Source organism: Nothobranchius furzeri, chromosome 18 (genome assembly GCF_043380555.1).
Source record: "Nothobranchius furzeri strain GRZ-AD chromosome 18, NfurGRZ-RIMD1, whole genome shotgun sequence".
In the NCBI taxonomy this organism is placed as follows: Eukaryota; Metazoa; Chordata; class Actinopteri; order Cyprinodontiformes; family Nothobranchiidae; genus Nothobranchius; species Nothobranchius furzeri.
Window position 1 is genome coordinate 31,760,555 of NC_091758.1, and position 72,089 is coordinate 31,832,643.

The 72,089-nt window shown below is 43.2% G+C and overlaps 2 long non-coding RNA genes across 2 annotated transcripts; both read left to right on the forward strand.

The window, feature by feature from the left end:
* Window positions 1-13,839: 13,839 nt before the first annotated feature.
* On the forward strand, window positions 13,840-16,238 carry LOC139063818 (uncharacterized). Its single transcript, XR_011517153.1, has 2 exons — window positions 13,840-14,098; window positions 15,726-16,238. It is a non-coding gene; the product is annotated as an uncharacterized lncRNA (long non-coding RNA).
* Window positions 16,239-40,774: 24,536 nt separating this feature from the next.
* LOC139063806 (uncharacterized) lies at window positions 40,775-41,520 on the forward strand. The gene is made up of 3 exons (XR_011517144.1): window positions 40,775-40,910; window positions 41,094-41,187; window positions 41,309-41,520. It is a non-coding gene; the product is annotated as an uncharacterized lncRNA (long non-coding RNA).
* Window positions 41,521-72,089: the final 30,569 nt, after the last annotated feature.

A 72,089-nucleotide genomic window follows, 5' to 3' on the forward strand; every position in this document is an offset into this window, starting at 1 on the left:
CTTGACAGTTTTGCTTGCGTTTAGCACCCCCTAGTGTTCGCTATTAATTTTTCTGTGGTTGAAGCAAAAGTGAAGCTTATCTTCTCGCTGTGCATTCACCTTTTTAACACCTTCATCTAAAAGCTGAAACGTCTCCTCGGCCTCCATTAGAGTCTACAGGACGGATTAATCAAAAACATAAACTAATCAGCTGTGTTCATGATCTAAAACAAGCAGAAAGCGTGCTGGAAGCCGACTGCAAGGCCAAAACAAAATTTTTTGTGTAACAGGTGTTGGAATGGTACTCTAAAGTGGCAAATGCGGTATTCTGGCCACAGAAGGCGGTCGGGTCTGAGTGACATTTCGTTAGCCCTGAAAAGGGTTATTTAACACATACTGGCTCAAGAAAAGTATTGTAAAATATGAAAAAGTTGCATAGTATGCCTTTAATTCTTGAAAATGTGAGTAAACACAAAAATCTGTGAGTTTTTTGCTTCCAAACTTGCTGTACTCAGGGAGCAGGCGACATTTCCAGGACAGTGCTCTAACATATTGGAGCATCCTGTTTCTCTGCTGAAAACTAGATCGGCTCACTGGCCTGAATATTCCTGCAAACACTAAGTGTGTTCTTGTCAGTTCACATCACATGCATCCTGCATGATATGTACTTCCTGTGTGTGTAAACGTGCACGAGAAGCACGGGGATGAAAGGCTTAATCAGCTGAGATTCCCTTTTGGTAAACTAAAGCTGCATTAAGCACAGGTACAACAGTGTGATGCTCTTGTTTATTTTTGTACACAAGAGCGCCTGCAGCACGCAAACAACAGTACATCATGCCAGGATATTAAGTGTATTTCCTGCATATATAGTACAACATACCGTAAAGAAGTAGTTCTCGTGTGGTTTAGTGGTGCGAAGGAAGCTGCTGTAACCTCCAGTGTCATAAAGCTGTCTCATCTAGCATGCATCAGTGATTTAACGCTCTATAAAAAGAATAACTACCCAAAAAGACACCTCTCCTGTCGCCGTGCCACAAGGGCCACGGCGTTGCTGCACCTCCTGGCTCACGCGCCACTCATGGAAATATGACAAGGACATGGACCCGATGACGTCCTCCAGCCCCAGTTCTGTGTGAACCTGATAAAGACACGTAATTACGCAGCTCCATTTATCTCCGTGGATCAATGCAATCTCTACCTGATGATGGTTGAAACTTTCATGCACCAAGCGTGAGCTCCATTTCAGATAACATTGTCTCCATCCATGGACTCAGCAGTTCTCCTACTGTAGATGTAAAATTAAACGAGCCTAAGAGATGAAGAGGTTTAGCATTTTCAGACAGGTTGACCTCTGAACAGAGCGGCCACCTCTTTTGCTGTTACAGCTTGTAGATGCTTTATTTTCTTTTAACGCTGCAAGTCTTCACTGAAATGCTGCATTAAAGAAAAAACAAGGTTTGTCAGAAAGATGGAATCCAGTCAACTGATGCATCAACTGACTCTGCAAAAGCATGACTGAGAGTTTCAAATATTCTTGTCTGTTAAGATTCTGGCTGAAATATAAGAGCGCATAAAAAAAACTGTATTAAATAACATTTGTCCTTAAAGTGGCATGCTGCAGCCCCATGGTATCAGACTGGATATCTCTAATGAGAAGCAATCATAAGCCAAGACTGAATTATTGATAAAAGTTAAATTGTTATTGACTAGAGGTGGGGAAAATGATCGATTCTAAGATGCATCGCGATTCAGCCGTGCATGATTCTGCATCGATGCAGCAACGTGACATAATGAGATTTTCTCCCTGTGTCTCTGTCTATGTTCTGGATGTGCGAGGACAATAAAGTTTTGAGGTTTTACAACTAATTCTGGGGGCAGAATTGCAATGACATGCGCACTGCGTTGCCCTAGCGCCAATTTAAAACAGAAATGGCGGACAGGGATACAGGACAAACATTATCAGTAATCAAAGATGTACCCGTTACACTTAAATCGGATGTCTGGGCTAATTTCGATTTTGGGATCCTGAATGTGAAAGAATCACTTAATACAGCATTTGTTTACTATTTTTAAGTTCAGTTGTATTCTGTCTTAAAGCTGCTCTACAGAAAACATTATATCTTATATTATTTAAGTAATTATAGGCAGCACACTTTAAAAATTGTTGCTCACTATAGTGAATAGATGTATGATCTGTTTTTCAGGGATGTCGAAATAAAAAAGAAATTGAAAACTATTCTACTGCTTTTATTAAGTAATGAAAAACTTCGTGTGAAGAATCGTGATGCATTTCAGACTCAAATCGAATCTTCAGGCAGATAATTGGAATCGGATCGAATTGTGAGGCAAGTAGAGATGCACACCTCTAGTATTGACCCAGTCCATGTTTGGGTGGAAACGGAGGTGAGAAGAACCAAACATGTTCATGTCACAACCCTCGTCTTTTTTTCTCACTGTTTGTCTCAGGAGCAGAAACTTTCAGTCTTATGAACTCATAGTGTTCAAAACCCCATCCGATGTGATCAGACAAAGGTGCTACTGAAGAAATTTGTCTACACAAGTATTCAAATAAATCTACTTTAGATACAGTTTTAGTGAGACACAACTACATTTACATTTTTTGAATGAGCTCTCTTTGAAGTGTAATTTACTACATGATTGATGAGCTAACGGCTAGTCTGACAAGTCTTCGAAACAACTCCATCACATTAGTTTATACCTTCAGTGAGTAAATCAATCTCCAATTATTGCTAGATAACCTTAATTTCATGTTTATGACACCTGCAAGAATCTGTGAAATCTGTAAAAATAACTTGTTTTGACATAAAAATTCAATTTAAATCTACTGAAAACCACAAAAGAATCTAAATTCTCAATTTTACTGAGCAATCAAGTATAAAATGTATGTGGAAAAAAAGAAAAAGGAATTCTAATAAAATATATTTGAAAAAAAAAAAAACTAACCAAAAACACAAAACTAACTGCTGCAAATAGCTTTGATGCAAATAGCATCAGTCCACCACATTAAATTATGTTTAATTTTCAGTTTTGATTAAGATGAATACAAAAATGTTAATGTTTGGGCTCAGATGTCCTCCTCCCCTTTAGTTTCAAGGTCGTTCAGTAAGTGTAGAGCTGCACTTGAATGCATTTCCTGATGTTTTCATAATAGATGAAAAAAACTGAGATATCTGAAGCTCATAATGTGGTCAGAGTGACGTGAACACTTCATCCAAACGTCTCGGATGACAGACAGGTAACGTCTCTGTAAACAAAGCAACAGCCTGCAGGCTGAAACTTCCCATTTCCGGTAAAAACATGCACAACCAATCCTGCAGTCTATTCTCACCTTGTTGTCCAAACAGATACAATAATGGGTGTTTTTACAGTCGGTCATGAACGCATCAGATTGGATTGACAAGGTGAGAGCTCGCTGTGCGTGCTAGATTAAAAGAGTGGAAGTAGCCTGCTGCACCTCATGCCTGAGACAGTCAGGTGTGAAATTAAACTTGGAAACAGACACGTCGTGTGTGCAGCGTGAATCAGTGTGTGTGTGTGTGTGTGTGTGTGTGTGTGTGTGTGTGTGTGTGTGTGCGTGCGTGTGTTTATACATTTAAAACGACTTTGAATTCAAATAAGGACCAGTTTTAGTGTGATATCTACAGCCTACATGTTTTCTGTACACACTCATTTGGTTTTCTTAATGCAGTTTCACTGTTGTGTGGTTTTGGCTTCTTCTGTTGCAGCTTTCTCAATAGAACACACAACTTCTTTTCATTTTCTCAGCAAGAGTCTCAAATAAATACCTCTACCTGAAAAGCTCTGGAGCTCATATAAGCAGTGTATTAATGCTGTTTTATTCTATTCTAAGAGAGAAAAGTTTTAACTTCAGACACGTTAAAGTATTTCTGCTTGTTTATGAGTGAACGCGGCAGTGGCTAAAAGTATAGTTTGAGGTAGTAATACTACTCCTCCTCCTCTTATTACGACTACTACTACTAATAATAATTAGGGGTGGGAATAAAAATTCCCTAACCCTACACAGCAAATTCAAAAGTGTTAATTTTCTGGTGTTGGTCCAATTTAACAACAAGAATGGTTAATTTAACACTAAAACCAGTTAAATAGTTGATATATAACACTGACATGAGAGTTAAAACCCAGTGTTAAAAAGGAGTGTTTCCCAGTCAATTCTGTAGGTGTCATTTTGGACAAAATAACTCCTGAAATTCTAACTCTGAACTCCCACAGCAGCTGTAACACCTGCAGAGTTAATTTGTAGACTCCACCCTTTTATTTTAAAAGTTGGACTGGTAGCGGCCCATTGGCTGCAGAGAATTGCAGGAGCTGCAGTGGGCGAGGTGCATTGTGGGTAGTCACGTTTTAGTTAGTTTGTTCTATTTTGAGGTGTTTATGCATGTGTATTTTGCAGAGTTGTGTTGTTCTTAGTTAGTACTTTGTTCACTGTTGCAAATGTGGTTTTGCTTGTTATGTCATGTTTGTACCGTAAGTGAGGAGACCGGTCAAAAGAATGGGACTGCTGTGTGTTCCACTATCACAATGAAAAAGTGATGCATGATTAGTACTACATGCTCAGGACTGTACTCCTTGTATGTGATCCTCTCCCTCTGACTGACTGCAGTCATGAAGTGTACATAGCATGGCAGTGTTATTCAGTGTAACCGATAGCTTCCTGGCATGGCACACTAAAAAGTATTAAAATTCATTAAATCATGTTGTGATTACTAACTTGAGTGTATGCTGACTCTGACGATAAACAAAGCACAGCAAATTCAGCATGCTCAAAATAGCTCTATCAGAGTTGATTTCAACACTTTGAAAGTGTCTATATGGGTCCACCCCACCCAGTAAGTGTTAGTTTACAGTTTTTCTCAGTCGCTTTGGTGCGTTTCTCAGATCAGAATTAAAATTCCACATGAGCAAATGGCCTGCTAGCAGCCATGGATGCAGCATGTGACAACATCACAGCAGAGTCCTGCAGAGGATGGATACGCCACTCCAGGAGATACTTTCCTCGCTGCATTGTGAGGGATGACATCCGTTGTGATGAAGATGAAAATATGTGGCCAGACAGACAGGAACGTCTGGATGTGCCAGAATGATTTACTGTACCTGTATGTTACAGTACTGTGCAATACTGTATGTACTGTTACATGTACTGTATATTGTTCACATTTGTGCACAGCTCTACCAAAAGGGTGATTTTATGTTTACATGTATTCTACAGTAAACTGTAGCATATTTTTCTTTTGCACAATGCTGTAGAATTACAAACACTTCTATACAGTAAAAATGTAAAATGTATGTATTCAGTGTCTCAGTTTCTCCCAAAACTCCCATAACGTCTACAGTAACTTTACTGCACATTTCAAATGGCTGTACAAGCAGGGCATAGTGCTGTCTTGAGCATTTTCAGGTGTCACCAAATATTCTTGCAATGGAAAACACTGAAATTATAAACTGTCATAGTGAAAACATGACAAAGCCATTTGACTATCTTGTTCATAAAGATGGTGTCAAGACTTTTCATTTTGATGGCACTGACAGTTTCATTGACATGAATACTTGCTTTTGAGGAATGGATTATCAATTTTGAGCATGTGACGTGCTTTTGCAGGCTATCCACTAGGTTTTGCAGTTTGCACTAATTGTTTTGAGAAATGCACTAACTGCTGTGCAAATGTTAATAGTGTTCTGAGAAACGCACCAAAGCGACTGAGAAAAACTGTAACACTTTTTGGAGAGTTGGTACCTTAACTCTGATTTAGTGTTATAAACCAACTCCTCTAGAGTTAAATATTTAACACCAGTGTTAGGGTTACTATCTTAACACTTACACTGGTGTTAAATATTTAACTCTAGAGGAGTTGGTTTTTAACACTAAATCAGAGTTAAGGTACCAACTCTCCAAAAAGTGTTAAATCAACACTTGTGGACCCATATAGACACTTTCAAAGTGTTGAAATCAACTCTGATAGTTATTTTGCGCATGCTGAATTTGCTGTGTAACCCTAACCCTAAAAATTACGATTAATTAATTAGGAAAAAAATAATTTGCTAAAAATATACCCCTTTGAGCACGACCCCCCCCCCCCCCCCCCCCCGCCACTTGATGGCCGGAAAAATTTTACATCACAGTTTATGCCCATATATGTCATCAAGCTTCACCTCTGACAAAGCTGCAGAGCCTGGGCTACAAGACCATATAAACCTTTTCACGTGCTCCAAACACAACAAAAACTGCTGCTAAATGAATCATGGCTCTTCATGAAGAAAAGAAAGGAAGAAAATAAATCAACTTTTTTTACTTTTATGTTTTGTAGTTGGTAGAAAGCAGGCAGACTGTAACTTTATCCATGTGAACTTTATTAAAACAGGAGGGACAAGCATACACAGCTTTTATCTTGTAACCCTCAGCAGAACTCCCCCTGAACTCTACCCTACACCTCTATCCACCTTATTTTTGTGTAGCCTCATAGAGAAACGCTGATGCAATAGATACCTTTTTTATCGACTGCCCCCCTAATAATACTAAGTGAAATAGAGTGAGATGAGCTTTGTTGGTGTGATCTAGCCTCTTAATGCAGTTTTTTCTTACATAAATGTGTATTTTGGTTTTTATGTTGATGGTTCAACTTTGTTCTGGAAATGTAATTCAAGTTTAATCTTTGCATGTCCTCCTTTTTCTTCTTCATAATTCCTGAGCTATGTGAAAAGTTCACACTAGAAAAAAAATGTTTTTTTGAGCTGAACGTTTTCCCGTTTGATTACACTGAGTTGGCTGGACTTAAAAATGCTACTAGAGATAATTATCTTTTATTCTGTAGGGACCAAAATCAAAACTCAAAGTGGTCTAGAAGGATGGTAACACTTTACAGTAAGAGTTCCTTTATTAATGTTCCTTATTAAACTCCAAAAATATTTACTTTACTTCCAGTGTTGCCAAAGAGACAAAACAAATGGAAAAAACATTCCCATGTTTGAGTCAATCAGATTGGATGTCTCATCCTTGCCCAGGGAAGGAAGATAAATAGGGAAACCTAGATTTATGTGCTTATATCCAGTGGTAGCTCACCTCACAGATGACGACGATAAGGAGTTGGGAAAAAAAAATCACAGGAAGGAAAATAAATGTGATCAGAATAAATTGTGGAGACAAGTCAGTCGGTCTGAAAACACCTTCCCTGCTAGCAGCCCTCCATCATCAGTACAGCGCTCCAGGTCTGGCTCATACTGTACGTGAGTCTTCAGGGAGGTGGATGCAGAGTGTACTGAATTATTAAGTTGAATTTTCACGGACTGAAGGTCAGGGAGTGGAAGAAGGAAAAAAAAAGGAACGCCTGATGAAAAATTGATGTCTTCATATTGTCTGCTCTACAAAGTGCCTAAATTTCAAATTCTGCACAGATGATTATTTCCAACAACCTCATAAATGATCGAGGTCTATAAAAGAAATAAGTCACCACGGTTTGTGCCATCTTATTACACTAAAAACATGAAATTAGTCACTTAAACGATGTGATTAATAAGTTTTTATGATTATAATCTCTGTTACCTCATCATTTATCTTTAAGGAGCCTCTCAGGTTTATTCGTCCCCCGTGTGGCTAAATTTTACTCCACCAAGATTCCTCAAGCAGGAGAAATCCATCCTGGATTAATTGGATTATCAGTAGAAAATTACAAAATGATCTCACAGCTTTGCCTGTAGTTCTCTTAATGAGCTCTACTCTCATAAATGCAGCGCTGGCCTTCTCTTATGGCCTAATTGATATTAGTAGCTTTCTATTTATGATTTAAATGGCTTGTCCTACCTTGGTAAAAGGCTGGGATGCTGGTGGGACCAGCCGGGGGTTTCTATTGGATATATTGTCATCTCCAGTGTGGTTAAAGTGTGATCTAATAAAAAGAAAAGAATCCAGATTTATGTCTTTACCCTTTGGAGACATGGTTTACCAGAGCAGAGAGTCATTAAACAGACCTAGATATCTTTGTGCTTCACACAGGCATGGTTAGACGTGTCACTATTCCGTGAGCAGAATTGGGAACTCTTCATTTACAACAAATAGAATTTAGTTTAGATAACTTTCCTAATTTTGAAGATGGAATCTGAAAATTAATATGTCAGAGTGTGAAAAATTGTACAGAAAGCATCCTTTCATGGTTTTTGGGGAGTTTAGCTCTTCAGCTTCCTGCTACTTCCTGTTAGCAGTGTAGGAACAAAACTGATTTTCTTCCCAATCGCACATTCTTCTGGCAGAAATTGCAATTTCAATTTATTATGACAGAAATAACATCATAGGGAGCCTAAGCCACACCCACCTACTTCCGGACCATGGGTCCCCGGAAGTATGAAAAAATGAATGCAAGTCAATGGTGCAAAAAACCCGCTATTTTCTAATTTTCTAATTGTTTTGTGCCGTGGATTTCACATATGATGTCCATGAATTTTAAAGATACATTTTAATAACAAGAACTGACTTATTTTCGAACAGGGGGAACACTATTTTAGGTTTTGTGTGAAAATAAGTCCAGGACTACAAATGCTCTTCACAAAATCGAAATTCACGCCATCGAACCAGACACGGAGAAAACTGAGGGAAAATGGCTGTAACTTCAGCAAACTGCAGAGCCTGGACTACAAGACCAAATATTATCCGAGCTAACATTATTACAGCTTGAGGGACAAGCATACACACAGCATTTATCTTGTAACCCTCAGCAGAACCTCCCCTGAACTCTACACTACACCTCTATATATTACCTAGTGTTCAGTTCTGTACACAATCTTCACCTTCTCTGCTAGCACCCCTCCATAGTGTAGTCTCCTTCTATAGGCGGGAGTAAACCCGGGGTAAACCCCAACTTACAGGCACCAACATGGGGGGCAACTAGTATGCCAACCTCTGCTCTGCGCCTCTCCAGAGTGTCCAACCCCTCTCAAGGAAACTGGTTCCGTAGCCAGAGCCATGTGTTGAGGTGAGTCCGCTTATATCTAGTCAGAACCTCTCAACCTCAGACATCAACTCCTTTCCCACCAGAGAGGTGACATTCCACGTGCCGAGAGCCTGTAGCCGAGGATCAGACAGCCAAGGTCCCCGCCGTCGACCACCACCCGTCCCACTGCACCTGATCCTACTGGCCCCTCCCACGAGTGGTGGGCCCATGGGAAAGGTGACTTATATTTCTTCTTCGGGCTGTGCACGGCTGGACTCCATGGGTGAAAGCCCAGCCACCAGACCCTCACCGACATGCCCCACCTCCAGGCATTGCTCCAGAGGGGGGCCCCGGTGAGGGATCACTATTTTCATGTATATTTTTCTTCATAAGGGGTCATTGGGCTGCTCTTTGTCTGATTCCTCACCTCCGTAATTTTAATTACCGTAAATCTGGAACTAGTTGTGCCATCAGAAAAATTCAAAGGGTTTTTGAAAGTCTGCGTAGTGTTGTTATGGTAATGTTAGCATCACTGAACCTCACTCTCAAAAGTTGCTGAGTGAGGAACAGAGACAGACGACCATAGCCATAAATATGTTGGCTGTTGTAACGCCACCAAAAGAAAACAAAAACATAGAAAAAACACCAAATTTCCTTACTGCCTACAAACTCATGGCCACTCTGTCAGCTCAAATATTGGGCTCTTGTAACCCAGAACCCCCAAGCTGGTGATTCCTGCCACCACCTTAACACTTACTAAACACCCAGGGAAAACCCTGGATGTAAAGGAGTTGACGCAACAGATCCCGGGTCAGTCAAACAGCAGCTTTAGCGATCACGTGATTAATGTCATCAGAAAACAACAGATCGTTAAGTCATATTTAACGTGAAGCAGCCTTGTGGGACTCATTGGTTAAAACCATCTGAAATCACCTGGAAATGCATAAACTGCACCCGAAGCTGGTCCTTTTCCCTCCTTGGTGAGTACTAATGACTCTGACCTGGTTGTTAGGATGAGTGTAGGGGGCAATAACGGATAGCTGTTTCATTAGTTAATAGGTTTATCCTGGATGACACAGCCATCAGTTTAATTTAGATGACAGAACTGAACACAGCAGCAGTTAGATGAGGCTTCTATACAGCAAACCTCATTAGTTCTCCACCCGTGACAAAACCCAAAGATACTGCGGCCTGTTCTGCATCTATTTGTTTTTTAAGACCTCAATGCACTTCACACAGCCAACAGTGCAGTCCATCATGCCGTAACAAGCTCCACACCAAAGAGGGCTCGTTACGCACAGAGGCCACCGGTCTAATGGCTTGTGTGAAAGCGAAGCCTTGTTTTGTTAGAGGATTCAGGACTTTATGAGAGCTGCAGCTTCCAGGGAGTGTCCACGGTCGCATTACAGCAGGGAGTTGAGGGAAGCGTGCCACGGTGGATTTGTTCTGATCAAAGAGTCGGGACTTTGATGAATGCTGTTCATTAGGCTCGCCCGGGTGGCTTTAAAGGAGAGGGAGTAGTAACAGAGAAAACAAATGGCTGAACTGGATGTGAGTAATATTATGCAACAATATGGAAACAATGTTCAGTCTAAATTCATTCTAGGTGGAAATTCCCTTGAATTTTCATTGTGACCACTAGGGGGAGACATCAGCATTTCCTGCTTGGTGCTTCATTCCCAGTCAACACATCACTCTGACCTGCATTTTCAGTATTAATCAAAAATAAGTGGAGTAGTGTGTCAGTGCAAGAAATAATGTGCTAATCTGAGGGATTAAATAATGGACACCCATTAATAAAAAGAGAAAAAACACTGCCACAGTGTGGAGAAAACCCGGTGCCCTACAAGTGTTCTTGACGGATTGTTTTATGGATGAAATGTGACACACACAGCAGAACGGGGAATGACAGATGAAGTCATCCTCCGCTCATTAATATCTACAACTGGGTGATGAGTTTAAACTCAGCCTCCTCTGTGTGAGGAGACCTGAACACAACGCTGTCGTTATTGTACAGGGATGCATAAGATGCAGAATGGGTTTCAGAGTCTAGCTCTCTGACTGCTAAAAGGAAGAAACACAAAATAGTTTTTGGATCGTGCAGCCAAATAAATAAAACCGATTCCGTTTCTTTTTGCAAACAAAGCAAAAGCAGTTGTCAAAAGAAGTTTTCCGAGGCGCTACAAATCCAATTCTGGAGATATGAATACTATCTTCTAATCCGGTCCTCAGAAATTAAATGGACGGACGGCAAATAGGGGAATCTCTGCTTTGGCTCACAGAAGCCTCCTTCTTATATTCAATTCAGTTTCTAAGCAATTCAATTTCACTTTATTTCACTGAGAAAATTCACTCAGCATCTATACTGCCTCTCCGAAGGCCTATGGGGATACAGCATATATGAGAAACATAAGGCACAAGGGGATTCACAGAAAGAACTATATACAATAATGGCAATAACAGTGTGCATTATGCATTGAAAATGCATCATCACACAGTAAGAAGGCTGGAAATATGTTTTTATATGTCTGAGTTTCAGTTGGTTTTCTGTAGGGTTAGAAAAGAAATAAAGATACCGCCATCAAGATGTTTCAGTTTACAAAATCATGTTTATATTTTAGAATAACGAGAGTTTAAGGCAGACTAAACTGTTTAAAATCAGATGCAAAAAGCAGCAAAAGTCATGATGAAAAAGTGCAGTGGCTTCATCGTTGGTCCACAATGGCCCTGGTTTGGTTCTGCAGATGGATACTCTCTAGATGACAGAAGATCTGAGCCACGCTGCACCGACAACTCTTCACTTCATTATTCTTTATGCACACAATTAACGGATGGTCTTTGTTCTTCCTTTTTTTCCCCCTCTCTCTGAAAGGGCATCTCATGAGTGATAAACTCCAGATGCAAAGTGGTTTAGAAATCTGCTGAAGTGGTTTAAGGGATGAAGGAGCACGTGGAGGCCGGGTCATAAACTGCAGAGAACTACGTCCGGATGTGAGATGGAGACAGCTGCGGGGCTGAAAAATGGAGACATAAAGGAGAGACGACAGGGAAGACAAAGAGGAAAGCTTTCACTTTGTAGCTACTTTTGAAATTCACCCTTTTACCACCTTCAGGAGCGAGCCTTGGGTGAGATGTTTGATGGAGCGTGTGTTTAACCTTCTTGTCTTTGGAGCAGGAGGATTTCAGATCCCAGCAAAAATTACAATAATGACTTTGGGTGGGGGAAAAAATCAACTTATTAAGAAAATGTAGCTTTTCTCAGATTAAATTCAGCTCTGGATGTCCTTTACACGGCTGTACTAAGCAAGTGCACAAAAAATTAAATCCAAATTGAAAGGATAAACTTCTGGTTACTTGCCAAATGCCATACATCAAAATCAAATGTTTGGCAATGATTCATTTAATTGAATAGTGATGATCAAGCTCAGAACTGAGATTTACTGGGAAACATTCCCAGTTAGACAAACCACAATGCACATGACGGAAAACTCGTCCTGATTTCTAAAGAAATTGAGGAAAATACCAGTTAAATATAATATATTGTTAGGCATGAGCGGCATAAAGCTTTTGGAGTTTGGTTGCTTATCCATCCATCTATCTATCCATCCATCTATCTATCCATCCATCTATCCATCCATCTATCTATCCATCCATCTATCTATCCATCTATCTATCTATCCATCTATCTATCTATCCATCTATCTATCCATCTATCTATCCATCTATCTATCCATCTATCTATCCATCTATCTATCCATCTATCTATCCATCTATCTATCCATCTATCCATCTATCCATCTATCCATCTATCCATCCATCCATCCATCCATCCATCCATCTATCTATCTATCTATCTATCCTTTTTCTTCCACTTATCCAAAGTCGGGGTCGTGGGGGCAGTAGCCTAAGTCAAGAGGCCCAGACTTCCCTCTCCCCAGCCACTTGGGCCAGCTCTTCCGGGGGAATCCCGATGTGTTCCCTGGCCAGGTGAGAGACATAGTCCCTCCAACGTGTCCTGGGTCTACCTTTAGGTCTCCTCCCAGTTGGACGTGCCCGGAAAACCTCACCAGGGAGGCATCCAGGAGGCATCCTGACCAGATGCCCGAGCCACCTCAACTGGCTCAACTGGTTTGGTTGCTTATTTAAAAAATATAAATAAATAAAAAAGCAATCTAATTTCACCTGAAAACACAGAACACTCCGAAGTGGATTCCCTCCCCTGGTCCCAAACAAATCCGGAGGGCAAACATCAACAGCCTTGAAAATGAAGCTGCTTTAAAAGGTCATGATTCCTGTTCTCTGTTATTCTGAGTGAAATTTTAAGCCCACACAAATACGTGTCAGCAGCAAATGCCATAAAAAGCCATCGGCCCGGATTATAAATCTCAGAAAGTTGGCATCTTTTTAAGCGAGTCTCTAGAGATAAACAGAGGGTAGCGAATGACAGTAAGCGGTGCTCGTCCACGCGTCTGATACAAGATCTGCAGATATTTGATTTCAGCTCAATAGCTAGGTCTCTATTGTACATTTGAGAGTTTAGCTGCCAGTATTGTGCCTGCACTCATTCAGTGGAGCGTAATCCCATATTGAGGAGTAATCCACAGGCTGAGCAGTCAAAGAGAGCTCTCCCTCTTGATTCACTCAAGCCTAACTGAGGTGGCTGAGGAGATTTTTTATACTCCTCCTGTCTTTGTTTGTCGGGTCAATGAGAGGTGAAAAAAGCACCAGAGTGTTTACAAGGTCTAGAAAGAGGTGAAAAGTCACACATGCAGAACGTAATGTCAGATTTCACAGACTCGGCTCGGAGCTAGGGTTGGAATTTTGATCGGCTGGCATTTGTTGTGTGCTCAGCATAAACACTGAGCAAAGCCTGCAAACACGCCCACGCTTATATGAAGGCATACAGTAGGCTGACTGACTTGAACTGCATGCATCATTTATAAATCTGAATCCCTGTTTAAAAAAGAGTGTTCTGTGGGGAGAAAATCCCTGCATCAGCACTCTGCTGTAATTTCCTTCAAGGCCTGGGAGATGCTGCAGAAGGCTGCAGGGAGAATTACCTCAGGAAGGTGTGCTGCTGGCTTTGAGACAGGGGTATTAGGACAGGAGAGAGCCAGGTGATACCACAACCCCCAGAGAGAAGATGACATCAACCAATGAAGGTAAACACGAGACACGTAAACATACTATACTTTCATTTAAAGGTCTGTGAGATTTAAACTAAGAAGTTGATGGGGTTGTAGCTGTTTCCGCTTTGTGATCTGTTAGCTCTCTGTTAGCTCATGTTGTGAAAAACTCTGCTGCACGACCCTTTAGCTCAGTTTCTGTAAAACTCACATTCAGCTGTTGCCTTTTTTTTTTGGTTTGCAATGACTGATTAGTGATGAAATTGGGCGTACTCAAGTTAAAGGGACATTATGGAAGTTTGACAGCCAAAACATGTATAGAAATAATAAATGTCTTCTTCATACATTCTCCTGCAATGCCCTGGTCCTGTAGAATGAGCCCTGGCATTTTTACTGTGATTGCCTGTTTTTCTGTAAAATCACAGAAAAATAGAGCTGCTCGGGTCGAGCAGGCTGCTTCATGTGCGTTCACGCTCAGGCATAGCCCGTAGCATTTGCTATCCGTAGCTTTAGCAGCAGAGAGAGAGGCAGTGCCAAGTCAGCGACTTTGTCACTGTTCCTAACGCCTAGTGATGAACCTAGCTACATTTCTGAGGACCCTTAGCTACTTTCTTCTAGATATTTCCTGCAAATTAGCAACAAAATAGCCATTTTCACTCCGAACCATTCTTTGAATGTTGTTTCAGCTGTCATCAGGAATATAAATATTACAGATACAAATGACATCACTGATGCTATAGCTCACCCAGTAAATCAGTGGACTCCCGTGCACAAGACCCGGGTTTGATTCTGGATGTGAACATGATTTATTTAGAGTTTCTTTTTTTACATTAGTGGTATATTTTTTTACGGTAAGATGCCCAAAATTTTATTTGAGACTTGCCGAATGGCATTGAATTCACAGATAAAAAAGATGTGGGTTCAACTTTCATTTTGGAACAATTTTTCAAGCAAGAGAAGGGAATGATCTGAGCATGCAAGAGGACTGACCCATCATAAACCTTTGTCGGCTGTGCTGAAGAGAAAGGTACAGAACCAAATTATTTTATTAATTAGCTGCACGTTCTCCTGTCCTCTGTCCTCCGGGCCACACACACACACACACACACACACACACACACACACACACACACACACACACACACACACACACACACACACACACACACACACACACATACACACACACACACACACACACACACACACACACACACACGGGACTGCCTCAGCTGTTATTTTCGTTAAGGAGTGTGCACGTACAGCATGCGCGCCTCGTGCACGAGCCTACTATTGAAGCTGCGTTATGCTTTTGGCCTGAGGGGGCAATCGCGAGCATAAAAATGAAAAAGTCCGTAAAGTCCCTTTAAACAGCTGTAGATGCAAATGCAATGTCTTTCTGTCCAGTGATTTAAAAGACATTTTGCCAATTAAACAAACAAGTTTGGCTCCAACAGGTAATGCCAAAGATTAAAGCAATGATGCTGTGGGATCTGTTAGCGCTCAGGGTGATCGCACAAGCTTTGTATACACAAATGCATGTGCATGTGACAGTTTTCTGCTATTTTTATGTTTATTTATGTTTATGTTTACTTATTTGGCAGACACGTTTATCCAAAGCGACGTACAATTTTTAACTTGTAGGGCATGTTGTGATCTGTAGGGGAAACCGGAGTACCCGGAGGAAACCCACGCATGCATGGGGAGAACACACAACTCCACGCAGAAAGGCCACAGCTGAGTTTCGAACCTGCAACCTTCATGCTGCGAGGCAACAGTGCTAACAACTGCGCCACCATGCAGCCCAGACAAACACCCTCTAACACTATTTTGTACACGTATGACTAGTCTGTATTTGCTAACATGCATGCTCATATGTAATTCCACTCAGAAATGCATCTGCACTGACTGAGCGACACACGATCTGAATATGAATAAGTTGGGGTGTGCGTATGCGTACTTATTGAACTGATGAGGCATTTTAAAATAAAATATAATAGAAAAAGAAACTCTCAAGTCAATTTTGAGTTTCTTAGTTTAAAGCAGGCCTGAACTTGTAATTTCAATAAATCTTCAGAATGGATGAATGCATTTGTAGTTGTTTTCTGTGGGAAATAAAGCTCTGGTGCTCCTGTTTCAGATTGTTAGCTGGAGGAGTGGGCAGCAGAAAACAGCAGGATTTGGAGTCTTCTTTTTAATGTTCCTGATATTGAAACATCTCCCCTCTAAATGTCTAACAGCAACGTGACTCTTCCACTCGCTCCGTTTGCTCTGCAACGTCGATGTTTTATCTCCACAAATTCCACAAGACTGAAGGTGTTCTGCCATGTTGTGGAGTTACTAATGCTAACGGTTAGCTTCTATGAGTCAAGACGTGCTCTACTCTCTCCTGGATGCTAAATCAACAACAGTTTTCTCTACGACAAACCAAGATGGGTGAATGCTAATTTTCGGTGTGACGTAAATCTGAGTGTTTCTTTCTGACTCGAGTGTTTTCACGTCAGTTTATCAGCAGCTAAAGCAGGAAATAGGGGCAGAGAACAATTTTCACTTTCAGCCTCCATGTGAAACTCAGAGTGACGAACTTATTTTGAAAAGAACATTTATTACGTGTTTCTCAGTGAACCCCACCTTTAATAAAATGTTGACTTTTAGATGTTTGGTGTATGCTAGTGTTGATTAGCTGTGGCAGCCATCATGAATCGAGGGGATTGTTACGATGCACATCTAATACTTAGTTTTCTGAAGTTGGATTAAAACTTATTCAGTCATTAATTAACTATTTTGATAAAGAAAGCTAAGGACAGACACAGTCGCAAACAGTTTCACACCTTTTATCCTATATATGTATAGATATATCTATCTATCTATATATATATTTTTTTTTTACAAGAAAAACAAGTTTCAGTCAAGGAAAGATACAAGTGTTGTTCTAATGAGCTGTATGGTGATAAAATAGCATCTAAATATGACTGATTAAAATAAAAAAACACTTCTAGAACACCTCTAGTTTTCTCCTGTCATCAGACAGTTTTACATTTCTTTTTACTCATTTACTCAGATCAAAATACTAGTTTAATAATACTAGTTTAATAATAGTTTAATTGCTTTCCGTTTTGTCTATCTTCATTAGAAACTCGTGACGAGCTATTCATAAAAGTTAATTAGTTTTTAAATTTCTCAACAGCAAACAACCTGTCAGTTAATGTGACTTGTGCTCCTCGTGTGCCGCAGAAGCCTTCTCACTGTCGCCTTATCGCCATTACCCAGACACCGACTTTAACAAACAACCGGTAATCCTCTTAGAGCTGTAAAAAACACTAGCTTCACGGACCCATATCACCATTAACAGAGTGAAACAAGAACTCTCACACAGCTGAATGCACCACTCACCTCACTTGCAGACTTGAAATAGTAAGAATCCATAGACAATGTGGAGTGTTTTCAGCTACGTTGGTGTGACATCATGTTTAATTTGTCTTCCCTGGTTTGTTTTGAATGTGGAGTTAATTTCACGGTGGGAAACGACTTGTTTTCAAAGTGTTCCTGAATGCTTTTGGGATGTTAGAAACAAAAACACAAGTGTTGCTATTTGTTCTTGTGCATGCTCAAATAATGACCTTGAGCATCTCTCACATGCCTGCCACTGCCACCCGGCTGGCACGGGTGCTGATCAGGAGTAATTAATGCTCTCACATCTGGCGGGCAATCCCTCAGCACTTCTTAAATTTAGCTCTCCCCGGGTTTCCCTTCATAACTTTCCTTTTAATTTCAGTTTCTCTGTCCAAAACCTCCCAGAGTATCATCGACTACGTGTGTCTTTATTTCAAAAACACCTTCTGAACTTCCTACAGGTTTGAGTGTCAGGGCTGATATGAGAAAGACTTTGTCACTGTCCCGTTAGCTGCTGCCCAGCTTTTGATCTGCTTCCCGTGGAAACTTGTGCTGCTCCGCTGTTCAGAAGATGAAACGCCTGTTTTCTGGCAACCTGAGCAAAGCAATTTCCTTGCCAGTGATCCTTAAACAGTCTGGCTTCTCCAAGGAGTTGCACATCACTTGCTCACAGACAGAAAAAGTGCCAGATGAAAACAACATTTGGCTCCAGAACGTTTGCCTCTACTTAAGAAGTGATGTGAACTCCTCCAGAGACTGGAGGTGAACAGAAAAGATAATACACGCTCTGTCCTTAGGGAAAGCAAATGACCAAGTATGTGGTTTTAGCAATGAAATAGTGCTTGTTGTTCCTTTTGATGTGCTTTTGCTGGAAAAAACTGCTTTTTGGGCATGAGTTGACTCATACATTGGTTGGGACTCCTTTCACATAGTCCAATAAAAATGGTCAAATGCACAATGACATAAAGACATAAATTGGCTTCAATGGTACAATCTAGTAGTGTCTTCTTTTCCTCAAAGCATTCTAAGGCAACATAAAGATCAGGGGCTTCATTTATCAAGCTTGCTTACGCACAAAACGGGGTCGGAAAATTGCGTAAGCAACTTTTCACACAAACGTTGGGATTTATGAAAGAAAACTTTAAGGAAAAATGTGCGCAACTTTAAGTTGACTAAGGACCTGGCTTACGCACATGTTGGACATGGAGAGCACCTGCAGTGCTGCTGCTGAGAAGAATAAAATTATGAAATCCTGCAGCATTATCACGTGTACTGCTTCGTTTTCACACAGAACAAGACCCCCCACACAACACATTCTCACTAGAGCCCTGCACTGAAGCCCTAGGCCCTCGGGTCGGCCCGGGCCGAGGGCCGTCGGGCCGGGCTTCGGGCCAACGACTGTAATTACCTTGGACACGGGCCGGGCCGGGTGCCTTTATTTTTAATCGAATTCATAAGAAAAACTGAAACACAAACGCAGCAGTAGAGCCCTGCGCGGGACTGTTTTCTTCATCCCGCTCCTGCCCGCTCCCGCTGAATTTCTGACCATTACCGCCTGCAACCGCAACGTGTGTGTTACACTTCCGCCCGCACCCGTAGCGTGCATGTCTACTCCCGCCTGCAACCGCAACGTGTGTGTTACACTCCCGCCCGCAACCGCAAAACTCTGAGAAATTATTACCTCATAATAAGAGAGATGTATTGAGTTTGCGTCCTCCCTGGTCCTGGAGAAAACATGTCACAACCCGCGGCTCTTCCATCCATCTGATGCGGCTCTCTGTGCTTGTAAAATAATGAATGGATATTTAAATAAAATGCTTTATATTTTACTGAATTAATTTTATATCTGTAAGTCAATTCTATGTAAAGATTGTCTGCGTAAACCTGAACAGGCCCAACCCGGTCTTACTGTGAGACCGGGTTGACGAGTCACGCTTGTGCGTAATCATAGGCGCTTTCCGAGCTGAAGAGGATGTGAGATTCTGGGATTCTCCTCAGACGGCTCCTGGATGTGTCGCCACATTGGAGACAGGAACAAGCACTATTCAGCCAAAGTTTCATAATCAGGGAACATTTTCTAAGTTACAAGTCTCTCTGAGAGGATCTCTCTGAGGTTTTGAAAACACTCGCTTCAGTGGGAGGAACCTTCCCGCATGCGCTCTGGTTCTGCAACGCACTCGAAAGCCAATCTCCACAACTTCAGCTCGCTGTGCACATTTGCGCTGACAGCGAGCTGCGCTGAGCAGCTCAGATGGGATTCTTTTCTTGGGTGATTTAGCTACATCTGCGATGTGTGTAACGAATAAAATGTCAGTTCATCTGCATGCGTCGGGGTAATTCTTTCTATTCCTTCCCCGTCAAAATAAACTGTCAAATACGGGAACTATCCGGTCAGCACAAGCCCTGCTTTTGACTGTTTTGTTTTCTTGTGAAAATTGTTGGAAAGAGATAAAATTTAACTTGATTAACACCAGAGCCAGTGCGCCGTTATCTCCGTGACGGTAAACGAGGGAAAAACAAATTGATCGGATCCTGCACGTCTTTTAACACATTGGTCAGGATTGACGCACATTGTTTTCATTTAGTTGGTTAAAAAAAAAGTCGGGCTTGGGTCGGGCCAGAGAATCCTGAAAACCTTTTCAGGCCGGGTCGGGCTGGGGCTCCACCCCCTCGGGCTGGGCCGGACACGGGCTCAGATTTTAGGCCCGTGCAGGGCTCTAATTCTCACACCCAAAGCGGCGAAAGATGACGCGTGTGACCAAGCGTCAAAATATGACGATTCAGGGTGGCCCAGCGCGTCAGGAGAGGACGCACTGTCCCAGAGCGATGGTATCCGACGTCCACGGTGAGATGGACATTTGACCGATTTGTGAACTACTTAACCTTCCCCTCACCCCCATTCTAACCTTAACCAGCTTGCACATGCAAAGCTTAATTGAAAATTATTGAGTTAAGGTTAGGATGGGGGTGAGGGGAAGGTTAAATCGCTAGAGGTAGAGGCGTCCTCTCCCGACGCGCTGGGACACCCTGAATCGTCATATTTTGACGTTTGGTCACACGCGTCATTTTTCGATGCTTTGGGTGTGAGAATGTGTTGCACACACACGTGCGCGTACACTCACACACATACGCGCACGCGCACACACAGCCTAAAGCAGAGAATATGGAATGCAGAATATCAGCAGGAGGACAGATTGAGACAGAATATCATGCGTCTGTGACAGTATGTGTCCTGTCACTGTGACCCAATTGATCATGCGCCTGGCTATTTGGACAAGGGAGATCTCTGCTTGGCTGACTAGTTAGCGCTCGCGACTTCCACCTGGGAGTCTGGGGATCGAATCCAGATTGGACCATTGTTTTATATCCGCCACAGATCTCTCTGAAGAATTCACAACATTGACGGCTTCAGCAACACTGAACCACTCCGTGGATTTTCTCTTATTTGTTTTGCAAAAGCACTTCCTTTCATTTCTCCACCTCACCCACAGGTACTTCGATTTCTGCTTCTGTGAAATTGCGCTTCCTTGATCTGCCGTGATCTACGGTCGCCATCATCATTGGCGGAGCAATGCAACAGCCAGCTTATGTATATGCTTGAGGTCCACAAGGCACTTTGCATTGACTATTTATGGCAGTAAGTGGGCGTGGTGAGGGCGGGATATGACTAAAATGCAGCTGAGAACCTTTCTAGATAGTTTCTGATTTATGAAGCGGAGATTGCATGCAGCTGTGCGTACTCCATGTTTGATAGATCAAAAACCTACTTGGCGTAAGTACTTTTTTTTTTTTTTGCTGAGCTTAGGTACGGTTTTAGTAAGGATTCTACGCAATGTTTGATAAATGAGACCCCAGGTCAGGAAACACTTCAAAGCTGGCTTAATTTAATGTGTCAACATCTTCTCCTTGAGGAGGAAAAATGGCTAATGTGACATCATAGGAGGGGCCACAGGACAATGAGCTGGGTGAGGTTACCCAAGGTAAACTTCAGGCTTTGTTCCTGGACAATGACCCACTCAGCTGTCAACACCCATTCATTGAGTGCTGCCCACAGCGATCCACCCTTACCTCGGCCCTCCCGCCCCTTCCATTTCCCTGGCTCAGTGGAGCAGCTGACTGTTGGAGAAAGGGCGATGTCCAGCCATTATCACTCCCAGCATGGGGCAACATGCAGGCCGGCTGGCAGAGGGAACTCCAGGTGTGCTTATGTGTTAAAAGCTCTGATATTTTTCTTCTCCCATTATTATTCTGCTCCTCCTCCCTCAACACAAAGGATTCTCTGTCTGAGGGTTCATAATGGCTTCAAGCTTAAGATTAAAAGTGAACTAAAAAAAGACATGGTTGATCATCTTTTCCCAAATCTGAGCCTGTGGGAATAAAATGACCACCCTGCTTAAAGAGTCAGGGCATTGGTTTAAAATTTTAATTTGGGGACAATTAGCATGTATTTTTGGCTTCTATTCTTGTGGAGGTTCCTCCAGCCATTTCTCAGTGTTAGTATTATTTAAATATCTTTTTCCACACGCTGGTTTATTATTTCATTTTGGCAATAATGTAAGATGTTTACTAATGGGTGCACACATTTAGTGATTTTTCTTACACATAGTTTTTTTGATCATTAACTATTTTCATTTGTATTCCTGAGATTGGATGAACTGGCAGAGAGAGGGGACACGCCCAGTGTAACTCCATGCAGGAAGTGGAACATTCCATCTGGCTCCTGGAAGCAGGGGACTTGATAATGAAGAAACCAGAAACCAGACATTCTGAAGCTCTTGAGTTTACCAGATTTTGCTAGGATGTATTAATTAAACTTTTTTTGTGGTAGTTGTACTTCGTTGACTTAGTTTCCTAGGTTTATTTACTGTTTGTCTTAGTGTTTCCCTTGTCTCTCCCCTCCTCGTTGTCTGTAGGCTAGCCTGTGTGTATAAATTCCCCTGTGTCTCAATTTTGGAGTTTTGCTTGTTACTTTTATTTAAGGTTATTTTTGTGGCCATTTTTTCCTTTGGGCCCGTTTTTGTTTTGATTTTGCTTAATTCTTTATGAAATAAATGGAGAAAATATTCTTTTTATACCATTGTCCTGGAGTTTTACTGCTCGGTCCCTGACAATTCTCTTTAAATCTGTTGATTGCTGCTGGGGGGATGTGCAAAGTCAAATATTCAGTGACGGTGCACACAGATGAAAGGCTGTCAATATGTGACCGCATGAATAAACATTGTCCTTCTGCAATTACAGCCTGGAAGCATATAGTTGAAGTAATTGATGCCACAAAATGCACTCAGAGCCACTGGACCAAACTGCAAATTATGTTTTCACCTACAATAACCTGAAACGACTGGACCACTGGGCATGTTCCCCTTCCTCTCTCAAATAGTCTCTCTGCTTGGGCTTTTGGGGGTTACAAATGTTAGATTGTGTCTCTGCAGTCTGCATTTTTGTAGACACCAATCCAAAGATCATTTAACTCATAGATTTTTCTGAACACCAGTAATATAAACGCGCAAAAGGTGCAAATTAACCTCAATATATGCATTTCTTTAAAACAAATCACTAAAATGTCTAAAATTACTCATCCTTCCTCCGAGTATACAATTGCAAAGCAATCACAACAATCAATATCTTTGCTAACAAGCTTTTTGCATGTCTCTACGGGGATTTGGAACAGCACTCTTTGTCAACAGTCTCAAGGTCTTTGCCGTCAGGAGGCTTCATGCATCACTAAGAAAATAGTGTCTTCAGGTTTGGATTAGGATTCATGCCTTCTTCACAGCCACTATCCTGCAAGATTTAGCTGTGTCTGTCCTCAAACTCACCTAAAAGATGTGATTTAATCATATGTAGGCGTACGGTGTACTAATTAGGACATCTTCAGATCTCAGGAAAACATTGTCAGACAAAACTGAATCAGGAAAACTAACAAAACGCTTTTAAAAGAAGCATATTGGCATTGTGGTCAGGTTACAGCCTGGTCTAAATACGCCATCAATGTGCGGCAGCTGCGGAACATAAGATTCAGGCGTCTAACAACGCCACAATAACTTTAATTACTTACCCCTTCACTCCATGGGCTACATCTACCGCAGGTGCAGTTAGGTTGTGAAGTTTACATAATGGTCAATCATTTTAGGAGCCTGAATGGGATGCTCTGCGACTAGTGGCGGACTGGTCATAAGGACTACTGGGACATTTCCCGGTGGCCTGGCCATCAAACTGGCTCATCAGTAAGTGCACACGCCTGACGGGTCCTTCTCCTACCTTCCGACTGCTATTCCACACATTTCTTGTCTGTATGGCAGCAGCTCTGACCCCGGGTTTCCACGGGAGCCGTCAGCAGCACGTTACTGCAGCAGCACGTCTTGCTCGCTTTAACTGCTGCTTGGCCCTTCCCACGAGATGCGAAGCAGCAGGGGGGCAGCTGTCACCGACCGAGCACGAAGTCACACGAGTGACTTCGTCAGTAAACACAACAACAAGCAGGAGAAAATTACAACATGGTTTGTGTTTTATGTTCTGTCCGTTTTATAATCCTCCTCCTTGAACCGTCACCTTATCGTGGTGGAGGAGTTTGAGTGCCCTAATGATCCTAGGAGCTATGTTGTCTGGGGCACTTAGTGCCCCTGGTAGGGTCTCCCATGACAAATTGGTCTTAGGTGAAGGGTGAGACAAAGAGCGGTTCGAAGGATCTTTCATGGCGGTTAAAACGAAGAGTCGGAGTACCCGGCCCGGAGGGTTACCGGGGTCCCACCCTGGAGCCAGGCCTGGGGTTGGGGCCCGTGAGCGAGCGCCTGGTGGCCGGGCTTTCGCCCATGGGGCCTGGCCGGGCCCAGCCCGAACCGGATACATGGGCTCGTCCAACTGTGGACCCACCACCCGCAGGAGGAACATGAAGGGTCCGGTGCAATGTGAATCGGGTGGCAGACCAAGGCGGGAGCCTTGGCGGTCCAATCCCCGGACAAGAAAACTAGTTTTTGGGACATGGAACGTCACCTCGCTGGCGGGGAAGGAGCCGGAGCTTGTGGCAGAGGTTGAGCGGTACCGGCTAGATATAGTCGGACTCACCTCGACACATTGCATTGGCTCTGGAACCCGAGACCTGGAGAGGGGTTGGACACTCTACTTTGCTGGAGTTGCTCCGGGTGAGAGGCGGAGGGCTGGGGTTGGCTTTTTGTTAGCCCCGAGACTCTCTGCCTGTGTGTTGGGGTTTACCCCGGGGGACAAGAGGGTAGCTTCCTTGCGCCTTCGGGTCGGGGAACGGGTCCTGACTGTTGTTTGTGCTTATGGGCCAAATATCAGTTCAGAGTACCCACCCTTTTTGGAGTCCCTGGGACGAGTGCTAGATAGTGCTCCATCAGGGGACTCCATTGTCCTGCTGGGGGACTTCAATGCTCACGTGGGCAATGACAGCTTGACCTGGAGGGGTGTGATTAGGAGGAACGGCCCACCTAATCTGAACTCGAGCGGTGTTTTGTTATTGGACTTCTGTGCAAGCCGCAGTTTGGCCATAACGAACACCATGTTCGAACATAAAGATGCCCACCGGTACACTTGGTACCAGGGCAGCCTAGGTCACAGGTCGATGATAGATTTTGTAGTCGTATCATCTGACCTGCGGCCGTATGTTTTGGACACCCGAGTGAAGAGAGGGGCGGAGCTGTCAACTGATCACCACCTGGTGGTGAGTTGGATCAGATGGCAAGGGAACATGCCGCGTAGACCTGGCAGACCCAAACGCATAGTGAGGGTCTGCTGGGAACGCCTGGCAGAAGAACCTGTCAAGATGGTCTTCAACTCCCACCTCCGGCAGAGCTTTGACCACGTCCCGAGAGCAGTGGGGGACATTGAGTCCGAGTGGGCCTTGTTCCACTCTGCGATTGTCGAGGCGGCTGTTGCTAGCTGTGGTCGTAAGGTGGCCGGAGCCAGTCGTGGTGGCAACCCCCGTACCCGCTGGTGGACACCAGAGGTTCGGGGAGCCGTCAAGCTGAAGAAGGAGGCCTACAGGGCGTGGCTGGTCAGTGGGTCTCCGGAGGCAGCAGACAGGTACCGGATAGCCAAGCGGGGTGCAGCAGTGGCAGTTGCCGAGGCAAAATCTCGGGCGTGGGAGGAGTTTGGTGAGGCCATGGAGAAAGACTATCGATCGGCTCCAAAGAGGTTCTGGCAAACTGTCCGGCGCCTCAGGAGAGGAAGGCAGCAACTCGCTCACACTGTTTACAGTGGGGATGGGGAGCTGCTGACGTCAACTGAGGCTATAGTCGGACGGTGGAAGGAATACTTTGAGGAGCTCCTCAATCCCACCAATGCGCATTCCGAGGAGGAACCAGAGCTGGGAGGCCTGGGGATGGACTGTCCGATCTCGGGGGCAGAAGTTGCTGAGGTAGTCAAACAACTACACAGCGGCGGAGCCCCGGGGGCGGATGAGATTCGTCCTGGGTATCTCAAGGCTATGGATGTTGTAGGGCTGTCATGGTTGACACGTCTCTACAACATTGCGTGGTCATCGGGGGCAGTTCCTAGGGAGTGGCAGACCGGGGTGGTGGTCCCCATCTTTAAGAAGGGTGACCTGAGGGTGTGTTCCAACTATAGGGGGATCACACTCCTCAGCCTCCCTGGAAAGGTCTACTCCAAGGTACTGGAGAGGAGGGTCCGATCGATAGTTGAATCTCAGATAGAGGAGGAGCAATGTGGTTTTCGTCCTGGCCGTGGAACTGTGGACCAGCTCTATACCCTTGCAAGGGTGATGGAGGGGGCATGGGAGTTTGCCCAACCAATCCACATGTGCTTTGTGGATTTGGAGAAGGCTTATGACCGTGTACCCAGGGGCACCCTGTGGGGGACGCTCCAGGAGTATGGGGTGGGTGGCTTTCTGTTAAGGGCCATTCAGTCCCTTTACCAGAGGAGCGTGAGTTTGGTCCGCATAGCCGGTAGTAAGTCGGACCTGTTCCCAGTGAGGGTTGGACTCCGCCAGGGCTGCCCTTTGTCACCGGTTTCTGTTCATCACTTTTGTGGTCAGAATTTCTAGACGCAGCCGTGGTGTGGAGTGTGTCGAGTTTGGTGGCAGGAGAATCTCGTCTCTGCTTTTTGCGGATGATGTGGTCCTCCTAGCTTCATCCAGCTCTGACCTTCAGCTCTTGCTGGGTAGGTTCGCGGCCGAATGTGAAGCGGCTGGGATGAGGATCAGCACCTCCAAATCTGAGACCATGGTTCTCGACCGGAAAAGGGTGGCTTGCCACCTCCGGGTCGGGGGAGAGGTCCTACCTCAAGTGGAGGAGTTTAAGTATCTCGGGGTCTTGTTCACGAGTGAGGGTAGGAGGGATCGGGAGATCGACAGGCGGATTGGTTCGGCGTCTGCAGTGATGCGGACGCTGAGCCGATCTGTCGTGGGGAAGAGGGAGCTGAGCCAGAAAGCCAGGCTCTCGATTTACCGGTCCATCTACGTCCCAATCCTCACCTATGGTCATGAGCTTTGGGTAATGACCGAAAGAACGAGATTGCGGATACAAGCGGCCGAAATGAGTTTCCTCCGTAGGGTGGCCGGGCTCAGCCTTAGAGATAGGGTGAGGAGCTCGGACATTCGGGAGGGACTCGGAGTAGAACCGCTGCTCCTCCGGATCGAAAGGAGCCAGTTAAGGTGGTTTGGGCATCTGGTCAGGATGCCTCCTGGACGCCTCCCCGGGGAGGTGTTTCGGGCATGTCCTGCCGGCAGAAGGCCCCCGGGTCGACCCAGGACACGTTGGAGAGGTTACATCTCCAATCTGGTCCGGGAACGCCTTGGGGTCCTGCCGGAGGAGCTGGTGGACAAGGCCGGGGAGAGGACGGCCTGGAGCTCCCTAGTTGGGATGCTGCCCCCGCGACCCGGACCCGGATAAGCGGAGGAAGACGAGACGAGACGAGACGAGGCCGTTTTATAATCGCCAATACGGACCTGAAAAACAAAGGAGACCGCTAGCTAGGTGATAACTTCTCACGGGGACGCACAGTTAGTAACCTTTTTTAAAAGTAAAGCAACCGGAAAGCAGTACGTTCTTCATTCTGAAAATCTCGGGTGCTTCTCTCCATTTCCGCGTCCGATTTCCTGTCTTTCCTTCACCAAAAATGTCGAACTTGACCCGTTTCAGAGGCGTCGCGCGTAGAAAATAGAACCGGCGCGTAAAGGCCGCGACATGCTGCTCCTGACCCCGGGTTTCCACGGGAGCCGTCAGCAGCACGTTACTGCAGCAGCACGTCTTGCTCGCGTAAGCTGCTGCTTGGCCCTTCCCACGAGACGCGAAGCAGCAGGGGAGCAGCTGTCACCGACCGAGCACGAAGTCACACGAGTAACTTCGTCAGTAAACACAACAACAAGCAGGAGAAAACTACAACATGGTTTGTGTTTTATGTTCTGTCCATTTTAGAATCGCCAATACGGACCTGAAAAACAAAGGAGACCGCTAGCTACGTGATAACTTCTCACGGGGCCGCACAGTTAGTAACATTTTTAAAAGTAAAGCGACTGGAAGGCAGTACGTTCTTTATTCTGAAAATCTCGGGTGCTTCTCTCCATTTCCGCGTCCGATTTCCTGTCTTTCCTTCCCCAAACATGTCTAAATTGACCCGTTTCAGAGGCGTCGCGCGTAGGAAATAGAACCGGCGCGTAAAGGCCGCGACATGCTGCTCCTGAGACGCGGCCGACTCGCGCTGCTGACGGCTGCTGACGGCTCCCGTGGAAAAGGTTCTGTTGACCACAGCGGTTCCTATCAGCAGCTATGACGTGCTGCTGCAGTAACGTGCTGCTGACGGCTCCTGTGGAAAGCCGGGGTGAGACGCGGCCGACTCGCGCTGCTGACGGCTGCCGACGGCTCCGGTGGAAAAGGTTCTGTTGACCAATCAATCAATCAATCAATCAAAGCTTTATTTATAAAGTGCCTTCCGCAACCCTGTCAGGAAGCCCAAAGCGCTGAACCACAGCGGTTCCTATCAGCAGCTATGACGTGCTGCTGCAGTAACGTGCTGCTGACGGCTCCTGTGGAAAGCCGGGGTTAGTCTGCAATGAAATGGTATCAAATTCCTGGCCTGAATTAATGTCCCAGTCCGCCCCTGTCTGCAACTGTTGCACCTCGATGACGCATTTGGACAAATATTTGACTGTGACCAAACAAAAGTGCATCTCTTTACATCTGTTCTTAGGTGAAACCCTTCCCTAGACTTTTGTGATATGTTTGTAACAACATGCAACTAATTAAATAAGTAAAAAATAAAATAAATACCTGACTACAGCGCCACCTGCAGGAAGCTTCTTTCTGAGGCCATTCTTGCTGCGACAGTTTGTCCGAAGGTCTTTTTTCAGAGTCTATTTGACGGAGATGTCGCATGACTTGGACTTGAGTCGGACTCGAGTCATTATTTTAATGACTTCTTACCTGACTTGACAAAATCTATAAATATTTACGACTTGACTCGGACTTGAATACCAATGACTTGCAACTTGAATCCCCTTGCATCTGTTGACTTGATGATGACTTGAACATATTTGATATTTTAGCACAAAAGTGGCACGACATGGACAAAAATCATAAATCCTTCTTTGTTCTAGGTTTGATCTTGTTCTGCTACATGCAGCAGCACTTTGTTTATAATCAGTTTCAGTTGCACTTCCTGTTTGTTCGAACAAATAAATGAAGCTTTAATTCTGGAATTCATTTATTATCATTGTCACTAAATTGAAGTTGAACAGATGATGTGAATATGACTTGAAAATTCAAAGTTAAGGACTTGACTTGGACTTCCACATCAATGACTTTGGACTCGACTTGGACTTGGTTGTCTTTGATTTGGACTTGACTCAAGACTTGTGACTTACTTGTGACTTGCAAAGCAGTGACTTGGTCACACCTCTGGTGTTTGATGTGATGTCTGATACTGTTTACCTGACACCTGAGGACATACTAAAATAAACATTGTACTGCTAAAAACATTTCCAGCTTTTAAATCATGAAGTAACAGGTTTAGGTTCTCAGAAGCATCGTGGTGCAGAACGTCTGTGGGACTCACAGAAGGACAAACCCTAACCCTAGCCCCAACTGTGCAACACCTTCCTGCAGCTTTTCTGGAAATTCATGGAAAACTCTGACAATAAATCACAAATCCCGGGATGGATTCGATTTAATGAAGTGAGTTAGTTCAGGAAAGACAGGGATATTTGCTGCAGCAATATCATTAATGTTTCAGAGAGAGGGGAGGTGACAATTCAATTTAGAAATCCTGTCTTTTCTCCATCACACAATGAGAGCTAATACATCAATAGCGCGGTGAATAATTAGAGGTTCGAGGCTATCTTTGGGTGGATCAAGACATTAGCAGCCTGAGGCAAAGGAAATGAGCTCAGTCAAAATCATTTATATTGTTCAAACAAATTGGAGGTGAAAGCAGTCGTCCACTTTCTGAATACAGTCCATTCATGAACAAAGACATGCATCCCGACTCGGGATAATACAGAATTATTTGGATTTCACAGATTAAAACAGAACAAGCAAACCAGGGAAATCTAAAACCAATCAGGCCTGTTGAATTATGCAGTAAGGTGTGCTGGATGCTCGATATTGTGGGCTACTCCAAATGAAGAAAGAAAATCTGTATTCTCTGCAATTTGGATATAAGATGAAGGACAAAGGAGGGGAGGGTGAGTACTCTGAAGTAACAACACATCTGAAGTGCCCCTCTGGGGCTGAGATAAAGGCAGAGCTTGTGCAAGTATGCAACGTTTAGCCTCCATTTCACAGAAAAATATCAGTGTTTTTGAAAGGAAAAGAGCATCCTAATAGAAAGAGCAAACCGTTGTCGGGCAGTGAATGAAATCCTTCAATAACCTGTTCTAATACACTGCAAAATGGTACCTTCTCCATGTTTTTGTGTTTTCTAAGAATGGTTAAAATTGTGCTCGTCTTTCATAAACCATACACTCACAGTTTCATTTGGTCTATCAGCACGTCTAGTTCATATCAAAGCAGCAGCTGAGAAAAGAAACAACTGGATCTACGTCCAGAAAGCCAGAGTGTCCATCATCCTACCGTCTCCCTCAGAGATTCCAATCCCGATCACCACCCTGCTGGCTAAAGGCTGATAGAAGATTATTTAATCATCTGTGGGAGAATGTCTCTGCATATCTTTGACAAGCAAAGACTGAAATAAAATTCTGGCCAGGGACTTTAATTATGGAAATCCTGTGAAGAAAACTAATTACTTGTCATGCACATGTTTTAGATTACAAGTTCATACGTGATTAAGCGACAGCAGAATATGTTATCCGTCATATATCAAAGTGTAGATTTTATTCGTAGTGGAAAGTTTATTTGAAGAGGAAGAATTTACTTTAGGCTGCAAACCTGTTAAGGTTACAATAATAGCTTATTGGGGGGGGGGGGGGGGGTGCAATGCATCGTTTCCAGGAACTGGCAATGAGCCACATCCCAGCTGAGCTACAGGTTTTGGAGTCTTATTTTCTGATATTTGGACATCTTGCCTTGGATCAGACAACTGCAACATGACTCTATCACTGACTTGCGACATGGTTGATTTATCTCCACAAATTACCCAAACCGGGAGGAATTCTGCCGCGTGGTGAAGATTTTCATGCTAATGGTTAGCTTCTACTAATCGAGATGCTCTGCCGTTTCCTGGACACTAAACCAACATCAGTCTTCCCCGTTGTGAGTGAAAATAGGTGAGTCCATGAATGTTCAGTGACGGTGTGACGTCACACTGTCAGACTTTTCAAATCCTAACGTTTCACCGTCTATTTCCTATCCGAAGCTAAAGCAGGAGATAGCTGTAGGAGACTATTTTCATGTTCAGCCTGCATGAAAAACTCTTAGAGACCGATTACAATCAGAAATAAGGTTTGAAGGGTTTTCACTGTTTCACATCTTTAATAAATTAGACGTCAGATTTTTTTTACCTCTTCCAAAATATTTTTACAAGTTGTCTGGTTTCATTGGTTTATTTTTATATATAATGTTTATTGTACTTGAAATTGAGTCGAAGACCTTAGAAAAGGTTTTTCAAAGTAAACATTTTAAAGGTTCAACCTCATTTCTTCACAGACTCTGACGGTCACAGAAATCGGACAGACGCAAAGGATATTGTCTAAAAACGAGAAAAATACAACATATGTTATCTTTCTGACCCGCTTTTGGCACCTTTTCTTCAATAATTCCTAATGTAATGCGCCTGTGAACTGTATAATAATTCGGTATGCTACCAAATAACCATCAGTATTTCAAACTTTGTGTGAATTTTGACACAGATGCAGGAAACCTGTAAAAGCATTGGTCTCACTGGTAACAAGCGTCACGCCAAAAGACTAAAATAAATAAATAAAACAGAGAAAATTCTTCTCCAGAAGTTCATGTTCACAAAGGGTGAGCAGGTCCTCTGTGAGCCACCCAATGTAAAGTCTTCTCTGGTGAACGTGGTCCATCTCTAAACCAATCAATGTTTAATATCTGAAGCAGCTCAGGTGAGGAGAGGCGATGCAGGTGCACACGGGTGGACCAAAACACACACAGGCTATCACAACAAAGTTACTTAAGTACACACACCTTACTGTAAGACTATCATTTACACCTGCTTCCAACCATCTACCATGAAGCAATGAAAGTCACACTCTAAAGGGAGAGAAAAGTAATAGGATTGCTCAATTAGGTGCCAAATGGCTTTCTGGGGGCCAGTATTTCATCTCCACTGCCACTGCAAGCAAAGTGGAAAGAGAAGCATGGGCTTCTAAAAGCGAGTGCAAACATAAGCTGCATATTGTAGAGATTTTATGGCCTTTACGGCACAGACCTCATACTTTCTGCAGTGCTGATGCTCTCAAGGTCTATCACTAACATTACCCAGATCGCATGCATGCTTATGACACCCTGAATCAACCCAAGCACTCGCCGTTGGTATCAAACTAAGATTATATGTTCACGCAAGGCTGCACAATATGGTTTTATTTGTGCTAATGGAGGAAAAAACACAGGAAGCACTTATATAAAGGAACATAAAACCGAGCTACAGCAAGGACATCCTGTACTAAATGTCCTGCTTCGTGAGTGAAGAGCTGACTTCGACTGAATGACTTAATTTTTGTTAATAAAAAAAACACCAGAGAACCAAAAAAATGCTACTTTTTTCTGTAATCACCAATTTAATATTCTCAAAATCTAATCAGAGGACCGAACGGAAGGTTTTTGCTCCAGTTCTGTTTCAGATATTGCTTTTTGTCAACATCTGTTCAAAATATGCTTTAAGGTGCCCATGTGGAAGCATGAGCAATATTTTATTCTGGTGAATGCACAATAGTTTTTCGTGATGGTCATTTCTGCAAATGAGAAGTAAGAGCCAGCTGGTGGTTGGAACATTGCCTAAAGAAGAGAAACTGCCTGATTTTACCTAAAGAGAAAAATACTTCCTCTGTATTTGACCTGAATGTTACAACCCTGAAACATCTATTTTTACCCGGTTGGCCGGGTATCAGGGAGGGTTGGACCTTCTGCTATCTTTTGGACCAAGTCACCTTTGAAATTTCCTCCTGTTTCAAGCCCACAGACTGTATAAATACGGTCCCTGGCCGCTCTTTGAAGTTAGAATTGGGTAGAGATAAAGACCGTGCAGATGGGATTTATTTTGTACTCTGAGTTGAAGGTGTGACGTCCAGTCTGCGCCAGCGACTGAATGAGATTTGGTCAAAATGAGCTGTCAAAAAATGAAATGTCAATGTTGTGTTTGTCTGAGCTTTGAGAGGAAAGTGAGAAACATGCACTCAGAGACGAAGTGGCATTTTTCATGTGTCTGGTGTAAAATCCAAACCGACGATCCCCACATCAGTGAATGACCTGCATGCAGTCTCACTTTTGCAGCTGTGAGAGCACTAAACAGATGTTAAAAAACACAACCTAGCTGCAGTTTATGATGAAATTGTTCACAGTTATTTTTCTGATAATTTTTGACAAAAAAAAAACATATGCAATCAAAAAGGCCTATCAACACAACCACTTTAAGTCTTATTTTTTTACTGCCAGATATTAGCATTTTAAACTGTAATCCTCTTCCGTTTTGTTCAACCAAAGACCAAGAATGAAATTCTGCTGTAACCCAGCCAGCAGGCATAGGTAAACCCACATGGAAAAATATGGGCAAAGCGTATGGGTGCCAACAGGGTTTGTCTGTGGTTTCCATGGAGGCCCCACATAGATTTTAAATGTGTGGTTGAATGAAAATAATCAGTCACTCTGAGTTTTTCATGCAGGCCGAACATGATAATAGTCTCCAACATCTATCTCCTGCATTAGATAGAAAATAGACGGTGAAAATCTAGGATTGAAAACCCTCACAGATCTACGTCACACTGTGAATTAGGATTCATGGACTCACCCATCTTGACTCACGACGGGGAAGGCTGTTGGTTTAGCATCCAGGAATCAGCAGCGGACATCTCGGCTAGTTTAAGCTAACTGTTAGCATTAGCAACTCCACCACACAGCAGAAGATCCTCCAGGCTTGAGTTGTTTGTGTAGCTAAAGCATCAATGTTGCAATTCTGTGGTAGAGTCACGTTGCTGTTTTCCAATTTGAGGCGAGATTTCTAAATATCAGGAAATAAGGCTTTAAAACCTGCCATCTGAAGCTCAGCTGTGATGTGGGCAAATTTTAGGTCTGAGAAATAATTCATCGGTAAATGTTTTCACCCTGAAAACGACTCATGATGCATTCATTCCTACTAAAGACCTCTGAAAATGTATTGACTCAAGAACTCGTTTAACAAGCCCACATATGAGTCAAACCATCTGAGTCCCTCTGAAAACCCATGCAGGGCCTGTTAAAATCTATGTGGGCAATTATCTATGTGGGTAAACCCCTGTGAGACCATCATGGAAACCACAGACAAACCCTATTGGCACCCATACAGTTTGCCCATATATATCCATATGGGGTCCACCTATGCATGCTGACTGGGAAGGACTGTAATGAATCCTGGAGTAGCCTTTTCTTGTAACACCAGACCGGTCCTTGAATTTTGCATAAAACAAGGAAGCATTAAGGATACATTTAGTGTGTCCTTCAGATTTGGACAGCCTTGTTGTTTTGCTGTGATGTAATGCCTTAAAATGCACACTCAGAAGGATGCAGCCTCTGGATTTGGACACAGCCAAAGTAATCTAGCTCTTTAACAGGATTAGTGCTTTCCTCAAAAACCTGCTTTAGCAACTCTTAAACAAATAATCTGCCCTCTGGTGGAGGGTCTACGCACAGCAGGTCCTGATGTAATTGTTTTTAATTACAGTTGTGTTTTACAATTAAATATTAAAATGTTGCAATAGATACTCGTGACTCTTTATAAACATAGAACAATAAGTATGCTTAAAAATTCTAGTTACAAAGGTATTAAATACTTTTTTTCTTGTTTCGTCGACAGAAGTTTAACTCCAAGCCATGGTGTAGCAAACAATATTACAGACAGACAGACACAGAGAGAGAGAGAGAGAGAGAGAGAGAGAGAGAGAGAGAGAGAGAGAGAGAGAGAGAGAGAGAGAGAGAGAGAGAGAGAGAGAGAGAGAGAGAGAGAGAGAGAGAGAGAGAGAGAGAGAGAGAGAGAGAGAGAGAGAGAGAGAGAGAGAGAGAGAGAGAGAGAGAGAGAGAGAGAGAGAGAGAGAGAGAGAGAGAGAGAGAGAGAGAGAGAGAGAGAGAGAGAGAGAGAGAGAGAGAGAGAGAGAGAGAGAGAGAGAGAGAGAGAGAGAGAGAGAGAGAGAGAGAGAGAGAGAGAGAGAGAGAGAGAGAGAGAGAGAGAGAGAGAGAGAGAGAGAGAGAGAGAGAGAGAGAGAGAGAGAGAGAGAGAGAGAGAGAGAATAAAAACAAAATAGAGTCAATAAAGGTGTTTAAAAATTGTTTATTTGAACTGAATTGAGAAGATTTACTAAACGTCTGCTTGACCTCAAGGATACAATCAGACAGAACTTTCGTTGACTGAGTTGGCTTAAATGAAAAGTAGATTTGACAGTCGTCAGCGTAAAGATGGTATGAGACAGCGTGCTTTCTGAAAATGGCTCCTAAGGGCAGTATATAGAGGTTGAACAGTAACGGGCCGAGAATTGAACCTTGTGGGACACCCCAACGTAGAGGCTGTGACTCTGATGAACAGCCGTCCAACATGACCCTAGCAGACCTGTTACAAAAGTATGACCTAAACCAATCCAGGGCAGTGCCTGAAATGCCAGCCCAAGTGTGAAGTCTTGTGATCAAAATGTCATGATCGATCGTGTCGAATGCTGCAGGTAGATCCAAAAGTACCAGAACCACATGGAAACCTGAATCTAAAGCCAGAAAAATGTCATTAAACACCCGAACGTGAGCAGTTTCAGTGCTGTGCTGTTGTCTAAAACCGGACTGACAGGTGTCCATTACCTGATATTCAAGTCCAAGACATGCGGCCGCAGGTCAGATGAAACAACAACAAAGTTGATCATCGAGCTACGGCCAAAGGCATCCTGGTGCCAAGAGCACATATGGACACCTTTATGTCTGAACATGGTGTTCATTATAGACAATCCATGACTGGCACAGAAGTCCAATAACCAAACACCACTCAAATTCAGATGAGGGGAGCCATTCCTCCCATCCACACCTCTCCAGGTCTTGCTGCCATTGCCCATCTGAGCGTTAAAGCCCCTCAGCAGAACGAGGGAGTCACCGGAAGGAGCGCTCTCCAGCACCCCCTCCAAGGTCTCCAAAAAGGGTGGGTAGTCCGAACTGTAGTTTGGTGCATAAGCACAGACCACAGTCACTCAGAACCCATCCCCCCACACGTAGGCGGAGGGAGGCTACCCTCTCAATCACTGGGAGTAAACCCCAACATTCAGGCACCAAGATGGGGGGCAACTAGTATGCCCACCCCTGCTCAGCGCCTCTCAGTGGGAGCAACTCCAGAGTGGTAGAAAGTCCAACCCCTCTCAAGGAAACTGGTTCCAGAGCCAGAGCCATGCGTTGAGGTGAGTCCAACTATATCTAGTCGGAAACTCTCAACCTCACACACCACTCAGGCTCGCTCCCCACCAGAGAGGTAACATTCCTTGTGCCAAGAGCCAGCTTCTGTAGCTGAGGATCAGACTGCCAAGGTCCCCGCCCTTGACTACCACCCATCACACACTGCACTCGACCCCCTTGGCCCCTCCCACGAGTTAGTATTTATTAAAAAATTCCATCTTTCCTGAAGGCTTCAGCTTGTTCTTTCAGTGAGAACGAAGGTTTGGCTTTTCACAGTCCGATGAAAAATTCACATAAAGAGCAGCCGAGTTTGTTTCATTCAAACTAAACGTGTCAGGGTTGGACCCGGTAACACGGAAACAGAAAAGCTGCAAATCACCTAAAACTGTAACCTCATATTTTCTAAAATTCCTTATTTTAAATAGTCAAAGCAAAACAGAAACGACATGTGTTGTGTGTTTTTGTTGTCAATCTTACAGTTACTTTGGTGATCCGAGATCGATAACATGCACAACATGTTTTTCGACAGATTCTCTCAACTTGAGCTCTATGACTCCAGGGCTTGGTATATTGGTATTTTTGCTTTATTTACTATATTACTAATTCAGCGTGGTCTTGTTATCCAGGCCCTCCATGTGGCCGGCTGCTCCTGGGAGACGGTGGTCTAATTGTGTAGGGCAGATCTGTGGAGGAGAATTGTTGAAATCCCTGACTCGGGTAAAATGAGAATATCAATAAAAACAGACCCTGGATGATCTTTGCTCGTGGCAAAACTGCACAGCGCTGGATGCTGAGGTTTGTAATTACAATCCCTTGAATAATTGAAATCCCTGTCCTCCGGCAGTAAGTTCATCTAGCTCAATGTTCAATATTGCATCATTTTATATGTCATAAATTTTTACATGATGTCTCTTTGACAGTGGATACATGAGGCATTTCAAATGTCACAGTGGGTTAGTAGGGAGACCCTAACAATGATAGTTAACTATTTACTCTGTTGGTGCGTAGACCCATGCACGCCGTGTTTTCAACAGGTCACATCTGTCGTTGGTGACAATGCAGCTGTGAACTGCAGGCGGTTGCTGGTTTTGTATGTTTAAATTATTGTTGGAGTTTATGGGCGTTCTGTAACAAACATCAGGTCAGTTCATTATTTCTCTTGAACTTTGCTCCCACTGCCAAGATTTATCTCCATGTTTGTTTACGTCACCAAACTTCAATCCAACAAAGCAAAAAGTTAAAAAGTGTTAAAATGTTTGTTTTGTTTCTGTATCAGTTTGTTGCTGAACACGTTTTTAAAACTAGGCCTACACATTTTTATTCTAGTCCAACAGGTGAGCTAACTCTCTATTTAAACCATTCACCATGAAAAAGAACTAGATGTAGCAATGTAAACTACATAACTCTCTGCCAGGGGCATCCCCAAGGGGTAGCCAGGGGTGGCTAAAACCCCCCAAAATGTCTTAAACTGAGCAAGGACAAAACAGACGGTCTTGTTTGCACCCCTGACAAGCACAAACATGCAACAGGCGAGGCACTAGATCCATCAGTCTCATTTGTCAGGCCAGCCAGTAGGAATGTTGGCGTTAATTTAGCTACTTGTTTCACATCCAATGCTTCTGTTCTGTCGCTAACTTGCGATTGGAAACGGGACCACATCAGTCAGGTTCTGGCCTCCCTGCACTGGCTTCCGATTTGCTATCGCTCACAATTCAAAATCCTCGTCTTTGTTTATCATTTCTTCCAGGGTGGTGGTCACCCCTATCTGGCCACTCTCCTGAACAAACATTCCCCATCACGCGCTCTGCGCTCCTCTGACCAAGGCCTGCTCGCTGTCCCTCGTTCTAGGTGTCGTACCCGTGGGGACCGGGCTTTCTCAGTCCTAGCACCGTTACTCTGGAACCAGTTGCCACCCTCAGTTAGGCTGTCCCCATCTCTGCCAGTCTTTAAGAGTCACCTAAAAACACACCTCCTCCGCTTGGCGTTTCCAGAACATGTTTGATTTTGGCCCTCTTTTATGTTGAATTTATTTCACAGTTTTCATTGGTTCACTCACTCCATCCACTCAATCCAAATGTGTTTCACACTTTTGTCCTGTATCAGAATGTTTCATCTATCTTGTAATTTCAATTTTGTAATTTGGATTTTGTAATTTGTATTTTGTAATTTGAATTGCTGTTATTGTTGATTTACTCAATATATTTACCTACAACTGTACCATGTTCAGCGCTTTGGGCTTCCTGACAGGGTTGCGGAAGGCGATTTATAAATAAAGCTTTGATTGATTGATTGATTGCTATGCTTTATTACATAATATTGCCAAATCATGTATTTGGTCAGAACTGGAAATTGTACTCCATGCTTTTGTCTCCTGTTGTAACTTCCTCTTTTCCTGTTTCCATTCTGCCTCACTGGAGTGTTGAAGTTGTTTAAAATGCTGCAGACAGTCTTCTTACACAATCTCCAAAGCCACTCCCCCATTCGTTGGCTCCTCATTTGGTCAAGAGTGAACTTTAAAATCTTGCTCTTGACATTTAGGACATCGCACAGTCAAACCCCTAGATGCACCACAGTCTGTTGAGATTTCTAGGCTAAATAAAATTTTACTTACTTACAGTGCACTGGTTCAGTGGGAAAAGCACATCGATGCCTGGGTTAATTCCATTTTGAAATATAAATGGTACGCAGCTGATCCTTAATATGGTCACAAAGAAGGCAAATATGTCAGAATTATCACCTGTAACTGGAGCGTTTCTACTTGGGCAACAAACAACAAATCATAGATTCTAATAAATTACCCTATAATAAATACAAATCATGAAACCAAGCAAAAAAAAAAATAAGATTATTTAGCCAATATTCTGTGGACATTTGTTACCACCCACAGAAATGCCTCCTTCCAGCGTCCTTTATCCTTGTTATGTATTAAAGCAATTATGGTGACCGCGCTCGGTATGAAGTGCTAATCTTCAGACTATATTACCCAGAATAATGCTCTAATTCAATTGAAAGAAATGGCTCAGAGAAGACCCGGAGCTCACTTAACGACCAGTCTGATGATTTAGGGTGCGAATGTGATTCTAAGGCCCAGATTAAATAGCGCTCAGCAGTTCTAGGAGAACATCCATTCCACATGCAGGCCGAGTGCACAGAGTGAGTGTGTGACCTTGGCTAATGTGCTCAGTTTTTATACATATGGCCTTTCTTTTCAATAACCCAAGGGATTGATTCCACTCTGTGACCCAGAGTTCAAAGGAGGGGATGATTGCTGCTTTAAATATGTCTCATTATGTACTGAGCAGGGCAATAATCTCTCACCAGCATAACCCCTCCTCCCCGTTGGAGGAGTTTTGCCATCCCATCACTCATTCAGCTAACCGGAGATGCTCATCATCACTGCCAAATAGATCCAACATCAGGCCCGACAAAAACAATCAATACAGTTGTGGTGATACTTATTACAAACAAAAATTTCTTTTGTTTTTAAATGTCAGTTTAATGGCAAACAATGTAAATGTGCAAAATTCTTAACACTTTACACACAGATTATGCTGGTTTAAAACTATTTATTTGTGTTTCTTATGAATTTTCCTCCCCATTATGGTCACACCAGAGACATTTGAGGATGTTATTATAAATTATTATATATAACATCATATATTTTTTGAAATTCTGAAAGCTACAGAATAATTTTAATGGTTTTGAAAATGAAAACAACCTATAGCATCTTTAAAGAAACAGTGTGTAGTTTTTACCATTAATTTCTGGAACACCTTGGGATTCCCCTGGAAGAGCTGGCCCAAGTGGCTGGTGATAGGGAAGTCTGGGCCTCTCGACTCAGGCTACTGCCCCCATGACCCGATTCCAATAAGCGGAAGAAAACGGATGGATCCATGCCAAAAAGGTCTGTTAAAAGGACACGGAAGTTACGATCGTGGAAACAGGCCTATAGATGGGTGAATGCAAAAGGTGGAAATGTGTTATATTTTAGTTTTACAAACTGATTGTAAATAATTCACTCGCCTTCGAGTATATTATTAACATATTATTACTATAATTTTATAAACCCCAGTGAGTCATGAAAGATGGCTGCTCACACTGAGCCAGGCTCTACTGGAGGATTCTTCCTGTTCAAGGGGAGTTTTCCTCTCCACTGTCGCTACATGCTAGCTGAAAAGTCATTGGCTGTGTCTCAATTCAGGGTCTGCATCCTACCTCGGCCGGATTCGTCGGCCGGTTACGTCACAGCGCCGCGACTCGGCCTGTCCCAATTCGAAGACTCCTTCAAATGCGGTCGACGAATGCGGCCTTCTTTTCGCCTGAATGAAGGATGGGTCGGGTGTATCCTTCAATAGGTAGCATTTCCCAAGATGCCTTGCGGGCCGGCCGGCAGAAAAACTTAAAAACAATGGCGGACAGTGAAGCGGGAGCTGTCGGAGAGGATTGCGCATATAAATGTAAGTATAAACTTGAAAACTGTCAGTTTAAGGACTTTTTGTGATACATGAACGTTATTTTAGTTAGAAATGTTACAGTAAAAGTGCTTGTATTGCGGTCTCGGCTCGTATGTTCGGCCGCGCTCGGTGTCGTACTTCTCCCACTACGTTTCCCCCTGATTTTAATAGAAGTTTGTATTTTAGGACCAAAAGAGAAAACCAGGGAATTTATTAAGCTTAGGGCGGAGATGGACCACATGATCACCGGAGCAAAGTATTCGGCGGCTGTGGCATGGAGGTACAACAACATCTCATATTTTAAAAACTCGTTTGAGTATATTTTTTTCTGCGAAAACATGAAAGGAATAACCCGTTGTCCTCTTTTCTCTTCCTGTTTCTTTTCTTACATGTTTGTTAAGACTATTCTGGAGAAAATGGGCATCCAGGGGAAGGTGCCAGCGATGAGCTTCTGGAGCTGATCTGGGAGGACATGAGGCTGCAGAGCAGCAGAGAGCACAGGAGAGAAGGAAGAACTTTGACAGCTTTTTACTTTGCTAGAAAAAAATGGTTAATGAAGATTAAACATGTACATATAAAAGAAATATCTAAATAAAATCAGTTCTGCATTAAACTCTTGAATTTTATTTTTGTTTACAAATGAGAATTGTTTACTAGAGGGTATCCGCTGGGTCTTGAAAAGTCTTAAAAGGTGATAAATCGGTTTTGGTCAAATTAAGACCCTTAGAAAGTATTAAAAACTATTATCACATCTTTGCTCAGGCTCAGCTAGTCTAAAGTATTTTCTCTGAATTAGCTCTCCAACAGTCAAGGAAATGATTAACCCCCAGAGACCCACGGTTGTAGTATCACAACATCAGATTTAAGTCTACAAAAATAAACCTTCCCCATTTTTTTTCTTTTTAAAACCACATTTACATTGCTAATAGGTCCTATTCAGTTCTGCAACACTATTGGCTGTTAAAATGTGTAAATAGGCCCGTTTATCTGGCCTCCTAGAACAACATGTGAAAGGTTAAAAATATTTTGCAGTTGTTTTCTAAATTTGGGTTTCTGGGGGTTAAAAAGCTAAATAAAACGTCGAGCTCCATCGTTTAAGGTTCCTTCTGCCCAGCGGTTCCACGGTTGCTAGGCGACGGAACGTTCGCCGAGGGAGTTCATGAAGGCTAGGCCTGTCCAAATTCACAGCCGTTAACATCCGGTCTACCCGGCCGACGGAGGACGCAGCCCACGTCGGCCGGGTGGGCTGGGTCCTTCGAAGGATGCAGACCCTGAATTGAGACACAGCCATTGATGCAATCTTCTGGGTTTCCTTATATAGGAAACTTTTAACTAATTGGCAAAATGAACTCAATAGAAATGTTTTCTTTGTGAAATGCCTTGAGACAACTCTTGTTATCGTTTGGCTCTATTTAAATAAACTGAATTGAAACGAAAATAAGATTCTAATGATGTGAAACAGGTTAACTTGCATCTGTTTAACAAGCGCAACAAAGAGACAGTTGGTATATGTTTCAGTGTTGCTAATGCATAAATAAAGTCGACTGGAATCTCTGAGAGTGGAGGGTGAAATAGTCACAAGAAACGGCGTGCAAGAGCTGCACATCCCAGCAGGTATAGTACCTTGATCCGAAGCTTTGCAGCTGTGTTTCCAGACTTATTTACCAGAGTTGTTTTACATACCTCCATCACAGACAGATTAAACATCACAGGCAGATTCTTACTCACTCATTTTATTTGAATGTAGGCCTGCGAAGGAACCAGAACTCAAACATATTTATAACATGTTCTGTGCTTTACAACGGGGTGGTTGAATAGCTTCATCTAAAAGGATAAAAGGCAGCAATCTCATAAATCAAGCTGCTCTTCTTTTGCTCCTGAGTTTGTGCTGGCTGGCTTTTGCTTCAGAGATCAGTGGATCGGCTCCGGCATTGGACAGAAAGCCCATCAGATAAAAGAGATGGTGAAGGAAAAAGAAATAAATAAGACAGAGTAGAACAGGGATTACTTTCTTTAGGTGACCTTCCACAAAGACAGAGAGGAAAAAAGCAGGAGCGAGGAGGAAAAACAGACTCTAAAAGGATAAATCACATAATCCCACCTTCTCTCATAGTGAGAGCATCAATGCATGAGTATGAAGGCCGGGGGCATACGATGACTAAAGAACCAAAACCTGTTATCTCCACTCAAAGGTACCTCAGGATTGGATTCTGCCAGATTCAATTAGAGCCGGATTTGAGATGTCACAGTGCTAACATTCCTGGGAGAGCACGGCAGCTCTTTCATCAAGCGTGGTTTTCATCAAGACGGCCATTATCTGACACACCAACCCGCAAACACAGACAAATTATACACACAATACATTCTTCAATGAATCCAGCACACGCTAAAGAGATCTGCACAGTGTTATCTGCAGACTCGAGCTATGAAAGCAGACAAAGCAAACACACACAAGACCTTGTAAGTAACATTTACTGCCCATCTGACCACCAAGACATGGAAATGTTTGTTTTACTGTGCATGTTTCAGATCGGATATCAGTGGGTTGTTAAACCTCACAGAGAGGTTTGAAATGCACACGGAGGCATTGTCTTCATTATCTGGGCCCCGCACTCCTGGCCTCCAACTCTCAACTCAATAAATATGGATATGAGGGGAGATTTACAGACAAAAGTTGCTGAATAAAGCCGAGCTGGAGCAAATTGTCTGTGAAACATTGCTAGTCAGAGTGGCTTCGAAGCCCTGCTGTAAAATCCGGAATGAAATGATTTGTTTTGCCAGAGCAGCGCTGTAGCCTAATTAGCTCGCTAATGCTGCTTTTATTACCTGGCTTTGACTTCGGTCTGCTCCCACCAGGAAACATGCAAAGAGCTCCCGGAGAAGAAAAAGCAATCACTTCTCAGCGATGATATCGAGGAGCGTCAGAACAAATCTGGAGGGCTGTAACTGTGACCCTGCTCCATCGTTCACACTCATTTGGAGACCTGATTAGCGGACAGGGACAGTTAATGTTACTGTGCACGCTGTCCACGACCAGCGCAGGAGGGTAATCTGAGAAGGTTTGACTCGGTGGAGCCAGTCTTCTGACTTTGTTCTCCGTGCACACGAACGGCTAAGTTATGAGCATCCTTTGTGGGTTTAAGATTAAAGGCCGATAGTCCTTTTTGGGTGAACAGAAGTGGACCTTTAGCCTGACTTAAGCACATCCATCCATCAGAGAGCCAGTCAGTGCAAAAAAGGTTAGGTTCCAGTTACAAGGCTGACCCAAAGTGCAAAGACAATACTCTGCAGCTGTGCCCTATAAATCTCAGGCTTTGACAGCAGAGCTTTTCTCACTGGTTTTCACACAAACTGCCCAGTGGTGCCAGACACATCATGATACTCCTGGATTCAGGCTACCAGACATTAAAGCAGCAGGAATGTGTTTTTTTATTGGAAATTTCATCCTACCAAACAATCCTGCGATTTGCCCCATCATAAATGACGTCATTCCTGCAATCCTCAGGCTCCACCTGACCACATCAGCCTCCACTTGTTGCCTACTAATCTCATCAAATCCCTCAGCTTCAATGGCCACCCATTCCCGACAGCGTGTTATTCTTCCATCCATCCAGACAGTGAAGCCGCTTTCCCCCGGTTGCCTCCAGCCTTCAATTGGTCTTTCATTAAGGCTACTGTCAGTCGCGGGGGCCCATCTTTCCTCTCGGCCTTCTCAGGCTCTGAGGGCACCACCAAATTGTTCGAGGATGGATGATCTGTCAGCGGGGTCCAGAGGAGATGGAAACATCCCTATCCATCAACGGGAACGACTGGGACACAAACCGAAACCCAAATGGAGACGTACGCTGGAAGAGAACGACACATTCAGATGGGCATCTTTTGTGACTCCAGCTGAGGTTCTCAGGCTTCAACTGAATATGAATCATATCAGAACGCTCAGATGTGTCCATCTACAAGGCTTCTTAACTTAATGAAACTGTCTAAGAAGACTGTTAACTAGTTTGAAACAAAGCGGTTGCACAAACACGAAGAGTGACCGACTAGTGCTTGCAATTATTTGGTGGGGAATAACAAAACGGTCTGCAGAAGAATCAAGCTGCTGCTGGCTGTCTCTCATGGTTCAAGGACCTCCCTGCCTCCTCCGCTTTGATCTCCATTTCCTCTCCAAAAGCAACACAACCCAGCGCAGCATCACAGCATGTCACCAAACTATAATTGGTCTTTTTAAACATCCCCATTCACAGCAGGTTTCCGTTGCCAACTCGACCTGTGTTCAGATCACATCCCTTCAAGCTTCCAAAGGAAATCAGTCAGACTTGTCAGAGGAGGAAACTTGCTCCTTGTCATTCCCTTACAGATTTGAGATTGTTGTTCTTCATGTTGTTTTAGATCTATATGTGATGTGTGGTTGAAGTCTGAAGGTCCGATCTGCTGAGACGAGTCAGGGATCCTCTTAAGAAGTTCAAAACGTTACTGGAGCATCTGAGCCTGTCAACATGGGAGGGTGAAGGTGAGGAGGACCATTAGGGGAGGAAGAGGAGGGGTGGTGTGGGGGAACAGGGAGTGGCTTGAGAAGGGACTCACAGAGGTCAAACTGTTCAGTTATTAAAGAAGCCCCCATGAAATCTTGTCCTGGTCCATGATTACATCTGTCATGCAGCGAGGGAGGAGATGCATGAGGGGGATGAAAATGCTGAGGAGCATCACGCTGATAAACGCCACATAGGAGCACTGGTTACCCAATACTCTGAAACAGCATGTTGACAGATGAGAAAACTCCGACCACCAGACTTTATTTACTGTACTCACCCATTTGAAACCTGAAACAGCATTTTTCTTGTCTGCGTGGGCAGATGAAAGTGCGACACACTCCCTTTCCAACAATCATGAAGGACGTTGATGGGCAACCAGACCCTCAGGAAATAGACAGCTGATGTTTTTTTTTCTCCCTGTGAAATAGAAATTCATGCAATCTATTGTGCTGTCAGAGACCTGTGATCCACGGAAGACAGTTTGACACGGTCACTGAGAAAAGGGCTTTGGGCGAACTAACAGAGAGGCCATATGTAGGGGAAAGGAGAAGCCGCCCGCCCACGAACGGGAGGGAAATGGAACTATGAACATAAACAAGTGTTGCATTTAGGTTTAAAGCAGAGCTGCTGAGGAGTTTTGTACTGCATCAGGTCTGTCTGGTGTGGAGGCAGGCTAACACTGTGGAGGACAGTTTGAGGACACCTAGCCCTGCCCTGGTTGGCTATAAATACAGAGAGAGCAAGCAGAAACCAAGAGCAAACCTACTGGGAGTGAGACTCAACCTGAGCACTTACAGCTGAGATGCTCAGTCAACACCCTTTCCTGCCTCTCATAAAAATGTCCACAAATGTTCTAACATTTGCACCAAAACAGATCCAGGAAGGTTCTAAAGAAAAACTCATCAATTCTCAGGTTGTAACACATGAAGTTCTCCTGCAGAAATGACAGCGATGGACAACCAGTGGAGGTATTTTAATAATTGTGCATTCTGAACACCCGAGGGGGACGTGGCATAGGCTGTGGGTCAGCGCGTAGGGGGCTGCGGGGAAACAGAGGCGGTTGGGGAGCAGAATTGACTTTTCACAGCACGTCCTCAGAGGTAATCAGTCATTCTGACTGGCAGTGTTTGTGTTAATGTTCACGCCTGTTCGGTGGCCTTCTGCCTCATGCATGTTCCACCAGTGTGTCCCTTCCTGCCTTGAAATTATGTTGTGATCTCTCACTCCGCCGAATGCCAAAGGAGACAGAGAGATGCGTGTTTCCTGCCCCTCCACGGTGGCAGCGGCAGCAGCGTAACTGTAACTAAATCCTTCGCTTCAGCGCGGTAAACCACCACCCTGCATCCTCCTCTTTCCTACAGATAAGACAGAAACAAACTGAGCATCTGTTATTTTAGCTGAATATAAAACAGAAATCTCTGCTTTAAACAAAAGGCAATCTTGGTGTAAGATTTGTTCTATTGTTTTAGATTTCTTTGTGGCAGGTTGTTCTATCTGCACTCTCACTGACTCTTATCGCTTCAAACAGGATCCATCAACTAACAATCAGTCCAGGAAGAGAAGGGGTCACCTACACCTACACGCTGATGGCTCCTGCCCTGTAATAACATCCTAAACAGAGGAGAGGGAATGTGGATGAGATAAAGCAACACTTTTCACTCCTCCTGGGCTGCATTGTGACTTCTTTGATGCTATTTATGTTCCATTCAGACAGTTAAAAAATGGTTTTGTGGCTCCTAAATCAAAATGCTGCTCAATCTAATGAAGAACATAAAAGATTATGGATCAAAAATATTGCAATTGATAGCCTGATCATTACTTTTTAATGATAATTATAGGAATTATGGATAAAATAAAAACACATAGCTGTTTAATGTCTTCATTTGCAAAATCTGTACTTATCGCATCAAAATTAAACCCAGATTTACAAACTTGCCAGAAGATTTGCCTCGTTGAAAATTCCCATCCATCCATTTTTCTACCCGCTAAGGTATCATTAGGACAATAAACAGCCTAAGTCATGCCCATCTACTTCCAGACTACGGGTCCCTGGAAGAACGAAAAAATGAATGCAAGTCAACGGGGGCTAAAAATACTGTTTTCTAATTCCGCTTGTTTTGTGCCATGGATTCCACATATGATGTCCGTGAATTTTAAAGACACATTTTGATACCATGAACGCGCTTATTTTCAAATGGGAGTAAACGCTATTTAAGGTTTTGTGTGAAAATAAGTCCAGGACTACAAATGTGCTTCACGAAAGTGACGTCATCGAACCAGACACGGAGAAAACGGAGGGAAAAGGGCTGTAAGTTCAGCGAACTTCCCACAGGAGGAAACACCCTCCTAGTTGGTGCTCCGGTCTCGGCCCTGAATTGGCCGCAGGTCATCCAGAACGCTGCTGCCAGCTTCTTGATGAATACGCACCGACGTAGCCATATTACCCCTGTCCTGGAACATCTTCACTGGCTCCCTGTCATTTTCCGAGTACAGTTTAAGTTATTGACTTATTTAAAGCACTCAACGACCTGGCACCTCCCTATCTCTCTGACCTGCTCACTCCCTATGTACCCATGCGAACGTTGAGGTCAGCTGACCTCCTGCTGCTTTGCACGATGCGATACAAATCACGGTGTGAACGAGCATTTGCACATGCTGCCCCAAAGCTGTGGAACTCGTTACTCATTATACTTCGGCAGTTGGCGGTCCATCGTTGGCGGTTTTTAAATCTCGTTTAAAGACCCACTTCTACGATGTGGCTTTTAGACAGTGACTCGTTTTAGAGTTTTATTGTGTTTTTATTTTAATGTGTTCTCAGTAATCCTCATGTTTTCTCTGCTTGTGGTCGGTATTTTCATCCTCTGTTTTAGCTGCTTAGATTGGTTGAGTTTTGGTTTAGCCTGTGCAGCACTTTGGACAGCTCCCATGCTGCATTTTAAATGTGCTATATGAATAAACTATGGCATAGTATGGTATGGTATGGGAATATGTTCTGTTAGTTATTCTCTTTGTATAAAGCAGCATAAATAACTTGACTGATTCAAAGTTTTTTCTTCATTTATTTGATCTAAAGCTACAAAAACGGCAGTTTTTTTTTCATGTGTAAAAGTTCTCATCTCAGTGGTCCACAATGAGGTCAAATATCTTTTTTTTTAACATATCGCCATGAGGAATCAACTTCCCATCAGAAGCAGAACCTTCTCAGTCTTGTAAATGTGTTCTGTCACCTAGAAAATGAAATACCGACAGGCCATTACAGAAGAGTCACTTTATTCTGGCTGTGTCGCCGACTGATCCATCTCAGCCCAGCTGCATTGAGCCACATGATTGGCACGGCCGACGCGACGCTGATCTCCACCAGCTGAAATGGCTCTCTCCTGCTCTGTCAAGGACAATTACTGAGGTCCACGGCTGCCAAACAGGAAAACGCTGCAACATGCAACAAATACAAACAAGCAGAGCATGGAAAGACGACAAAGCTCTAAAGATGAGCGCTTGTTTGACATGGAACATGCTGCTGATCGGCGTCTAATTGACCATTTGCTGTCTGAGGAACGTGACGTGAAGGAGTTTTGCGTTGTTTTGGAGTCTAAAATGAGAAACCAGAGAGAGCAAATTGTTCTCAATAAACAGACAAAGATACTAATTAGAAAAATTTTATCATTTTAATAAATTTTGTGTTTTACCAAAATTAGTGTCATTCCAGAAAAATAATCCATAGTTTCTGAATCTAACAGGTTTCTGCAAACAGACAATGAACTGAAAGGACCTGAACTTTTGTTATAAATAAGATAAAAACAATAAAGCTTTTGTGGTTTTCTCGTGAAATAACAATAAATACAAAACAAACAACAAATCTTCAAGCTGCCAGCATTTACATCCCGCATATCAGGTATTCACATGTATTTGTGATAACGAATGTGTTTTACCCATGAAAAGAAGTAAACAACCAAATGTGTAATTTGCTCAGAGGTGGTCACCTTGTTGAAAAGGTGGTTTCAAAGGTTTTCTGAAGAATGTGCAGAAGAAACGGATGCAGCTCAGCAGATGCTGCATACACATGTAATTCACAGCAGGAGATTGTGTGCTGGAGCTGTCAGCTCGCTGCTGGAAGTGTTGGGTGGGAGGGTCCAGGTTCAGCTCACAAGAGGAAGCACCGATGGTAAAACGATGCTGTGAAAATTGCAGCAATCTTGTGAAAGTGTGTCAAGAATTACAACAGAGACTATCTTTTAAGGTAAAAAAAAGATTTTCTCTTGCATTTGATCCACAAAGCAACATAAAGGTTAATCTGTTTTCTGTAGTTTATTTTTAGGGTGACAGGGAACCTCAGCAAGAGGTGCGGTACACTCTAAATGAGTCATTGGGAAATGAAAGGAGCTTCTTGCTGCAAGGCACTAGCACCAGCCAGATCATCCACTGTGCAGATGAAATACAAGATCATGAAGCAGGACTTCTAATTATGAAAAACAAATTTAGAGTGGACCTACACTTAATTCAATAAACCGTACTGTGTTCTCTAGTATGAATGAATGCCTTGTGAGTCATTTTCTCAGGGGCAAGGGTCAGGGGCGAGGTCCTGCCTCAAGTGGAGGAGTTTAAGTATCTCAGGGTCTTGTGAGAGAAAGATGGAACGGGAGATCAACAGGTGGGCTGGTGCTGCGTTTGCAGTGATGCAGGCGTTGTACCGATCTGCTGTAGTAAAATGAGGGCTGAGCTGGAAGGAGACAGTCTCGATTTACTGGTAGATCTACCTTCCTACCCTCACCTATGGTCACGAGCTTTGGGTAGTGACCAAATAAACGAGAATGTGGATACATGCGGCCGAAATGAGTTTTCTCCGCAGGGTGGCTGGGCTCTCCTTTAGAGATAAGGCGAGAAGCTCTGTCATCTGGGTGGGGATCAGAGTAGATCCGCTGGTCCTCCACATCGAGAGGAGTCAGTTGAGGTGGCTCAGGCATTTAGTTATGATGCCTCCTGGATGCCTCCCTGGTGAGGTGTTCCAGGCACGTCCAACCGAGAGGAGACCCAAGGGAAGACCCAGAACTATATTTGACACCTGGCCAGGGAACACCTTAGGATTCCCCCAGAGGAGCTGGCCCAAGTAGCTGGGGAGAGGGAGGTCTGGGCCTCTCGACTTAGGCTGCTGCCCCTGTGGTCCGACTCCAGATAAGCAGCTGAAAATGGATTGATGGATAGATGGATATTCAATTCAATTCAATTCAATTCAACTCAATTCAATTCAATTCAATTCAATTCAATTCAATTCAAAAATACTTTATAAATCCCAGAGGGAAATTAGAGTTTCAGTACACACAATTCTGAGATCAGACATACATACATAGACACATGACAAGAACTGGTGACTGTGGTCATTCGCAACCCGAGTCACGCTACTGTAATAGAGCAAGTGGGTTTATATGAGGATAGAGTCAGGGGAGGGAAAAAAGACACTTCAGAGTTAAGCCTGGTTTATGCTTCTCCGTCAGCTCCGCAAGGGACAGACACGCATGGACTGACGGAAGCGTTTTGCTTTCATACTTCTCCGTCTCCTGGAGAGTGTTGCAAAGCAATTGCCCGGCAGGACCACAGAGGGCGTAGCGCTGTTCTGTGGTATCCTGTCATGTATCGGTCCAAGATCGTGTGTTTATATTGTGTTTTTTGTGTATATAAGAGACTTTTAACACGGACATATTTGTCTCTCATTCTCCCACCTCTTCATGCGCTCCCCACCTCTAAACCCATGTTTCCTGTCATTTCCGTCCACAAATAAAATGCTTGCTGCGCATCTTTTCACTCCTCCAGTCACGGGAGAACTAAACGTTCATATTTTTAGAGTTTTTTCGCGAGGTATTCTTCAAGCTTCTCCGTGTCTGCCACTAGTTAAGCTCGGCTCTCTTTGCAATGGCGGCGCTGTAAACAACAGCGGCGTCCTGACCAATCACAAGCTTGCGTAATCAGTCTCGTTCGACGGATGTTTAAAAAAGTGGGCTCGACTCCGTACGTACTTGCGTGCCCTACGCAAGGACGGATAATGGCATTGCGTGTCTCCGCACTGACGCAGACGGAGAAGCATAAATCAGGCTTTACCCTCCACAGAGAGGGCATCTTTGCTATGCAAAAAAACACCTCAGAAAGAAATGCACACAGACTTTAGACATTACACAACATAAGTGTCCACTAGGTGGGGAGGTAGGGTTGGGGTTCTCCTCACTTCAGTGCGTGCAGCCGCATGGGGCAGCGCTCATCACCTCTGTTTGGACAGGGGAGGGAAATAATGGATTAGAGAGCACAGTGACTCCTAGATAAGGTTCCACGGCCTTCACCGGTCACAGTCCTGCCCAGGCTGGGATAGGGAGAAGAGATACCATAGCAACGGCAGCATTCCACATTTCTTCTGAGGGGGGAGTTATCACTTCAGCCTCACAGGCTCCAAGAGCACCAGATTCAGATAAAAATTGTTTTAGGGACAGAGATAATTTCCTCTCTGTCTTAGTGTTCTGTTGGTGTACAAGCCCTCTAGATCCAATAATGGCGTAATTAATCAATCCCAATCTGTGCTGATCCGTCCACTCGCTCCTTGATGCTACCCACCTTTTGTGCCAGAGTCTGAATCTCAGCCAAAGTTCCAAGCTTACGATTCATCTCGACAATTATGAGTTTGTGCATTCACAGCATGATACATTTCATCTCTGAGCTCCGGGATTGAGCCAATATTCCTCGAAAGCTTGTTAATTTTCCGGTAAGCCAGGTAACCGCTCAGGCCAAACAGCAGGAATCCCGACACCAAAACGACAAAGATCCAAACATCTTCAGAATCCTCCACAGACAGTTGAGAGAGATATCAGGTTCCACTTTTTCCAGGAGTCCATGATATACCCAGCTGGCTCTGTCCCAGAGGGACATCCGGGAGCCCCTTCTCCCGTTCTCATCATTGAAAAAATTTTGTCAATCGCATTGAGAGACCAACTGACCAGATCCATTTTTAATAATTTCCAGTTTCCAGAAAAAAGGCAGAAAACGCTGTGCACAAACAGGACAAAGAGCCTTGGGATAAGGAGGGAGGGAGAGGAGAAAAAAACGTCTGCACTCTCCAAGAGCCGGAAGAAGATATGCAAACATCTTGCCTCTGATTGGCTAACAGCCAAGCAACTCTACCACTGCCCCCATTCGCTCTTCTTGCTTGGATAAAAACTGCAATGTTGATGTTTTATCACCACAAATAACACAAGCCTGAAGGAGTTCTGCTGTGTTGTGAAATTGCTAATGCTAATGGTTAGCTTCTACAAGCCAAGTTGTCCTATGATCTCTAAATCCACCAAATCAACAGCAAGCTTCCGTGGTCGCAAGCCAAGATGGGTGAGTCAATGCAAAAGCGTGACGTAGAGCCGTGTGGCTTTTTCTGACCCGAGACTTTCCTTGTTTATTTTCCTTCAGCTGCTAATGCAGGAAAAAGGTAGTTCACCCTGCATGTGAAACTCAGAGTGCAACAGGTCAACAAGTTCACAGCAGGCAGAGTTCCATCTCAGATATTTAGTTTACAGAAACCAGGGGGTATAAAAATCCCTGCTGAGTACCAGAATATGCCATGATCACTCAGGGCTCTTGCCATGGGTAATGATGGTCATAAACGATAATTACAAAGGTGCCATCTTGTTAAGTTGTCATCGCCTTTGCTGCTTGTAACCTCAGAGCTTGTTGCATCACGCAGCGCCTCTCCCCCAGTAGTCAGCGATGTTTCTACCTGTCCTCCACGAGAAGATCCTTTCACACCAAGCTGGCTCTTCCCCACAATCTGCATCCAACCTGAACCCAGCAAGGCCCTGTAATCACAAAGTCCCCCCGTTGTTTATGGCTCAGTGAGTCAGCATATGAGTCCATTTAAGCCAGGGGCGACAGAGAGGCCTCTTCCAGCTTCTTCAACAAGAACAGACAAAACCTCCTGATTATGACAACTGAGGCAATCGTCAGTGATGGATGGCTTTTGTCAACACCTCCACCTTACTTAACCTCACAAATGTTTTAATATTTGGGGAAACACAGAGGCTGAACACAAGTTTTAATTTGATGCCGTTTGGTTTTGGTCTCAGGCCTCATCTTCCTGCCACCTGTTAGAGGAGCGGACCATCGTGCATTTTCACACTAGTGAGCTTCTCAGCTCAGAAGCAGCTGACAGGAACAGACACTTTTCCTGATCGATGCTTCTTCCCTGCTCCACCAGGGAGTTGGAAGCACTTTCTCTTCTCTTTCCTCTACTCTGCCATCTCTTCTTGTCTGTTTTCCTCTCCGCCTGGAGTCTCCACGGGTTCTTTCCATTAGCCACTCTGCCTGCTTTCCAGTTTACAGAAGTCTCCCTTTAAATCGCAATGTGGTGTGACTGTAGCTCGAGGCCTTGAGGGACTTCATCATCGCCATATCCGTCTCACACCTGGAAAATGGGAATCAAATGGCCCTGGAAGAAACTCGTTACTGTAGTATTCCTCTGTGACTCCAAATTGCGATTTGAAGGGTTGTGAATTTCATATCAAGTTTATTTTTTTTAAACCAAAGAGGTGAGGAGAAATGCATATCAAGTTTTCCTGATTAATCTGAGGCAATCCCATGGAGAAACAGAAGCTGCGTTTCCAAACTCAGATGAAATGCGCTGCACGGAGACTCCCATCGAGCTACACTATGCCAATGTTTACATTTGCTCCAAGCCATGTAGTAAAGATCCTGTCTTGCATAACGAGTGCTTTTGTGAAAGTTTAAGTGTAAGTCTCTCAGGTGTGCATCAACTGAGACAATTCAGATCTGGGCGACGTGAGGAGCCATCTTTGAATTTTGATGCTGCAATGACTTAAAAATCAGCTGGATAGAAATGTACTTGGCTGCAAATGTTTAACACTAAACCCGAGTCTACGGTCAATAATTAGTTTTATTCCTATATAATATTTTGATGCTAACTTTTACAGATTTGGGAGCAGCAAAGGGTGACAAAGTCATCTAGAAAAGTCGCAGTGAGTGTGTTTCAAACTCATCACAGATGTCAACACTCCAGCTCCAGATCCTGGTTCTGTCTCTGGCTCTTTCACACGAGTTCAGCTGGAAGCAATTTAGTCTCCAATGCTCCTAATTTTCCACAGGGAGTGTGCTGGTTTTGAAGGACGGCCAGTCCTCTCCGCTTCTCATTTACATGCCCGTTATTCAGTAGGTTCCATTTCCTGTTCCCATGACCCTTGATGCATTCAAATCTGTGTCGTCTGACATTAACTCTGCAGAATTTAATTTCTGGAGAGCAGAGCATCCTGACAGGGTTTGCTCGTGGATTCTGTGAGGTCATTTTATGGGAATTATGCAGAATCTTTGTGCACAGACACGGGCTGGAAGTACGGACCAGATTTTTTTAGTGGAACTCGAAAAGTGAAACATCTGTGTAGAGCAGTGTTGAACTGACAGTTGTCGCAGCTTATTAGAATATCTATCTATCTATCTATCTATCTATCTATCTATCTATCTATCTATCTATCTATCTATCTATCTATCTATCTATCTATCTATCTATCTATCTATCTATCTATCTATCTATCTATCTATCTATCTATCTATCTATCTATCTATCTATCTATCTATCTATCTATCTATCTATCTATCTATCTATCTATCTATCTATCTATCTATCTATCTATCTATCTATCATCTATCTATCTATCATCTATCTATCTATCTATCTATCTATCATCTGTCCGTCCATCTGTCCGTCCGTCCGTCCATCCATCCATCCATCCATCCATCCATCCATCCATCCATCCATCCATCAGTCAGAGTATGCATCAATCCATCTATGAATGCATGCATTCATTCATCCATCCACCCATGGTCTGTGCAGCAGACAGACATCCCTCTCCATAGCTCCACCTGGAGGATCTTAAGGCTTTTCTAGGCCAGAGAGTTTATAAAATCCCTTAATTGAGTTCAGGGCTCTTCCCAGTGGGTCAACCACCTGCAGAGGGAGAAATCTGGTGAGGCAGGTAAGGGTGAGGGTCTCAGTGCGCTACAGGGAGCTGCTTTCTTTACGCAATTAAGCAAAAGATCAATCAAGATTTCCAATTTCACTTCACACTGCTTACAGTTTCTTTACTCAAATTCAACAAATTCAAGCAAAACTCAATGGAAACTAACTCAAATATCTTTCATAGGAATGTTACGTTTCTGCAGCTAGTTTAAATCTTTGGGGAAATATGTTAGGAAGAAAAGAAAGCAGAATAATCTGCCAGTAATTGAGGGTAATTTACAGTTTACCTCTAATATCTTCAAACACTAAAATGAATTGTTCCTTTTCATTTAGAACTACTTCTTATGCTGGGGTCATCTGTTAGAGCCAGTGTCTAATCACTGCGATTTCTGCTCAGTTGCCCATAAGTCATTATAGAACAACGGTACCAGCAATCACACATTTACAGGTCTGTCAATACTTCATTCCTAAAATGATAGATTAAATGTGTTTTCACGCATGTCAATTCTCACCCTGTTGAAACGGTGCATCGATCAGCAGAAGCACCGTGAAATAATTAAAGCTGATTCAAGTATTCGGATCCCGTCCGTTTGGCCCGGAGCCTAAACGCTGGAGGATATCGGCCGGAGGAGAACAATGTGGTTTCTGGGAAGAGCCGCTGCCAGATCGTTCCTCTGACTCATTATGGAGCCCTTCCTACAAAAGCCTCATAAATGCTGTCATTCAGGATGCTCAGGTGTTGCTGCTCTATCATTAGACGACTGTGTTTCTGGGAAACATGGCCCAGGACGTGAGGGAATGCTGTCATGGTGGAGGTACTTCTTAAAATTGCATGGGTCAAGTTTTCCACCTTTAGATCACAATGTAGTCAGTGCTTGAAATAAGCTGCGATGTGCTGACAGGAACGATGGAGGCTGAGAAGGAGTCTCAGCAGGAGAAACCCAGATGAAGATAATAATAATAATAATAATAATAATAATAATAATAATAAGCACAAGTGAATAAAACATTAATTCAAGTTGCAAATTATTTTAAAATCCCTAAATAATTTTGCACTTCAAAAACAAAAGAAAGTAATACAAACTTTATCTCCTGGATTTAAGCAAATAATGTGTGTATGATGAGGATAACCACTCCCAAACCTCCATTCATGCTCATCACCCAGCATGCCTTGCACCTAACCTTGATTGTTCTTCTCAGCATTTTAAGGCTTCCACATGAAAATGGTCGTTGTTTTCAGGGCTGAGCATCACCAAAATCCAAGAGCCAAAGCTCAACCACCTGGACTATCAAGCTGCCCCTCATGCCTGACTCCATAGGGTGCCTCTGGCTTTCCTCTTTGGGTGAGTAAAAAACCCTGTCTCTGTCTCAGACTGGGGGAGTTTGGATTGTCTTGTTCACCAGTGATGTGATGGAGCTGGAGATGAACCCACGAATGGGGGCTTTGCCTTCAGTAATAATGACGTTGTTCTGGTTCGTAGTGGTGAAGAGGGAGCTGCTAAAAGGAAAGGTTTTCTGCTCACTTGTCCAGGTTCCTACTCAGGTTAGGAGATTTGGATAAAAATGAAAAGAACAAGACCCCAGAAAGGGTGGCTAATAACAGCTTTGAAGATATTTTGAGGACCTTAGAGTTAAACTGCTCCTTCTCACTGAAAAGAGTCAGCTGAGGTGGTTCTGGCATCTGATAAAGGGGCTCCCTGGTGGCCGTCCTCTGGACATTTACTGAGCTTGTCCAACTGAGGTGGGAGGCCCAGAACTTGTTGGAGGGATTATGGATCCTCTCCGGGAATGCCCGGTGACCCCCTAGGAGGAGCTGGAGTGGGATATCAGGTTCATCTTCCCTCATGAGCCGAGTAAGTAAAATGCTGACCATTAAAATTTATACTGAGGTATTTATAACACGAATGGAAATTAATGAAGTTATTCACGACAATGAACCGGGCACTCACTCCATTTATAACATGAATACACATCAGTGCTTTTTGCTCCTGCAGCAGTCATGAAGCTGTAGCTCGCAGCGCAAACGGCTGCATAAGAAACAAGGAGATGAAACCTTCTGCAGTCAACCGGCGATCTCTCTTTAGATCAAGCTTGAGCATTCAACTAATGGGTGTTACCAGCACTCGCTTCCTTCTCTTCAGCTCTGGATGCTGAATGTGGATGGAGACAAGAGAGCTGAATTTGCTCCTATCTGCATAAAGCAGATAGCCTGCTGGTGCAATTGGGTTCATTTAAAAAACGGCAAGAAGTGGTCTGTATTAAATGGAGATTTTCTGGCAGTTTGCCCTCTTCATGAACTCTGGAGCCTCTGTTGCTTCTTCCTCATCTTCAAATTCAAAAAATAAGTTTAGCTGAAACCCAGGAGCACGAACTCCACCAATATTTTATTTGAAAGATCAAATAAATTCTGAATTATTCATTGAAATGAACATGTAGCAGGAAAAGTTGCCAGAAATGAGAAGCAGTCTTGAAGTCTATCCTCATCCTCACCAACAAGACAATGGTGATAAACAGGAACAATTATCATCAACATAAGCAAATGAGTTTATCCAGTTTAGCCGGATAACATTTAAACCTGCAGATCCCGGAGCTTTTGAACGCATCGCATAAATGTCACAATCAAACAGGGGAAATGCACCGCTTTCCTTAGAGGATTACGGGAAAGCCTGTTCAAATATCTAAATGTCAACTGTGCATAAACACTTTCCAATTATGCGTTATACGAACGTGAGCAGCTGTGTGTGTGTGTGTGTGTGTGTGTGTGTGTGTGTGTGTGTGTGTGTGTGTGTGTGTGTGTGTGTGTGTGTGTGTCACACATCACTTTGTCAAGCTTCCAGTCCCCAACGGGTCCTGATTACGCAACAGGATTTATAAACTCATCAATACCACCAAATGTTCAACTCTACACCAATTAGTCACAGAATATTTGTAGATTTTAAAATGCAGGTGAAAAAAACAGCATTTTTTTGGAGAATGTGTTGAGAAATGGGCCCCCAGCCTGCAGCGTTCAAGAACCATCAACTCCTGCAATTGTTTCATGTGTGATGGAGCTTCCGATGACCGCTGGCTGCCTGTCACCATCACCATCACCATCATCGCTCCACCAGCACACATGTCATTATTGCCACAGCGGTGCAACAGGCATTGCTGGACCTTTACTGACCCTTCTGCTAATTACACCCTCAGGACCGGGAAGGAGCCAATCAAAGGAGAGCAGTTTGGCCCTGTGCTGTCCAACAGGGGATCCCCCATCTCGCTGCCAGTCAGACATGTGGCTGTGATTGTCCTTCTGAAGGAAATCCCACAGAATCTCAGGAAATGGACAGGAAGTCCTCCTGTTGCTCAGAGACATGCTTCAGGTCTTAAAGGAGCTTTTGAGAGTCAACTTACTGCAGATTTGTTTATGTTTTTGACTTTTGTGTGCTAGATGACCGGGTTATTGCAGATCAAGCCTTTTATATGTATATTGTGCAGGTTATTAGCATGCAGAGCTACCCCTATTGCCCAGCCTGGGAGGAAGAAATCCCTGCCCAATTATTCCAGCTCCTGCTACGGTGGTGACGTGAACTCCCTGCAGCCTGGTTAAAACTACAGCTAGCTAACAGTTTAGCCAACAGCTGCGAGTTTCTTTGCACACAAAAGTGGTTAGAGGTGATAGAAATGACTCTGTAGGAAAATGTGGCTGCACAGGTGAGTGCATCACTGTTGTGCTGTTGTTTCTACCTGTGTACAGGGCTCTGGTGGGATCTAAGTACATCTGTTATATAATAATCAATTACTTGTGACTGTCCAAACGTGTTTAATTTTCATTTCCTTTACAAATATGTTAAATCCAGAATTCTGTAGATTTACTATAGAGGTGATTCCCAAAATTCACCAAATAAAAGTCATTTTTTTCCAAAAGGGCATCCTAAAATATTTTTGTAACAATATTTTTCAAGAACAAAAATTGTTTGGCTTTTGCAAACTTTTGTTTCATAAATTTTTTGTGCAGCTTTCTTGGAAATCTAGTAGCGGTAATACACGTTTAGCCCAATAACAAATGCAGCAATACGTGGTGTAAAGGAAAAACTATAGATGAAACTATAGACTCGTTATATGCAAAAACAGATATTTCAAGCCCTTATTTTTTATATTTGTGATGATTTTGGCTTACAGCTTCTGAAATCCCCACACTCAAAATCCCACATAATCAGAATCTTGTGAAAACATTCAATAATCTGGACTCAAAGTGTCCCACTCTAATGAGCTAATTGATCCAAAACACCTGCAGAGGGCCCCTGAGCCTTTAGATGGTCTCTCGGTCTAAGTTAAAATTTCCAGTTTCACCTGTTTATTTCTCATATTTTGACACCAACTTCCATCACAGCATCTTTACTTTTAAATAAAAGCAGACATTTTTTATTCTGCATGGTTTATCCTGTTAGATCCAGCCTCACACAGCATAATTACATAAATGCATGCCAAGACAGCAGTCTAATTGTTTTGATGTTGCAGTAAAACCTATCAGTGTGTTACATGTTACTTTTATTTTGGGGCTTAAAGCACATCTGGACTCATCTCTATGACAACATTTAAGTCCCTTCAAATGATGAGCTATTGCAGACTGTCATGAAAAAAAAACATTCACTTTGCTTTATTTGTGGTCTTTGTGCACAAGTCTGCTGCAGGAGCGTGTTGTTCAGGCTTTAAAGACTCTGCAGGGGGAGATATTCCTGAGCTGTGACCCATTGAATAAACCCTTTCTTCACTTTTAGCTCAGTGTGTTCAGATGGTTGCACAGAGGGAGATGCGCGAGACATTGCATGATGCGCGTTGGATTGTGAGGGGTAAGGTTAAATTAGGGCAACTTCTAAGTAATTAGAAAAGCTCAGATGCCTCACCTGAGATTGTAACAGCTGTGTGTGTGCTCTTTATGATAAATTAATATAAACAGGTCCCATGGGTAACAAAGGGGACTAATAAATAAGACAGTTATGTCTCTGGAGGATCTCCCCCTTCACCAGATTTTTAAGGATCTCAGGAGCTCTTTTGGTGGGCCGATGTTAGTGCCCTGTTGTTCCGCTGAACGTTTTAGGACCTCTTTTATTCCTGCTGCAGTGCATTTTTACAGCGAGCATTTTGTATGATTGTATATTTGATATTTCTATCATGGTTGTGGCTTATAGCAGTGTCCAGTGAATGTTTTGTTGCGTGTGTGTGCATGTTGTTGTTGTTTTTTACTTGTCCAAGGCAATTAAATTTCCCCCTTGGGGATTAATAAAGACAACCTTGAACCTTGAACCTTAAAACAGCAAATGCATTCATAAATTACCCTGTGAGTAAACATTTTGACCTTTTTCTTTCCTGATTTTCCATTCTTGTCACTAAGGCTCTGGCCCTGCTCCAGATCAGATATGTGTGAGTGTTTCTCATGTTTCAACTGAGGGCATGCTCAGCATACAAATGATTCAGCACCCTTGTCCCCCTTCCAACCCACCTCCAGCTCTTTGTCAGAGGGATCGTTGAGCTGAAGGGCATGGGCAGTAATAATAATAAGTTTGTGCACAAGCACATTCCTGGGACTAAACACGCACCAAGAACAACAGCACAGGCTCGCCTGCACGACTGCTGTCATGTAAACACCTTCATGAAGGGTGTCATCTGCAGAGAAAACAGCCCGACATCTTAACCCTCTGGAGGCAGGCGCTGCAGATTTGCAACGTTAAAACCTACCTACCTGGTTACTCCACATACGTATCTCATCAGCATCTTTTAACTCAGAAGTACCCCTGAAGGACTTAGTTGTTTGTCCTTTTATCAAAACTTATTTTGAGCCTGAGAGGGTTAATCTCAATTTAAAAAACAACAACACAGGATTTATTCTAACGCTGCACGGTTCTGTGGCTGCTTGAAAGAAGCAAGGAAGTGATTTATTCTGTATTACTTTGCAGCAAATCCAGCTTTAAATCTCCTTCAGCTTTTGAAAAGACCGGATCTGTGCAATACAGTAGATAAGATCACCGTTCTATAGCATACAGTTAAGCATCACCATCAGTCAAAGGATAATATGTCTCCAAATGGGCCAAATCATGTGTGAGCCCGGTCCCCTCAAAGCTCTCCATCCTTCAGCTTCTATTCATGTATCTGTTTCAATATCCTGTCCTGATGAGTCGGAGAATGGGGTGTTGACCCGACGTTTAAATCCCAGGCAAGTCTATTATGGTAAGACGGCACAAAGTGCTGATAGAGGAGAGCGATATTGCTGAAAGGACAAAGAACACACGCCCACCTGGTTTTACAGGCCTGCAGCAGGACTAGCTATGCTATTACATATACTGTTTGTGTGTGCAATACCTTTATGAGTGTGTGTGTGTGTGTGTGTGTGTGTGTGTGTGTGTGTGTGTGTGTGTGTGTGCGCGTGCGCGCGTGCACGCTTTTGATTGCAAAGCACCATCTGCACCTCAGGGTCCGCCACCGTTCAGAGAGTTATGGTCAGCTCCACTTCCCAGTGCAGCCCAGTCTCTCCCAGTGGTTCAAATCCTGTCCGATAAGAGCAGACAGTTATCACTCCATCTCAACCACACAGACACGCCGGCTCAGTGGTGGTGGAGGAGGGGGATCATGTCAAAGGAGCCCTATCTGTGGGCTTCGGGGATCTTTGGAGCACTGTTTTCATTCATTACACCTGCTTGAGTGTGTTTGTGTGTAAAATGCACACAAGGAAAGCACCTGAAGTACTTTTATTTACTGTTAAATGCACTAAATATTTTTTCAATCAGCAACATTTAGCTAAAACTGTTCTACCTCTCTGCAAAAACACAACTGGTTCCCATTAAATCCATTTATTTATGCACTTTTTAAGAATAAACCCTTAATTAATGGACTAAAATTGCTCTAAAATAAATACAAACATTTTAGAAGAGATTCTGTGTGAACATCCAAGATCTGAGACAAGGGAATTAAATCCTTGTATTCACCCTCATTAATTCTGAAGTTGCTGGCGCTCATAAAAGGACATATAGAGCAGATGCTTTTTCTCTTTCGCTTATTAATTAGTCTCAATTTTTCCCATGCATCAATCTGACCTTGCAGCCACTGACCTGTGGGCTTGTAAACGTAAAGCAATTTCCAATAACCTTTGAAAACCTGCAGTAAATTAATAGTAAAAGGCAAACAAGCTCATACAAAATGTTCACAGAAGGTTTGGCTTTTAGAAGAAATGGAGGCTTTTTTAAGGAGCAATTAGAACAAAAATACAGGAAATAGGCAAAAAGAGACAGAAAACCAAACAAAATGGTGAATAATTCTTGTGTTATGTGGAGAATATCTCACCCTCTGTTGATTTAAATGCCACATTGTGCGTTTGCTTGTGCTTAGCAAATACTTTTGTGTTTTTGTACATGGTGTCATTGTGGTATTAGATTATATCAGAAAGAACTGAACTGATTTATTGATTTTCTGTTGACGAGCTACAGCAAGATGGATGAACGTTATACCCTTCAGGACACCATTTATCAGGTGAAAGATGGACAGGTTGTCAAAATAATTTAACTATGAAATTTTGTGAAGCATTTTTGCAATGGTATGTATGTAAAGTTATTATTTTAAAATTAAAATGAAGAAATAGACCAAAACTTCCACAAATATTTACAATACCAGCCAGGAGAGAGCAGAGCTCATCTCGGCTAGAAGCTACTTGTTAGCATTAGCAAATCCGCCACACACCAGCACTCCTTCAGGATTGTGTTGTTAGTGGAGATAAAACGTCAACATTGCAGCGCAAATAGAGGCTTTGGAATAGTCGCGTTGCTGTTAGCCAATCAGAGGCGAGAAGTCATCGTAGCACAAATATTAATGAGTGAAACTCCGGTAGCGGTCACACTTGATAGTGTGACGACTGCAAATTAATTATGACCAATAAGATGTGATGATTCGATATAAATATGAAATATTAATCTGATTGATCTTTGAATGTTTAATCAGAAGACTCTAGTTACTTTTACTTGTTCAGGGACCATAAACACACTTCGTATTAATTCAGACAGAGTCAGGTATATAGTTAAAAAGGAATTTATTCTTTTCTAAACTAATAATTATACATGACAAGATATGAATATTGAGATGTGATGGAGTGGATATGCGGTGATGGGATGGGATGTGTAGGTGGTGTGATGTAAATTAGATGTTCATCAGAACCTTTGTATCTGAAAGAAATTGTGAAATCTGGCTGTAAAAGAATTTGTTGTCTGCTATAAACTAGAGAGTTGATTATTCATAAAACAGCATCAGACGCAATCTGTTGTGTCTACAAACCCTGGTGGAGAACCCCAGCAGATCCTGACTGTCAGAAATCGGATGGACCTCACGGCACCGGGATTTCGTAGATTAAACTCCGATATGACCTGTCCAGTCTTGAGATGTCTCCAGGTCACAACAGTAACTGGGATGCTTCTGCGTCCAAAGTGGATGTGGCTCTTAGGGAGCCGTCTGGCTGTGTCAGCTTGCAGCGTGCAAACAGGTTTTGACTGTATGTCAAAAGAGATGTCTCAAGGATGCTTGTTTCGAGTTGGCCGGTTCGGAACTCCGCTAAAAACTGAATTACTCGGGGAAGTAATTCTTGTTTTATTAAACTACTTTGTTATGATTTTTCGCCATTCTGGCAAATCAGAATGTGCCATGTCTGCAAGGCTTTACCACAACATCCCTCAGAAAGCCACGCCTTCCTTCAGATACAAAAATGTTTTTAACCTTAATATGTATCTTATTGTAATGTGTACGATGATTAACTTGTTAAATCAAACACATAGTGATTTGTGATAGAAATGGATCATTGTAAGAACAATATTCATTTCAAATTCACTGATTTAAGCACAGGATATTCAAACATTTCATTTAAACATCTTGTTCGTTCATCACATATGATTATGACCTTATAAGTTGTAAAGCGGTTTCCTGTGGATTAACTTTTATTCAGAGTGAGGAATCCAGCTGTTCGAATTTTGGCTGAGAGATAAGGGCTTTTGCAGGAGACCTTGACAGTTTATTTATGTCTGCGTTGAAGAACAATAAAGCCTGATTCATGCTTCTCCGTCAGCTCTGCAAGGGACAGACACGCACGGATTGACGGAAGCGTTTTGCTCTCATACTTCTCCGTCTCCTGGGGAGTGTTGCAAAGCAATTCCCCGCCAGGCCAACAGAGGGCGTAGCACTGTCCTGTGGTATCCTGTCATGTATCCAGTCCAAGCTAGTGTGTTTATATTGTGTTGTTGTATATAAGAGACTTTTTAACACAGACAAATTTGTCTCTCATTCTCCTCCACCTCTTCATGGGCTCGCCACCTCTAAACCCACGTTTCCTGTCATTTCCGTCCACAAATAAAACACTTGCTGCGTATCTTTTCACTCCTCCAGTCACGGGGGAATAAACGTTCATATTTTTAGAGTTTTTTTGCGAGGTATTCCTCAAGTTTGTCCGTGTCTGCCACTAGTTATTCTCGGCTCTCTTTATGTTTTTGAGGGTGCAATGGCGGCAGTGGAGACGACAGCGGTGCCCTAACTGATGCAGACGCAGAAGTATGAATCAGGCTTAAGTGAGCAAAAGGTTGATCTGTGTGTCTGGATCCTGCAGCTGGTGTAACCTTTACTTTGCAGCTCTGGCATGTTTGAAAGGTTATGCTGTGTCAATTCGATGGTGGAAATTGACCCTTTTGATTCATTACACTTCTAATCCTGCAGCCCCCCCCCCCCCCCCCCCCACACACACACACACACACACACACACTCCTCCAGCTAACTTCCACTTCCTGAAGCAGGAAGAAGTCCCACAGAGAACAAGTCCCGACATTCACTCCGACTAACAAGTGTAGGCTCTCTTTCATCTTTTATGCAGATTAAAACACCCCACAAACCCACAACCTTTGGTTTCTGCTCTCAAAAGATTCCAATTTCTTTTTCTGACATTTGCATGACAACTGCAAACAAAACCTGGCGTGTGCATGTATGATCAAGTCAGTTGAGAAGTCATGGTTAAGACATTTGTAGTGCACACATCTGATTAAGATTTTAAGCTTGGTGCATTCACAGAAACACAAACATGAGGCAGCTTTCGTGAGTCTTTAATGAGTTTTTTGTTGATAAAAGTTGGAAAAGTTTCTCACATTGTATTTCCTGCTAATGATCTTTATATAACTTCACATTTAAAAAAAGTTTCAATCAACATTCAAAATTCATATAATGTGAAAAAAGACCTGTGTTATTTAATACTTTTAACATTAAATGAACAAACATCATGAAAAAAACATTAAATGAATGATAATGATATATAAATAATAATATAAACAATAGACACCCTGCAGGAAAGCCTGTGGCTGTTGGAGGAGAACATGTACTCTCAAATCTGATTGGAAGACTGAATGAAAAGCTTTCTGATGGTAATTATCAAGGTTTGCATTGTACGTATTCCATTTCTTGAGCTAACGACACCCACTACTAAGAAAAAAAGAGCTAGTCCTGAAAACCAAATTGGGCTTTCGAGCTGACATCGCTGCACCACACAGGTGTAATTGTATGCTCCAAACCAAAAGTAAACCACTCTGCATGCATACTGTAATTTGTCTCTTTTCTTTGAGATCCATTATAATAAAACGCCATAAAGCCCTTGGCTTCCCTCAATGCTGAGCTTTTTTACACTCGGCCCAAGAAAAAGCTACAAAAAAGAAAAAAGCTGAGAAAAAAATGTAAAATACGTGTCGTGAGGTACCTGCTCAGATCCTTTGCACAAACGAAAATGAGATCTTATTCAAGGACACAAAAAGGATGATAAAAGTTAAAAGCATCAAAAGTTACCTGATGAATTTAAATGCAAAGCTCACACTGAGACAATCTTCCTGGTTATTTTCTGGTTGTAACCAAAGTGTTTGCTGAATTTTTAATTGCTTCTTTACATGTCTTTGTTTCTTGTCTTGTTTTCTCTCTAACCTGTGGGGTCCCACAAGGTTCAGTTCTAGGGCCTCTACTATTTGCATTCTATATTCTTCCTCTAGCTGGCATCATTAAGTCTTTCCCTGACATCTCCTACCACATCTACGCTGACGATATTCTGCTCTATATGTCCTTCATGCCACACTAGTTGGACAGGCTGGCCACCCTTGTACTCTGCCTGACCCAGATCAGTAACTGGCTGTCCAGCAACTTTCTTGTTCTCAACGCCAAGAAGACAGAGACCCTGATCTCTGCACCCCCGGAACTTCAGCCAAAAATCGAGCAAGAAATTGCCTCTTTTTGCTCAACAGCCAAGTCCAACATTAGAAACCTGGGAGTTATTTTTGATCCAGTTTTAAGTTTAGACTCACACGTCAAAACCATCTCCCGCTCCTGTTTCTTTCACCTGAGAAACATTTTGAAAAGTTTGTAAACTGGTTTCAACTGCACATCTGGAAATGATCATCCATGCCTTTGTCTCATCACGCTTAGACTATTGTAACGCTCTTTTTACTGGTCTTAGCAAAACCTCCCTCTCACGCCTTCAAGCCATCCAAAATGCAGCAGCCAGACTCCTAACCAAATCCAGCAGACGAACTCACATCACTCCAGTTTTACAGTCCCTCCACTGGCTCACGGTAGAATATAGAATACAGTTTAAAGTATTAGTGCTGACCTATAGAGCTCTTAACAACCAGGCTCTAAGCTATCTAACTGAGCTTTTATCCACACTCACTACTTCACGGAACCTATGATCCACATCTCAAAACCTCCTGGCTGTTCCTCGAACCAGACTAAAAACCAAAGGGGACAGGGCCTTTCAGACTTTTGCCCCCAGACTTTGGAACAGTCTGCCTTCAAAACTCCGTCTCTCCAAAACTGTAGAGGTCTTCAAAAACATTTAAAAACTCACCTTTTCATCCAGGTGTTCCCCCCGCTAAATATTCTGAAAGATGGCTTTGTCTTTGTTCATGCCTCGACTTTGTTTTTACTCCTGATTTTGTTTACTATTTTGTCACTGCTATTGTTTTTTATGATCTGTTTTTATCGGTTTGAGATATTTGCCCTGATTTTACTCATGTTGTACACATCGACATAAATATTGGACGATGGGTTTCCATAGGCTCCAATAACGTTTTTGAAGAAAAATGGGAGGTGGCCACCACCGCCATTTTGACCGTGTCACAGGTTCCGTCAAGCCCAGACAATTCCACAAAAGGGAAGAGAGGTGGAACTGAGGGTGGGGCTGTAAGGCTGGGATCAACTGACGACACCCGGTCGAACTAGCCACAAGCTAACCCTGGCTAACCCAAAGCTAACGCGGAGGTGGGAGCTAAGCTAACGGAGGTAGCAACCTAGCTACAACCAAAGTTAACTGTGAACAGAGCTTCTGAGTCAGAGATACGCCGGGCTGACCGCTGGGTAAAACCGGGTGGAACACAGAGGTCTCCCGAGAGCTCCACAAGCCGGCAGCCGCACAGCAGACAAGCGCAGCTGCAATCTGAGATGCGCAGAGCTGCCGCTAGGGAGAACTGGGTGGAAAGGTTTCCATCCCAGAGCTCCCCAAGCCGACAGCCCACGCAGCAGACAGAAGCCGCGATCAGACAGAGATGCGCCGAGCTGCGGGGAGGGGAGAACCAGGTGGAAAACAGAGGTCTCCCGAGAGCCCCACAAGCCGATAGTCAGAACCCAGCTCCACCAACATGTTATATTTCAACCCATTTTCTAAAGTGCAGCATTATGTTAAATGCACTGGGTTTTACCCTATTACATTTAAATGTCATGGTTAAACAGTACATGTTAAAATCTAAGCTCAGCTCGGCAGTGACCTAAAATACATAAATGTAATTTTACTTACCGGAAAAAATGAAGTGGAGACTCCTTGGACGCTCTATTAGTGCAATTAATGCCACAGCAAGTCATTTTGTCCAACAATTGCACAAATAATATCCAAACAAGAATACACAAACACAGAGACTCAAAATCCCGGAACAGTTTCTAAGCCAGACTGAGGCTCTACTGAGGCCTTTCCACAGAGCTAGATCTGTGGTCACGTGGGTCGGATGCTCATTAATTATACAGAATTTTAGGCTTTTAATACACTTAAACAGAAGAGTGAGAAAAAAATTCACCCCCTCAGAGTCGTCATGAGTGTAAACTAGATCATTCAAACCAAAAACATGTTTTGGTACCAGGCTGTAAACATGTTTATTTCTGCTGTGAAATTGGTATTTTTAACATGGTTTTTAACATGGGAGTGAATGAGGATTTGCTCGCTTCTGACACCAGCCCCCAGCGGATGGAACTGCAATTTTTGTCACTTCCGCGTTGGCCTCAATTTTTCACCCGCATTGTGGGGGCATGGTTGTACAGCACTTTGTGATTCATATCTGCGAAAGGCACTTTATAAATAAACTTTTACTTGCTTACTTGTCAAATCTAAATTTTCTTGCTGGGCTGATCCTCTTCGTCTCAGGGCTGATGTATAATCACTGCGCAACCAGAAGACCTGGGAGAGCCAGCTCCGTGTCTCAGTCTGAGTCAGCGGGAAAACTACCGTACAGCGGAATCCAGGGCCGGCTTTGCCGACAGGCGACACAGGCGGCCGCCTGGGGCACCATCTGATGGATAGGGCGCAAAATAAAAAAAATAAAAAATAAAAAAAGTGTATTAAATTTATGTTTGTAATATGAAATGCACTCTCTACATGCTCAAAATTCCCCTCTAAAATGACATGAAATTAAAACATCAATATTTAAATTCTAATGATCTGGCTGCATGACGAGCTCCCGCTTGGGCCACTGCTCCGAAGCATTTGACCGTTAAGGGTGCCGTAGATCACGTGTGTGGGTAGCACTGTAGGACATCCTGTTGTCGCGTTTAAACTTTTGATATCTTTTACGATGAAAAGAACACCTAAGCCATCGGGATCAGCATTCCGAAAGCAAAGGAAGGAGGAAGAAGAAAAAAAACGGGCCCAAAGCAGAGGTATGTAGACTTTATAAATTTGGCAACGGAACTTTTTGCGTTACAATTTTAGCTAACTGCCTCTCCTGCCACGCACGGTCCACGGACGGACCCTTGCTAGCTGTTTACATACACAATACAGTATCTCATAACTTTAACCAATTAATTTTACTTTTGAATCGTCGTGTCCAGATGCAGTGAGACATCTGCAGCCACACAGGCACCTGTTGACACCACGGTGGCGGGACTGTCTTCTACACCTGTTGAGCCTCACTGTGATGATGAAGAATGTAAGATTTTTTTTACCGTTTTTTGGAGTATGATTGCAGCCTTTTTATGAACTTCGATTCACGTTTAAAGTATGCATACAATATGAATTTAATATTTTCATATCAGAAGAACGTTAGGTGTGGGTGTAGCAAAATTTCAACTTTTTCCGACACATCGGGTGGGCGGCACCACCGCGGCCGTGGCAGGGACTCCCCCGCTGCCGTCGGGCCCGGCGGGGAGTGAGAACTGCCTATCGCACTGCCTAAACACAGCATGACATCTTATACAGTCTCTTTCATGTTTACGCTGCAGCGTCTTCATCCAGGCATCACGCAGCAGCAGCACATTTACTGAGTTACAGTCTCAGCATCTAGAACCAGGTGAGTAAGTTACTTGTTAGGCTATTTGTAATCAGCAGTAGAAACGGACTTTTTCAAATTAAACGGCTTATCACATATATCGATATGCAAAATTAATTAATTTAAATCCACACCAGACACTTGTTTTTGGCACAATCAGTGCAGCATTGATTTAGCATTGAGAATATTAAATAATCTGAACACACACATCTGAAATTGTCTCCTTAAGATGTTATTAGGCTGTAAATTTGTAAAAAAGGATGGACATTAGTTTTTGTGACATTAGTGAGTCATCTTCAAGGCAAAAAGGTTTATGCCCTGAAGAAGGTGGTACCGAAACGCGTCGGCGTTTCCTTGTTTAATAAATGTAATCCTCAGAGTGCCTCAGATCACCGGTTCTTCTTCCTTATATTCTACCATGTATTTGACGCTGAAGAGCACCTGAGAGTGAGACATACGTTTTTTCAAATATTCCCCATGGATGCAGTCACTTCCACCTGTTTTTGATAATTTTATTCATGTTTTCATAGAACAGATTAAAAAATGATCAATAAAATAAAAAGTCCAGTAACATTAAAAATAATGAAAAGCGTCACTGCACATGACTGAGGAACACTGAATGTGAAAGTGGCACTGTTCTTAATTCATGCATCAAAGGGTTAAGTTGCTTTGTGTGTGTGTGTGTGTGTGTGTGTGTGTGTGTGTGTGTGTGTGTGTGTGTGTGTGTGTGTGTGTGTGTGTGTGTGTGTGTGTGTGTGTGTGTGTGTGTGTGTGTGTGTTTATTTTCTCACAGAAGAACCCAACAGCAGCAGACTCAGTGCTCCAATCCAACAGCCTGAAGAGACATCATCATCAGCTTCATCAGATGTCTGTGAACATGTATGAGCTGCTGGCCCCATGGATCCTGCTGACTGGCCACAGCAGTTGAACAAAATGGAAAGTAGAACTTTCTTTATGATGACACTTTGATGTTTGAGTTTTGCTTTTGATTGCACAGTTGTTGATTTTGCACCCCCCACCCCCAATGATATTTGCACAACATTTTGAGGTGTTGGTTATTGTAATATTCTCAGGTTACTTATCTTTCAAGCTTACATTTATTCTTCAGGCTGTTGACTTTAAAGAGTTGCTGTGTGAATATTTAAAATAAAAAAATTGTAACTAAGGAATCACTGTGGGGTTACTTTCTTCCAACGTGCGGTGGGTGGGTGGACTTGGGTTTGGGTGAGAGGCGTGCAGGCACGGGGGGGTGCAAATGGGCACTCTCGCCTTGGGCACCAAATTACCTAGAGCCGGCCCCGCCGGAATTTCCTTCTACACACAGATCAAGTCGAAGGGAAAATTCCTTTTGCTCACATTAAACTCAAAGTCTGAGCTATCTCCATAGCTTTGTCTAATTTAAAGCAGGAGGCAGAAATTTGTTGTCTCGTTACACTAAACTGGCTGAGAAGCTTAAGCGTAGAAAATTAGATGGATTATAAATGCGCACCGACAGAAAGGTTACCAAACACACGAACTGATCAAAGTAATGAACTGAGGGATCTTTAGTGGACCCTGCTCAAAGGAATGATCGCTTCTGATGCTGAGGTTGCTCCAAACCATCATGGCGACTTGTTCAGGGCCAAACCATCACCTCCAGTAAAGGTCACGGGTGACCATGATGGATGGGCCCTGCTGTGATTTAATTTAAAATAAAGAGCAATAAACGCAGGGCGCATGCTGGTGGCACTGGGGATGATGAAGGAGCCATTAGTTAAGCAAAGGTCGTTGGCTCCTCCCCTGACAGCCGCCATCACTACGGCAGCTCAAACAGTGACATGGGACGGGGGACCGGGGAGGGTCGGGGGGCTAAATCAGCTCCAAGGAGGAGCTTCAGTGTCAGATCTGTCTTTATCAGAGAAGTCAGAGAGGTTCAGGACATACAAAAGAATAGACTGGCAACGAACCAGAAATCACAATGTTTAAATTTATAAACTGAGATCGTTAGCGCCCAACAATCCCCTTCATGCCTTTTATCTCCTAACCCTAGCCCCCAGACATGCTCATTATTATTAATGATATGCACACACCTCACTTCTGATTGGCCAACAGAACACGT